Source organism: Pinus tabuliformis, chromosome 5_2 (genome assembly GCF_031772625.1).
Source record: "Pinus tabuliformis cultivar Carrire ecotype Pingquan chromosome 5_2, CPIR1, whole genome shotgun sequence".
Lineage (NCBI taxonomy): Eukaryota > Viridiplantae > Streptophyta > Pinopsida > Pinales > Pinaceae > Pinus > Pinus tabuliformis.
In genome coordinates, this window is record NC_142306.1 from 933,999,881 (window position 1) to 934,071,969 (window position 72,089).

Consider the following 72,089-nt stretch of genomic DNA (forward strand, 5'->3'; position numbering starts at 1 on the left):
TCATCACAACAATCAAATAGCTTCGCCTACGACTTGCTCCATGCCCATAAATTGTCACAAACCAGCAAGAACATCATGTGTTGGATCCCCTTGTGTTGGTGTCTATCAAGTAGCTAATCTGACCATAACACCTCCTCCACTAGAACGCATGCATCCTAGCATCATCACAACTATCATCACATCTGGTTGTCATCGCAATTGTCATCCCTTGCTCCCGTGGAATGTCTTACATAGGACAAATGGGTAGATCCTTTAAAGCTCATCTCAAAGAACATATGGTTGACACCTACCATAATCGCACGGCTAAATCCATCATCGCCGAGCACTACCATAAGACCGAGTATCTTATTAGTATTGATAAAACCAAAATCATGGCCTCTACGCCCTTCCTTGCCAACCGAGTCATTAGGGAAGCCCTCAAAAGGTAAAAGCATTGTAGCAACTTTAATCGTGATGATGGATATGATTTAAGCCACTCCTTGAAACCCTCGATTCATTTCCTGTCCTCTAAACCTCATTCCCTTGTTTCAAGTTCTAACCCCTCTTAAGTCCCACCTGCCATATGTCTTTTTTGTTCCCATTTTAATTAATTATGAAAAAAGAATATATATATATATATATATATATATATATATATATATATATATATATATATATATATATAATATAATTTAATAAATATTAATTTAATTTAATTCAGTTATTTTATTAATTTCCTTTCCTTAGTAGTCAACAAATAATTAGTCATAATAATTCTTTTCACTTATTATAAATTATTCATTAATCATTTTTCCCAATCTTAAAATCAATTCCTTTATTTCTTTTTAATTTGAATTTACCAATATTCTACTCACTATTATTATTCTATGATTATTATATTTTCAATAATTATTATAATCTAATATTCATATTAAAAAAAAAACACTTTATTAATTTCTTTTTGACCAATTTTCTTTTATATTTTAAAATTCTTTTAATTTCTAATTTTAAATATTTTTGCATTCTCCCTTAAATTGATTTATTTAACTAAATCAATTCAATTTAATTTTTATTTATCTAATTAATTGTTTTATTTTAATCAAATATCTTCTTATTTGTTACTATTTTCCTCCTATAACGACTATATTTCATCATCATCCTCTATTTATAGATGTCCAACACTCTTCTCATCATCAGTGAGCTTCAAGCCCTTGAAGATGGATGAAGGGTTCACCTAAAAGGTTATGTTGGGCATAACAAAGATTGTAACACAGCTCTCAAAATTCCTCATTATGAACAACGATCCTCTGAGTTAGTGGCCTATATGAATGATATTCAGTATTGTCAAACAAAGATTCTAGAGCAACTGGTCAATATGCCCACGAGCCAATGGCAGACTAATGACCGCTTGCATAAACTTAGGCAAGCCAATGGCGGACTAATGACCACTTGCATAAACTTGAGGCAAGAATGGAACACGCTGATTTCCATATGCACGAGTGACATGGCCCACTAGTAGCTCCACCTATGAATCCTCCTCAGCAACCACCTTGATATATCGTCCAGAGGACTATTTATTTTGTCTCTTTTCTGGCATGTATGGTTGTCTAGTCCTGGAAAATAAAAATTCACTACAAAAATATTATACACTATATTCAAATTCTCCTAACTAATAAATCCCATCAAAATGAAAGTGAGTGATATAGTCTACAAGACTTTTACTTATTTTGTCTCTCTTTTGACATGTATGGTTGTTTAGCCCTCGAAAAAAAAATTCACTACAAAAAAATTATACACTATATTTAGATTCTCCTAACTAATAAATCCGATCAAAATGAAAATAAAAGAGCTATTTTATTTATTATATTAATTTTGTATTTTCTCGATCATATAATAGGAAAAAAACTTTATTGAAATAGAATAATAATTATTTGGCTACCAAATAAAATTTAATAATATAACTATTTTCCACTAAAAATTATAAAAAATACATATAAACTAAATCCTTAAAAATCTCTCAAAACAATGAGAAATTTATTGAAATCGAAGCCTAGCAAAAACGGAGATGAAATCGAAGCCCAACAACACCACGGAGTTCAATAGAAAAGTAATGAGTGTCTCATTATAATATAAGAATCACCCAAAACAATAAAAAAAATTGAAGCTCTAAAGAAATTTCCAAATTGATTCCTTCCAAGGAGAGTAGTTTTTTTTCTTAATTATATCATAAATTTTAAACAAGAGTGTATATAATTTTTGAATTCAAATTTTGTCGTCTATATTTTGAATAATATAAAATATTTTATGTAGAAATCACATTATTAATATTTAGTCTACGCATTTAGAATCATTTTATATAGTTTATTGTTAAGACAAGGTTTAGAGATGACTAAAGGTTTAATTTTTGGTTTAATTTTTGGTTTAACAAAGAATGATCGAAAAGTATTTAAGTTATCAAAAATACTCGTGATCACACTTTGCTTGGACCACACTAACGTTTAACATGACTAAATTTTTACCTATAAAATTTTGAATCAATAACTTTCACATCAAAAAATAACATAATAATACACCCATTATCTTATATTCTAAACCATAAACTTAATTTAATTTGTTATTATTTATTAAAATATATGTTTTATATATTAAAATATATCACTTAAAACAAAATTTGTAAAAAATATATATTTATATTCCACATTTTTAATTTATTAGGTTAAAATGATCATTTTATTAGACTAAAACGTTATGGTAAACATGTGCTTACTATTTATGGTAAACATGTGCTTACTATTTTCTTAGTCCACATGGAAATAGGAAGAAAGACAACGTGCTAGGAAAGGCGTGGTATATTTAGGCTTCATATGGATAAAACTGGTTGGGGTAAGAATTTTTTAATCAAATTTTTAATGTTGGAAATGGATTTAGTATTGGATATTTAAAATTTGAAAGTTTGATAGCTATAATTTAAATTTACAAAAATTATTATTCATTTTATTTAAATTTTATCAAAATTTTTACAATTTTCTGATTTTTTGAAAAAGCTAGATAGTCTAATTAGCAAGAGACTGGAATTGCCCGGAAAGTTATGGAAATTCCCATTATATCTAGAGAAAAGCCTGCAAAAATTTAGTAAATCCAGGTTATAGTTGTTAAATTTCAAAATTTTAAGTGTTATAGTTGTTAAACTTCAAAATTTTAAGTGTCCTAAATGTTTTTGATGGTGCTGAATCCATTTTCATCATTAAAAACACAATTCAAACACTATCTTTACAAAAAAAATTGAAATTTTTTTACTCATATTTTAACCGTAAAAACAATTCCCACAGCTCTATAAATGACTCTCCTCCGCCTCCATTTACGACTCCGTAGGTTCCTCCGCCTCCGTAGAATGTTGGTGGAGACACTGAGTTAGCGCACAGATAAAGATGGTCATGAAAACAGTTCGGTCCACGGGGCGGCGCCGGCCTCCAAGGGGTATATTGAGTGCCCGTGCAATTTAGTCACCGAATATCAAAAAGTTTTTGAAATATGTAAGACGTTTAATAATGAGAGCCCCCACTATGAATATTAAATTTAACAGGTGACATCAATTTGAAATTCCAAATTTACATGTACCAATTAATAGATTACACACAGAATCATCAAGTTGTATTAAAATTACTAATCTCAGAATAGTTACGGACTCTTAGTTTTTACTATGGTTTTACCACCATTCACTTTACACGCCCAAATTTTGACACCCATAAATTCATACAACATTCTGCAAATTGACATCATCAAATCTTCGAGAAAGGAATATTTTCAAAGCTGTCCGAATTTCTAGAATATTTTGGGGAGCTGCATGCTCGCGACTCGCGAGCGAGCCTATAAGAAAGGCAGGACCATAGTCCCAAATCTATGTGATTTTAAGCCGAATAATCGATTTATCAGAGATGGATTCAAGCATTGTCTACGTCAATTCGAAATGCCTCGCAACCTGCAACAAATGGAATCGTCTAACGGGGTGGTGGAATCCTCAAACGGGGTGGAGGAATCGTCTGAACAGCCACAAGCGGTTGGAATCCAGTCAAAAAAGTTTCAAAAAATCATGTAGACTACGATGCAACAAATCAGTAGCCCGCCCATTGGCGAGCGGACAGGCGGGAGTACCTCCGATGGCGTCCTCATGCACACTGGGGCGCCACCTGGCGCGGAGGCTCGTTGAGGTTGGGGTCACTGACGTGTTCTCCGTCCCTGGGGATTTCAATCTCACGTTGCTGGACCACCTGCTGGCGGAGCCGGGCCTCAATCTCATCGGCTGCTGCAACGAGCTCAGCGCCGGTTACGCTGCCGATGGGTACGCGCGATCCAGAGGCGTGGGGGCTTGCGTTGTTACGTTCACAGTCGGGGGACTCAGCATCATCAATGCGATCGCGGGGGCTTACAGTGAAAATCTGCCTGTCATTTGTATAGTCGGGGGTCCTAATTCTAACGACTATGGGACCAACCGCATTCTGCATCATACCATTGGGCTGCCAGACTTCAGCCAGGAGTATCGCTGCTTCCAGACGGTCACATGCGCTCAGGTCTCTGAAATTCTGTAGTATGTCACGTTGTACACGTGAATATATAGCACGTTGATTACGTTCTTTGAGTAGGCCTAAGGGTTTTAGAATTTGCAAACTGTGCAGGTTATTGTGAATCACCTGGATGATGCCCAGGAGCTCATTGACTATGCGATTTCTACAGCGCTTATGGAGAGTAAGCCTGTGTATATCAGCATCAGCTGTAATCTTGCTGCCATTCAACACCCCACTTTCAGTGGGGAACCTGTTCCATATTGTTTATCGCCCAGGTAAAAAATTCACTGAATTTCAGTAATGTATCTCCTCTCCGCTTTTCGCATCCTAGATTTTATTTTCTGACATGTTTCGTCTCTCCGCCATAGGAGCGCCATACTTTCCCTAACTGACCTCTCGATTCTAGTGGTGGGTATTATAATTTTTTTTAATAAGGTTCGTGGGTTTTACATTTTTTTAATAAGGATCATATCTACTGAATGTTGCTTTTGATGAAGTCGCACTTATGGTTGGTTTTGCTGTGAGAGGTTGTTTATGTGGTTTGCGATTTCGGAATACTTTGAAAATCACAGATTTTATTTTAAAATTTTGACTGAAATTAAACCATTGAACTTATTCATTTAAATTAAATTTCAAAATATTTTAAAATTTATAATTAATTTTTATATTAATTTTTTTTTTCAAATATATGAAACTTTTAATATTCCATCTCATCAAAATGGGTTAAAAATAAAGCAATCTCATTAAGGTTTTACTTATTTAATCAAAATTTCAAAATATTCAACCATCAGTTCTAATATTGGAGTTTTTAATATTTCATCTCATTAAAATCACTAAAAATAAATTCATATATATTTAATTTATTTCTATTAAATTTTCAAAATATTTTAAAAGAAATTCCTAATATCTATTTATTAGGGCATCTAATTTAGATATGTGTTAGAAATAAAGCAATATAGATAATACTATGAAATATATTTGACATTATTCACATCAAAATGATTTATTATATTTTTTTGTAAATTTAAATCTATTAAGTCCAAAAAATCAAATTATATCGTAATATCATTTACTCCAAATTACATCTTTTACAGATCTAGATTTAAAAATCAGGGCGAGTCATGGATTTTACTTTTTTACCCTTCCTTCGACAAACATCAATCCACCTACCTAGGCCATCCAACACAACAAAGAATGATATGTTGCTTCTTCAGATTGTTGAGAGAGTACCATTGCATCTCATTCAAACTCCTAATGTCTTTTTCACTATCATAATGATATGACTCATGATAGCACTTTTGCCCATAGATAGATGGAAAATGTTTTCTCATTGTCCTTTGCTGGCATAACATCCTCTATTGGAGGTTGCTTCAATGCAGCAAGGGAATGCCTATTGTCTTGAGAGGTTGAGGGGTTGGGAGATTGTTGTTGACTCTGAAAGTTGTTCATATTTTGACCTACAGGAATTTTAGACTCTACTGCTACCTTCAGATCTCTCCAACCACGGTAGCTTCATTGCGGTACCTTATTACATAAAACCCCTTTTGAGGAGGGGCACACAATCTGGAGGTGCCCAAGCTTTTGGAAAATTCTACATCTAAATGGTTGGATATATTCCTTTCCTTCGCACATTAGGAAGGTAGTATTTTCGTAATCTAATGGTTGGATATATTCCTTTCCTTCCCACATTAGGAAGGTTTTGTTTGGTAAAACCTCACTAAGGTCCACTTCCATGCATATGCATACATAACTTACAAAACCCTTTGCCAATATGTCACTATCTACTTTGATATAGTTGCCAATAGAGTCACTAATGTCCTCTAGGATCTCTGGCATGATCCAATGAAGAGGAAAGTTTGGGAGCCTAACCCAAATTGGAATAGGTAAGGACTTCATGGTTAGAGGATTAAAATCCAAGAACCATGGTTGATTTGAAAGACCTTCCCAGCCCCAAAACCAGGGCCCCAGATCAAAGAACTTATTCCGATTCTCCAAATCTTTAAAATAAACCATGAAGTAACCCTTTAAGGAGAAAAGAAGATCTATGTTCTAGGTCCAATTCTAGTAAACCCATTCTTTGAGGGCAAATGATGAAGGCTAGAAGCCATTAAAACAACGTATAATGGCTCAAATTTCAAGATATGCTGATCTTTTCTTATGAATGCTCTCATTCACCTCTAATGTTGGGATATTTGAAGAATGTTCCACCACAAAAGCCAAACCAGAAAGTTCCTTTGCAATCTGAGGATTTGGGTCTAGCTTTAGGGCTTCTTTGAAAGACATGGGTCATGAAGAAGAAAAGCCTCTGCCACCCCTAGCACTTCCTCACGAACCTACAACAAGGGATATAAATGCATCCTGTTTAATACTAGAAGCTCTTAGGTCACTTTCCAACTTCAACATCCTCCCTTCCAAGAGGAGTTTGAACGCTCCCATAGGTATACATGTATATTGTTGGATGTAGACAACAACAAAAGCTGTCATATCCTCCAATTTTTCCTTAAAACACAAACAAAATCCGGTCAGGGATCTAACAAAGATGGAGAACATTTGAATATCCTCAACCTCCACACCCCTCAGCGGACTCTCTGGTTGGAAGCTTTTGTTAAATAGATTTCATACTTAACCAAGCCCCAAATTGACTTGTCTGTTTGAATATTTGACAAACACTTTATCCTTCCTGCAATCAAAAGTTTTACACAACAATCCAACCATCACTGATCTAAGAAGCAATGTGTCAATGACTAGTGGAAGCTATATTCCAGAAACTCCGCAGTTTATCCATAATCCGCAATAAGAATCCCTTCCGGGAAATTTGACAAACATATTGTAGGAAACCATCCCACCTATATATTTGATTAGTCCAAGTGCACTGAGAAGCACATACGATGCTTGAGAATATGGGCAGGTTGTAAAGAAGACGCTAAAACCTTGAACTTTGTCAAGCCTCAAGCTCCCATTAAGACCAAAACAAGACAACCTAACCAAACTTGTACCAAAAATTCCTCTAATTGCATCAGTGCCATCTCCTCTTCCTAGGCTAAAAATCTTTGCATAATCTGCCATACCCAGACCATAGGCATAGGACTATGGAAGGGAGAGAGACTTCTCCTCATCGACATCCAAATCTCTAGGATTGAATCGATGGAACCATTGCAGTCTGCAACATAAACCTTGTATACGATGTTCACCATGTTATATTTCGTCCAAGTATTTGATGATATAAGTGTTTTAGTTGATATAGCCCATGAGCTCATTGACTATGCAATTTCCACAGCGCTTATGGAGAGTAAGCCTGTGTATATCAGCATCAGTTGTAATCTTGCTACCATTCAACACCTCACTTTCAGTGGGGAACCTGTTCCATATTGTTTATCGCCTAGGTAACAAATTCACTGAATTTCATTAATGTATCTCCTCTCCGCTTTACGCATCCTAGAGTTTATTTTCTAACATGTTTCGTCTCTCCACTATAGGAGCGCCATACTTTCATTCACTGCCCCAACTGACCTCCGGTTTCTAGTGGTGGGTATTATAATTTTTTTTTATCAAGGTTCATGGGTTTTACATTAATAAGGTTCATATCTACTGAATGTTGCTTTTGATGAAGTCGCACTTAGTGTTCGTTTTGCTGTGAGAGGTTGTTTATGTGGTTTGCGATTTCGGAATATTTTTGAAAATGACAAATTTTAAAATATTCTAAAAATTTGACTGAAATTAAACCATTAAACTTATTCATTTTCATTAAAATTTCAAAATATTTTAAAATTTATAATTAATTTTTTTTGGAATATATAAAACTTTTTAATATTCCATCTCATTAAAATGTGTTAAAAATAAAGCAATTTTATTAAGGTTTTATTCATTTAATCAAAATTTCAGAATATTCAAATTGAAGTTTTTAATATTCCATCTCATTAAAACCACTGAAAATAAAGTCATATATATTTAATTTATTTCTATTAAATTTTCAAAATATTTTAAAATCTACAATTACTTTTTATATTGAAATTCCTAATATCCATTTATTAGGGCATCTAATTTAGATATGTTTTAGAAATAAAGCAATATAGATAATACTATGAAATATATATGATTTATTTGACATTATTCACATCAAAATTAATTAGTATCTTTTTTTTGTAAATTTAAATCTATTAATTCCAAAAAATCAAATTACATCCTAATATCATTTACTCCAAATTACATCATTTACAGATCTAGATTTAAAAATCAGGGCGAGTCACGGATTTTACTTTTTTACCCTTCCTCCAACAAACATCAATCCAATTACTTGGGTCATCCAACACAACAAAGAATGATATGTTGCTTCTTCATATTGTTGAGAGAGTACCATTGCATCTTATTCAGTTGAACTCGTAATGTCTTTTTCACTATCATAATGATATGACTCATGATTGCACTTTTGCCCATAGATAGATGGAAAATGTTTTCTCATTGTCCTTTGTTGGGATAACATCCTCTGTTGGAGGTTGCTTCAATGCAGCAAGGGAATGCCTATTGTCTTGAGAGGTTGAGGGGTTGGGAGATTGTTGTTGACTCTAAAAGTTGTTCATCTTTTGACCTGCAGGAATTTTAGACTCTACTACTACCTTCAGATCTCTCCAACCACGATAGCTTCATTGTGGTACCTTATTACATAAAACCCATTTTGAGGACAGGCACACAATCTGGAGGTGCCCAAGCTTTTGGAAAATTCTACATCTAAAGACAGTATTTTCGTAATCTAATGGTTGGATATATTCCTTTCCTTCCCACATTAGGAAGGTTTTGTTTGGTAAACCCTCACTAAGGTCCACTTCCACACATATGCATACATAACTTACAAAACCATTTGCCAATATGTCACTATCTACTTTGATATAGTTGCCAATAGAGTCACCAATGTCCTCTAGGATCTTTGGCATGATCCAATGAAGAGGAAAGTTTGGGACCCTAACCCAAATTGAAATAGGTAGGGACTTCATGGTTAGAGGATTAAAATCCAAGAACCATGGTTGATTTGAAAGACCTTCCCAACCCCAAAACCAGGGCCCCAAATCAAATAACTTCTTCCGATTCTCAAAATCTTTAAAATAAACCATGAAGTAACCCTTCAAGGAGAAAAGAAGATCTATGTTCTAGGTCCAATTATGGTAACCCATTCTTTGAGGGCAAATGATGAAGGCTAGAAGCCATTAAAACAACGTATAATGGCTCAACTTTCAAAATATGTTGATCTTTTCTTATGAATGCTCTCATTCACCTCTAATGTTGGGATATTTGAAGAATGTTCCACCACAAAAGCTAGACCAGAAAGTTCCTTTGCAATTTGAGGATTTGTTAGGTCCCTATAATACTAGTGATTCCCCGATTACTATTGTCCTTGTATCCTTTATTATTATTGTTGTGCCCCTATTGTCCCCATATTGTTATTATTGCCTCATAGAATCCCTCTATTGTTATTTTTGTGGCTTTATATTATTATTGTTAGGTCGGCTTGGTTATATTGTGACCCCTTAGACTCCTATATATAGAAAGGAGGTTTTGTCATTTGAATCATCGAAGAATAGTTCATTTGTGTAATTGAAAGGAGGTTTCCCCCTCCAAGAGGCTGAATTCTAAGGCGTTGATCTATCTTTTCTATCTTTTTGTGAGCTGGTTTCATAACATTTGGTATCAGAGCTTTGGATTCTAGGGTTTCACTGCTCCAAACAGGTTATCGTGGCATTTGCGCTATAAAAAAATTTCTGCAACGTTTCAAACGCTAAAAAAAAACCATTTGGGTTGTAATCATTCTGAACCTCGGGTCTGAATTTCAAAGCTTTTGGCGCTATATTTGCGAAGATATGATCTGAGGAATTTGGCCTTTTTGCAACCTCCTGAATTACATTCCAAACAGGTGACCTGGGGAAAATCATCATAGCTTTTGTTTTGAGCATCAGATTTAAATTTCGTAAGAAGTTACAGAAAGAGGATGGACTGTAGTTTCATGTGTATATTTTTTAGATACTAAGGTCAAAACAGTGACACGTGGCACTTCATACAATTTCTCTCTTCTGAAAAGGTATATAATCAGGTCATCTTGGGAGATTGTGCATAACTCTTTCTTGGAGAATCTAAATTCAATCAGACTGGTGGCATTGGAAAGAGGACGCAAAGGGCTACTGCAGGTTGCAATTTCAGAACTGGAAGATCCGAAATTACAGAGATACATCAGATGCAATATCGAGCTCCTACAAAGTGAAAAAAGGTGTGTAGATTTTTTTAAATTTTTGCATAAGCTTGGTTTGAAAAATTAGTTTGAAGGAATTCAAAGGGAATAGTGAAGAATTATTAGCATTAATTAATGCCCCGAAGAAAGAAAATGGAAACACCTAGTAAGCAACCTGAAAGCTCTAGCATGACTCGTGAAGAAGAGGAAGAAATGCAACATGATATATCAAAATTACAAGACCAAGTACAACAAATTTCACTCTCACTAAAGGTAAATGAAGCCAAGATGAATGGCATGGAAGCTAATATGAATGGTATGCAAGTTAAGATGAATGTCGTGGAAGCTAAGATGGATGGCATGGAAGCTAAGATGAATGGCATGGACGATAAGATGCAAGAATTGAAGATAAATTTGAATAAGTTGCTACAAGAAACGGTCACTAATGGTGAAAGGGTAGTAAAGGAAAATCATGATGAGAACAAAGGAAATGTTAATCATTATTTCATAGACTCTAATGTTGGATTGAAGAACCACCATATTCCAAAAATCGATATGAGGAAGTTTGATGGCAAGGATCCCGCAACATGGATACTACAGATGGAGCAATTTTTCGATCTCCATAATGTGAAAAACACACAAAAGGTACGTATTGCAACTTTATATTTGGAACCAAATCAGTTTGTATGATATCGATGGCTTTGGTCTCATAAACAAATTGTCACTTGAGCAATTTTTACGAAATAAATGACAACACATTATGAGGATACAAAAAGCAACACCTTTTTTAGCTAATTGATAAGTCTCAAACAAAAGGGTTCAATGATGGAGCACATCGAGGACTTCCAAAAATTGAACATAAGGGTAAAAGATATTCCAGAGGAGCATAGGATTGATGTGTTCATAGGGACTTTAAAGAATAATATCCAACATGAGGTTCACCTTTGGGAACCTGATTCATTGGAGAAGGCATTCAGGTTGGCAAGAAAAATGGAAAGAAAATTTATGGCAACCAGGAAGCCTACTACTCACAACTATAAAGATGGAAGTGTTGCTGCCCCTAGCCTTCCACAACCTATAAGGTTGACACCACAACAATTGGAAGAAAAAAGAGCAAAAGGGCTTTGTTATAGTTGTGATAGCAAATACACTAAAAGTCATAAGTGTGCTAAGAAGAAATTATTCTACATAGATTGTGAAGAGGAGGAAGAGAAGGAACAAGAAATGTCAAAAGAAGAGGATATACTCCAGGAACAAACCCTAGATAAAGAAGAAATGAATCTGAACATATCTTGTAATGCATTGGCTAGAATTACCACTCCTCAAACTATTAAGATAGAAGGAAATATCAAGAAGAAAAAGGTAATAGTGTTGATTGATTCAGGAAGTACCCACAATTTTATTCATTGTAAGATAGCAAAAGAATTGAATTGCTTCCTATATCCAGTGCCAGAGTGTCAAGTGACGATTGCAAGTGGAGGAACCATAAATTGCTCTGGAAAGTGCCATAATATCAAGATATCCATGGGAGAATATGTATTGAATAGCCCAATGCTTTCCATTCCAATGGGAGGTGCTGATGTTGTACTAGGAATCCAATGGCTAGAATCCTTGGGTACAATAGCTTTTAATTTTCAAGAACTTTTCATGAAATTTTCTACGGAAGGAAAGGAAGTTGAATTAAGGGGTATTGCAGGGAAACCGGGAAAGATAATCAACTCTAACAGTATGACAAAGCTTCTAAAAAAGGAACAACGAGGAGTAATTTCACAATTATGTTCACTAGATGTTTCCACATCGAAATCATCTATTTCTCGAGATCTCCAAAAAGTCTTGGACAATCATTCCAAGGTATTTGAGACTCCCAAAGGTCTCCCACCTATTCGTGATCATGATCATGCTATTCATTTGATTCCAGAAGTGTTCCTCCAAACATCTGTTGGAAATAATACTGAGAGGGGGGGTGAATCAGTATTATCTAGCAATTTAACAAATCTTCCTTATTTGATCTTTTGAATTATTCTTGCATATCAGTACCATAAAATAATGAGCATGAACAAAGAAAATAGACAGTCACACCAAAGAACACAAGATGTAAGGTGGAAACCCAATGTGGGAGAAAACCACCTGCTGCAATATGTCTCTATCTTCTTTCAAGAAATTCTTTTTACAATGATTTTGTACTGGTGCAGTCCTCTACCAGTACGCAGGCTGCAACCTGCAGAGAGCTACAACTCTCTCTTGTTTTCCAGTTTCTCCTGGAAGGGATCTACAACCCCCTACTTCTTTTCATGAAGAATCAAATGATCAACAAGTATACAACAATTACAGTCCACTGCAGTTATCAGATCAGTAATTACAGAAACAACCCAGAACACCTTATGAACAGAAATATACAGTCAACAGATCATCTTAAGACAGGGACGCATATTTTCTTTCTGTGGCCTGCGACTGGACGCAGTCTACCTTCTGCTGCTCTGCGTGCAGACGCACTGTTCCTTTAAGCTTCGCTGCGTACCGGCGCACCCAGCAACACTATCGCGCCGCGTCTTTCGCTTCAGAGACGCACCCAATAACACAGTCGCGCCGCGTCCTTTGCCTCAGAGACGCACCTGAGCCCGGTCTTCCCTGCGTCTCGGCGCACTTTCCCTTCACTGAACCTGCGTCCCTTCAGATATAAAAGATATGAGGACTTCAGAACTGACCCAACCACTCAGATCTACAGATCTGATCATGCGCCAAAGAGATCACAGTCCATTAGAAGATTCGCCCTTATAGATCTGGACTAGATCTCACCAAAAGATATTCAACCAAGATGATACTCAATACAAATGAACTCCTTTGCTTTATATAAGCAAGCTCCTCCCCAAAACATGGAACAATACCACGAGCCGACACCATAGAAACACAAAACCGTCGGCTAGATACCACACAAGAAACCCCCACGTTCTTTTCTCTGCCTTGAAATGTGTGCACTGGGTGGACGCACCTCCTGAACGGCTGGCCTGCGTCCCTGGACGCGGGTTCTGCATGGTATACCTGCGGGGACGCACTTGCTGAACAGATTTCCTGCGTCCTTCTTGATCTACCACCTGAATGGGTTGCCATCAAGGACAACACCTGAATCATAATGCCAACAATCTCCCCCTTTGGACTTGATGGCAACCACATAATCTTCAGCTTCATTCTCCCCCTTTGACATCAAGGGCAAAGGGTATACTCCCCCTATGCTCATGCTCCTCCAGATCTGTAACAAATAACCAGAAATCCATCATGAAGGAGATAGAGACATATTGCAGCTATTTCCAAGATCTCCTTCTCCATAATGCCAACAATGCATTATGTGCTCCCCCTGAGCCTATACCACCAATAGGAAGATGATCAACAATAATATGATGCATCAACAACCCCCAGCTTTTGCCTGAGGTATTCAAAAGTGTCCCTGGGCAACAGTTTGGTGAAAATATCAGCAACTTGTTCCTTAGAAGGAACATACTCCAACTTGACCTTCTGTTCAAGTACTTGTTCCCGGAGAAAATGGTACTTGATTGGTATGTGCTTGGTTTTTGAATGCATAACCGGATTCTTTGAGATGCTGATTGCACTTGTGTTGTCACATAAGATAGGGATTGGAGGTGTACAAGTGATTTGATAATCCTGCAAAGTCTGCATCATCCAGAGGAGTTGGGTGCAACAAGATGCAGCAGCAACATATTCCGCTTCAGCTGTAGACAAGGCAATTGAACTCAGTTTCTTGCTGAACCAAGATACTAGTCTGGGACCCATAAAGAACGCACCACCACTTGTGCTTTTCCTGTCATCCACGCTTCCGGCCCAATCTGCATCTGTATAAGCATGAAGAGTGAGATCTGTATCTCTAGGATACCATAAGCCATAATTTTGAGTCCCTTGAAGATATTTGAAAATTCTCTTCACTGCTTGAAGATGAGTCTCCTTTGGATTTGCCTGAAATCTTCCAACTATTCCAACTGCATGCATGATGTCTGGTCGGGTACCTGTCAAATATAGTAAACTTCCAATCATAGATCTGTAGGTTGGTTGATGTACTGCTGCAGATTCATCATTTGCACTGAGACTACATCCTGTGACCATGGGTGTACATACTAGTTTTGCATCTTCCATGCCATATTTCTTCAAAATCTGCTTGAGATACTTGGTTTGAGATAAAAGGATTCCTCCTTCCTTTTGTTGGATTTGCAAACCAAGGAAGTATGTCAGTTCTCCTAGCAAGGACATTTCAAATTCTTTCTGCATGACCGAGGCAAAGCTTTGACTCATAGCTTCTTCATTGCTGCCAAAAATAATGTCATCTACATACACAACAAGTATTAGTAATTTGTCATTTTCAACTTTTATATATAGATTGCTATCTGCTGAACCTTTTGAAAAACCTTGTTGATGAAGATATTTGTCCAACCGGTAGTACCAAGCCCTTGGAGCTTGTTTGAGACCATAGAGAGCCTTTTTTAATCGGCATACAAGATTTGGATCATTTCCAAGAATGAACCCATCTGGTTGTTCAATGTACACTTCTTCATCCAAGTCTCCATTCAGAAAGGCTGATTTCACTTCCATTTGAAATACTTTGAAGTTCTGAAAACTTGAGAGAGCAAGGAACATTCGGATGGCCTCAAGTCTTGCAACAGGAGCAAAAGTTTCTTCAAAGTCTATTCCTTCTTGCTGCGCATACCCTTTACAAACAAGTCTGGCTTTGTTTCTAATTACTTCTCCATTTTCATTCATTTTATTTTTGAAGACCCATTTTGTTCCGATAACATTCTTATCCTTTGGTCTAGGAACCAGCTCCCAAGTGTTGTTCTTTTCGATTTGCTCAAGTTCTTCATCCATTGCTTTCACCCAACATTCATCTTTGCATGCCTCTTTCACATTTTGTGGTTCAGTAGAGGAGATTAATGCCAAATAGCTTGAAGCTTCTGCAACTGTTCTTCTAGTTTGTATACCTGCTTCTTTATGTCCCATGATCTGAGATTCTGGATGGTTCTTTTGAACATATCTGGATGGAGTCTTTTCTTCTATTCTTGTTCGTTCTTCTGCTTCTTCGTGAGGTTCTTCTTGAGATTCTTCTTGCGGTTCTTCTTCTTCATCATTCTGTCTTTGAGGGTAGCTTTCATCTTCTTCGATGTCTTCACGATGTATTTGCCTAGGAATGTATCCCTTCTCATCAACCACTACATCAATGCTGTCAACAATTCTGCCAAGTCTTTTATTGTAGCATTTGTATGCTTTGCTATGTGGAGAGTAGCCAAGAAGAATTCCTTCATCTGCTCTAGGATCAAGTTTGCCAAGCTGCTCCTCAGTATTCTTGATATAGCATTTGCTCCCAAAGATTTTGAAGTGCTTTACCGAAGGAGTTTTACCACTCCAGAGCTCATGAGGAGTTTGAGTGCTGTTCACCCGGACATTTGTCTTGTTGAGAATAATAACCGCCGCATGTGCAGCTTCACCCCAGAAGGTTGCAGGAGTTCCTGATTCATCAAGCATAGCACGAGCCATTTGTTGGATTGTTCTGTTCATTCTTTCAACTACTCCATTTTGCTGAGGAGTTCTAGCTGTAGAAAATTCTCTCCTTATCCCATGTTCATCACAGAAATCGAAAAATTCATTTGAAGTAAATTCCCCACCTCTGTCGGATTTGAGGCACTTAATTTTGTGACCTGATTCATTTTCAACCAAAGCTTTGAAGGATTTGAATTTTTCGAATGCTTCATCTTTGTGCTTCATAAGTCCTAACCAAACAAACCTGGAGAAATCGTCAATAAATAATATCAAGTATTCCTCTCCTCTAGGTGTTCTTTTTCTGAATGGTCCACATACATCTGTATGTACTAGCTCAAGAGGCATGCTGGCTGATCCTTCTTTCTCTGGAAAGTTAGTTCTGGTTTGTTTTCCAAACTGACATGATCTGCATATGGTGTTGTCAGGAATTTTGATATCTGGAAGATCGCGAACTGCCTGATATTTGCAAGCTTTCCTTATTTGTGAGAAGCTTAGATGTCCCAACCTTCGATGCCATAACCAGTGTTCTTCATCCTTGCTTAGATAGCATTGTTGTTGTCCTTCATCAAATATGTATAGATTATTTGGAGTTCTTTTTCCTTTGAGAACTGTTTTACCTGTATCAAGATCACGAACAAGACATCCATTTGATCTGAATATAACCTCTGTTCTTTGATCACACATCTGGATGACACTTAGTAGATTATGTTTCAATCCATCAACAAACAAAACATTTCCAGCCTTAACATCTTCTTTTAAAGGAGCAATACATTTTCCTTTTATAGTTGCAGGAGTATCATTTCCAAAAGAGACTTTCTTTCCCTTTTCTAGACTAGAATAAGACTCAAGTTTTTCTTTATCACCTGTCATATGCTTCGAACATCCACTGTCAATGTACCATAGATTTTCTTGTCCTTCTGCATAAAATGCTATCCCACATCTTTCTGTTTGAGGTTCCTTTATTCTCCATGTTTTGGTGCCTGAGGCTTGTTCCTTTTTCCGCTCTTGTACCTTTCTTTCCGGAAACCTGCTTCTGCATTCAAAGTCTTCATGTCCAAAATTATTGCAAATAGAACATTCAACTTCATTTTCAAGAGCTGAAAAGTTGTTATAGGTCCTTTTTGTAATCCCTGTCATACTTCTTTGTTTTTGAGCTTCCCTAGTCATGATTGTTTTATACGCAACACATTGAGCTGCTTTGTGACCAAAGTTATGGCAAGAAAAGCATTGTCCATTGAAGAAGCTTCTGCGATTATTGAATCTACCAGCCAACTGATTGTAATTTCTATTTTCATCTATTCTTGAACCAAATTGAGAAGATTTTACCTGTGGCTGGTTGTGGCTTTTGTTCACCCTTAAGCTGGATTGCCCCTGATAGTTTCTGTTTGACATTTGTCCCTGCTTTACCTGATGATCTTCCTTGTGCTCTTGCTCATTTCTTCTTGCTGCATCAAGATAACTTTTTGAAGTGGATGCTTGAGAAGTTTCTCCATTATAGCCCAGACCTGTCTTATTTAGTGGAGACCGCTGCACACTGATAATCTCATCCAAAGTTTCAGATCCTTTGACAAACTTGAGATTAATAGTTTTTGTTTTCTCAATTTCTTTTCTAAGACCAACAATTTCACCTTCTAATTTTTCAAGATGTTTTTCCTTTTCATCAATTTGAAATTGTAGAGTATCAATAATCATGTTCTTTTCTTCTATACATCTCTTGAGTCTAGTAATTTCATCATAAAGGTTATCCACATCTACAGCATCCTCATAATCATCATCTTCAAATGCCATTAACAACCTATATTTATTACCTTGTTCATCTTCATCACTGTTTGATAAGCCATCACTATCTTCATGGGTGTAGTAGCTTTTCTTATTTGCACTTTGTTTCTTGTTCCATCTAACTGGTTCCTTTCCTTTATCCTTATAAGAGCATTTTGCAGCATAATGACCTACTCTTCCACAAGCAAAGCATTTGAAAGGTAGCTTACCTCTGAACCTTCCAGAACCCCTTTGAAGATTTCTGACAAAATTTGATTCTTCTTCCTCTTCTTCTAGAACATGGCTTGCTTCATAGTGATCTTCTTTGCCTGATGCTTTAAAAGCAGCCTCCCTTCTGTCTGATGGTCCTCCCTTTCTCATTTCATAAGCAGTTAGAATTCCATGTAGCTGAGACATAGTGAGAACACGGAGATTTTCTTTTTCTTCTATTGCAGATACTTTGGATTCAAACTTGGGGGATAATGATCTTAGAATCTTTTGAACTACTATAGACTCCTTTATTTCTTCACCCAAATTTTTCATGCAATTTACAATCTCATCTACCCGAAGAAAATAATTAGCCACACTTTCATCATTATACATCTTGAGAGTCTCATATTGAATCCTGAGAGTTTGAAGTTTAGCTTGTTTTACCTGTTCATCTCCTTCATAGCTTGTGATCATTTTGTCCCATATTTCTTTTGCTGATTTGAAGTGCATTACCTTCATGAATTCTATTTGGGATATACTTCCTAATAGAGTACTGACTGCTTTTGCATTTGTTTCATACTTCTTTTTCTCAGCTGGATCTGTAGGAGTAGCTGAAGGAAAAGCATAGCCTGTTTCTACAATGTCCCAAACTTCAGTACCAAGAGATTGAAGATATGCAGTAACTCTTACCTTCCAATAATTGAAGTTTGTCCCATCAAAAACCGGTGGCCTGATTGATGCTTCTCTCTCGTAGTTGCTCATGATGAACGATCTACCTTCAAGCGATTAAGCTTTTCTGAAGGACCTGCTCTGATACCAATTGTTGGAAATAATATTGAGAGGGGGGGTGAATCAGTATTATCTAGCAATTTAACAAATCTTCCTTATTTGATCTTTTGAATTATTCTTGCATATCAGTACCATAAAATAATGAGCATGAACAAAGAAAATAGACAGTCACACCAAAGAACACAAGATGTAAGGTGGAAACCCAATGTGGGAGAAAACCACCTGCTGCAATATGTCTCTATCTTCTTTCAAGAAATTCTTTTTACAATGATTTTGTACTGGTGCAGTCCTCTACCAGTACGCAGGCTGCAACCTGCAGAGAGCTACAACTCTCTCTTGTTTTCCAGTTTCTCCTGGAAGGGAGCTACAACCCCCTACTTCTTTTCATGAAGAATCAAATGATCAACAAGTATACAACAGTTACAGTCCATTGCAGTTATCAGATCAGTAATTACAGAAACAACCCAGAACACCTTATGAACAAAAATATACAGTCAACAGATCATCTTAAGACAGGGACGCATATTTTCTTTCTGTGGCCTGCGACTGGACGCAGTCTACCTTCTGCTGCTCTGCGTGCAGACGCACTGTTCCTTTAAGCTTCGCTGCGTACCGGCGCACCCAGCAACACTATCGCGCCGCGTCTTTCACTTCAGAGACGCACCCAATAACATAGTCGTGCCGCGTCCTTTGCCTCAGAGACGCACCTGAGCCCGGTCTTCCCTGCGTCTCGGCGCACTTGCCCTTCACTGAACCTGCGTCCCTTCAGATGTAAAAGATATGAGGACTTCAGAACTGACCCAACCACTCAGATCTACAGATCTGATCATGCGCCAAAGAGATCACAGTCCATTAGAAGATTCGCCCTTATAGATCTGGACTAGATCTCACCAAAAGATATTCAACCAAGATGATACTCAATACAAATGAACTCCTTTGCTTTATATAAGCAAGCTCCTCCCCAAAACATGGAACAATACCACGAGCCGACACCATAGAAACACAAAACCGTCGGCTAGATACCACACAAGAAACCCCCACGTGCTTTTCTCTGCCTTGAAATGTGTGCACTGGGTGGACGCACCTCCTGAACGGCTGGCCTGCGTCCCTGGACGCGGGTTCTGCATGGTATACCTGCGGGGACGCACTTGCTGAATAGATTTCCTGCGTCCTTCTTGATCTACCACCTGAATGGGTTGCCATCAAGGACAACACCTGAATCATAATGCCAACAACATCAGGTCGTACAGATATCCTTATGCCCAAAAGAGTGAAATTGAACGTATGGTTGCATAAATGCTAGAGGCTGGTATAATTCAACCTAGTCAAAGTTCTTTCTCTGCTCCTATAGTATTGGTGCACAAGAAGGATGGATCATGGCGCATGTGTCCGGATTATAGGGAGCTCAACAAGCTCACTATTAAAGATAAATTTCCCATTCCTGTCATTGATGAATTATTGGATGAATTGCATGGATCAATTTACTTCACCAAGTTGGATCTTCATTTAGGATATCATCAAATCAGAATGAAGACTGAAGACATTTTGAAAACAACATTTAGAACTCATGAGGGTCATTATGAATTTTTGGTCATGCGTTTTGGCCTTACCAATGCACCTTATACATTTCAAGGTTTGATGAATTCCATTTTCAAACCCTTCCTTAGAAAATTTGTGTTAGTATTTTTTGATGATATACTAATCTACAACAACTCTTGGAAGGATCATGTTGGGTCATATTGTATCTCATGAAGGTGTTAAGGTAGACCCTAGAAAAATTAAAGCCATTAAGGAATGGAAAATCCCCACATCCTTAAAGCATCTGCGAGGATTTCTTGGGTTGACAGGGTATTATCGCAAGTTTGTTAAGAATTATGGGAGAATAGCAGCACTTCTAACAACATTATTGAAGAAAGATGAATTTTCATGGACTCCAGAAGCAACAAAGGCCTTCGAACATCTTAAAGAGGCAATGTGCCAAGCACTAGTATTAACTACACCGGACTTCACAAAAACCTTTATTGTGGAATGTGATGCTTCAAGAATTGGAATTGGTGCTGTTTTAATGCAAGATGAAAGACCCATTGCTTTCGAAAGTCGTCCAATCAAGGGAAAGTATTTACACAAAGCTATTTATGAAAAGGAAATGTTCTACATGCACTCAAGAAATGGCGACCCTACCTAATGGGAAGACACTTCAAGGTAAAAATGGACCATGATAGCCTTAAATACTTTTTAGAACAAAGATTAACCTCTAAAGAGCAACAAAAATGAGTCACAAAGATGTTGGGTTATGACTTTGAAATCATCTACAAAAAAGGGAAGAAAAATGTTGTGGCAGATGCACTGTCAAGAAAGGATGAGGATGTGGAAGCATTGTTGTGCGCCATTTCTATTATCCAACCAGATTGGATAAACGAAGCAAGGGAGGAATGGAAGAATGACGAAGAAGTGTGGGCACTTATTCGAAAGTTAAAACAAGATTCCAGTACATCTGATACATTTAGCTAAAAAAATGATTCATTATGGTACAAAGATCACTTATACCTTTGTAAGAATTCCCAACTCAAACAAAAGATTCTTATGGAATTGCACACTTCTCCCTTAGGAGGGCACTCAGGATTTTTAAAAACTTACCATAGGGTTAAGAAGGAATTTTTTTGGGATGGCCTTAAATCGGATATTCAAAAGTTTGTGACGGAATGTTTGGTTTGCCAACAAAATAAAGTTGAAACAATTAAGACCCCAGGTCTATTACAACCTTTATCCATTCCAAGCCAACGTTGGGAGGAGGTTTCAATGAATTTTATCACAGGTTTACCCAAGCTGAAGGAAAGAGTGTCATCATGGTGGTAGTTGACAAACTTACCAAGTATGCACACTTTGTGCATTATCACATCCATTTAAAGCCAGTATAGTTTCTACTACATTTATGGAAACAATTCAAAAGCTACATGGAAACCCAAAGATTATCGTAAGTGACAGAGATCCCATTTTCACTGAAAATTTTTGGACAAAATTATTTTCTTGTCTTAGTACTCAGTTAGCTCATAGCTCATCTTATCATCCTCAATCTGATGGGCAAACTGAGATAGTAAACAAAAGTTTGGAAGGATATCTTCGTTGCTTTGTATCTGATAAACAGACACAATGGGTCAAATGGTTGCCTCTGGCTGAATGGTGGTATAACACTTCCTTCCATACTGCAACAAAAATGACCCCATTTATGGCACTTTATGGATATCATCCACCATCCATCACATCATATTTAAGAGAAAATTTTAAGGTTCAAGCAGTGGAACATCACATCGAGCATCAACAACAAGTTCTCCAACTCTTAAAGGATAACCTCGTCTTGGCGCAAAATAGAATGAAACAACAGGCAGATCAACATCGCAGCGAAAGAAGTTTTGATGTAGGTGATTAGGTATTCCTACGGCTACAACCATATAAACAAATTTCCCCCAAGCAAGCTAAGAAGGATAATAAATTATCACCAAAATATTATGGTCTGTACAAGGTGTTGCAAAAGATTGGTACTATAGCATACAAATTGGAGCTTCCTGCAGCTTCTCAAGTGAACCCAGTTTTCCATGTTTCATGTTTAAAGAAGGTTATAGGCGACAAGCTCCCAGTTCAAACAATATTGCCAGAACTTGATGAGGAAGGAAAAATTATATTGGAACCAGAAGCATTCACAGAGACAAGAACTCGACAGCTACGAAATCGATCAATTTTTGGAGTATCTCATCAAGTGGAAGAACTTATTTACTGAAGATTCCACATGGGAGGATGATAATTTTATACAAAAGCATCTAGAACTACGCAAGCTTTGAGGACAACACTTTTTTGAAGGAGAGGGGCATGTTAGGTCCCTATAATACTAGTGATTCCCCCATTACTATTGTCGTTGTATCCCTTATTATTATTGTTGTGCCCCTATTATCCCCATATTGTTATTATTGTGCCCCATAGAATCCCTCTATTGTTATTTTTGTGGCTTTATATTATTATTGTTAGGTCGGCTTGGTTATATTGTGACCCCTTAGACTCCTATATATAGAAAGGAGCTTTTGTCATTTGAATCATTGAAGAATAGTTCATTTCTGTAATGTAAAGGAGGTTTCCCCCTCGAAGAGGCTGAATTCTAAGGCGTTGATATATCTTTTCTATCTTTTTGTGAGCTGGTTTCATAACAGGATTTGGGTCTAGCTTTAGGGCTTCTTTGAAAGACATGGGTCATGAAGAAGAAGAGCCTCTACTGCCCCTAGCACCTCCTTGCGAACCTACAACAAGGGATATAAATGCATCATGTTTAATACTAGAGGCTCTTAGGTCACTTTCCAACTTCAACATCCTCCCTTCCAAGAGGAGTTTGAACGCTCCCACAGGTATACATGTATATTGTTGGATGTAGATGACAACAAAATCTATCATATCCTCCGATTTTACCTTAAAACACAAACAAACTCCGATCAGGGATCCAAAAAAGATGGAGAACATTTGAAGATCCTCAACCTCCACACCCCTCAACGGACTCTCTAGTTGGAAGCTTTTGTCAAATAGATTGCATACTTGACCAAACCCCAAATTGACTTGTATGTTTGAATATTTGACAAACACTTTATCCTTCCTACAATCAAAAGTTTTACACAACAATCCAAGCATCATTGATCTAAGAAGAAATGTGTCAATGACTAACGGAATCTATATTCCAAAAACTCTGCAGTTTATCCATATTCCGCAATAAGAATCCCTTCCGGGAAATTTGAAAAAGATATTGTAGGAAACCATCTCGCCTATATGTTTGATTAGTCCAAGTGCACTTAGAATCACATACCATGCTCGAGAATATGGGCATGTTGTAAAGAAGATGCTAAAACCTTGAACTTTGTCAAGCCTCAAACTCCCATTAAGACCAAAAGAGGAAAACCTAACCAAACTTGTACCAAAAATTCCTCTAATTGCATTAGTGCCATCTCCTCTTCCTAGGATAAAAATATTTGCATAATCTGCCATACCAAGACCATACGCATAGGACTATGGAAGGGAGAGAGACTTCCTCCTCATCAACATCCAAATCTCTAGGATTGAATCGATGGAACCATTAAAGTTTGCAACATAAACCTTGTATACGATGTTCGCCATGTTATATTTCGTCCAAGTATTTGATGATATAAGTGTTTTGGTTGATATTATAGTTGTTTCATTATTAATATCACTCATTGTTTTGATGGTGTTTCACATTAGTTTTCAACTTCTTCTTCTCTTTTTTTTTAAGGAAATAAAAATGGAACATTAGTTTTTACCTTTGTATACCTTTTTTTTCACAAAGCTATCATGCCTTTTAGGGTGGCTATTTAATTTTGAATATGTTTAGTTTTTGTTTTGGAGTATTGTTTGACTCGTAGTTGTGCCTTATGATGTATGGACAATCATGCTAAAAACCATTTTTCCATGTTGCATCAATTTCACATTAATATTATTGTTTTTATTTATTTAATTTTGAGTCTTATGATGTATGGAAAATCATGTTAAAAACATATTTCCATGTTGCATCAATTTCACATTAATATTATTGTTTTTATTTTAGTTAGTGTAGTCACTTTTCAATATTTGTGATAATTGTGAAATATATATGGTCTGCATGGTCAAAATCAATAATTTTGACAATTTAGAGATTGGCTTTAGAAATAATTCAGACAATTTAGAAAATATAGAAATTTCTTTTAGGGTCTCGGTTCATGATGTGTAGTATTTTATTTGTTCTCCATATTAATATCACTTAGTTGATTTTGAGTTTGATGTTATGGCTTCCTTTAGTACTAATATTATTGACAATTGTCTTGTTATTGGCATTAATATTTGCCAAACCTTTTAAAGAATTTACGTATTAGTTTTTTCTTCATTATTAATATATAATTTTGCATTCATATTCACTATATCTATCATTTTTTGCAAAATCTAAATGTCATGGTCACTACAAACATTTGCATGAAATATATTATGATTTATGAATTAGTTTTTAGTTGATTGCCAATATACTAATATGTGATTTGTAAACTTTCATCGATATTCCATTGGAACAATTTGACGCAACATATATTATAACATTTCAAAATATTAAACTATGCAAACTAATCTTCCTTATGTTCTAAATTAGTTAATTACTAGCATTGCTTGAATTTATGAAATCACTGAAATATGAAAATGAGAAAATGAAAGAACAAGCAGGTGTAGACACCATCCATAGAAATGAATACATGATTTATCATAGGAAACAAGATTTATCATATGAAACCCAATACGAGAGAAACCCTAGCTAGAATGTGAGGTTTATGCTCTTTCTATTTGCTTCAATTATGAAAATTCACATAAAAAGGAACGAGAACTCACTATGGAGTTACGTTTTGACATTGTGGCCTAAATAATTGCTAGATATTCATCCTTCTCCTTTGTTATGCTCTTAAAATACCACTCCTAGATGTGTTTCTCTACTTTGGAACAAGTACAACGCTAAAGAATGGAACCCTTTCTCTTCCAAGCAGTGCAATACTTAACATACATTGAAAATTATCTAGTTTTAGGGTTTTGACTTCCTCAACCCTTAATTGGTGATAAGTTTGGATCTTCCAAATCTTCTTGAACGTCCATACATGGTTAGCCCCATATATTTGAGTAATGGGAGCTAATGTGGCATCCATTCATATCATGGCAATTAACAAGGTAGGTCAACTTGCAAGAGACATAACTTTTAAATATGAGCTATGATTGAGGTAATTCTTGCACCATTGGAAAGGTCTTGATATGTAGAATAGAATCATGGGGCTCTAGTAGTTTTCAAACCAAAAAGTTTCCATTTGATGCCTCAAAATGGCTCCAAAAAGTTTCATACTACTGTTAAAATGGCCCTTCAATCTGATTCCTCCAATTTTTTTCACCCAAAAATTAAATATATATGAAAAATTGTATGATGATCAAATTCAAATCATACCACCCCATTTATGGAGGCTTTTGGTCCCCAATATATTTAGAAAATGAGGTAAAACAATTTTTGCTCTAACTTCTGCTTGGAGTTCCATTTTTCTTTGCTTGGAAGTTGTCGTTTCAATCAAATTTATCAAATGTCATACCACCCCCATCTTGTATTTCTAAACTTTCTCTAGTTAGTAACAGTGGGTGCTTGCAAAACATGTATTATTACTTTCCTTTATGCTTCACTAGGAATTTATACTCGTTAAACACATCTACTCACTTCAAGTTTTATAGAGCAAGAATAATGAGAATGAGTGATGACTGTGATAGGTGAGAAATTCAAGGAAGGGGTTTTCTTGTGCCCCAAGAAGGGTCTCAGGTAATGGTGATACCGGATTGCTTTTTGCTATTGAATCATAACCAACATCCCCATCTCTTTGAGAACAATGTCCCCCATATTAGCTTCAGATAATTTCGAATCCATTTATAGATCAAATGCTTATTGATATAATTCTAGAGCAAAAGAAGCATAGTGGTGCACCTTGTTACAACGTATCTTCAAAACTTTGTCACATGTGGAATGTTATATTATAAGAGTGTTGAACATAGATCAAATTTTTATCACATGTCTTTGGATGCTTTAGATTGTAACCCCTCAAAAGTTGCACTAAAATCTTGTTGACTACTTTTGTCTACCGCTTTGTCTATGGATAGTGTTGGGCGCGGGATCCCCCAAGGGTAGTTTTGGGGCTAAAAGCCCATATTTTGGCTAAATTTTTTAATCCAAGTGTAAAGACTCCGCATTTTGTGGTCGCGGAGTGCGTAGGTGTTAAAGAGTCATAGGGTTGTCTGCCCTTATTTTGGAAATGTCATGTCGGTTGTAAGAGATCTACCCATGGTCTGCGGACCATGGGATTGTATAGAAAGAGATAAGATCTAAGTAGTTAGTGGCATCGACATGTAAGAGAGTCATAGCTTTAGAGAAAGAAGTCTAAGTCTTGGGTTGTAACGTAGATAGAGGCTTTGTCGCTGAGTGAGCAGAGGCCTAGAAGTCCGCAGCTGAGTGCGCAGACCCCTGCAGTTGAGTGCACAGGGCGGGTCACGTCTGTAATTGTCTGAAATTATCAATAAAGAGAAGTATTCTACAATTTCTGCGTCTCTATTTCCTGATTATGCATCTAGTTATGTTGGGTATGAATTTCACTTATAATGCTTATATGATGCGCGAATGTATGTAAATGTGTTGGTTAAGTGAATGCAAGTAAAAACATCTATTTACGCGAAGCTAACTAAGATCAGTTAATCAAATAAGTAGAACACTTAGTCTAGTTTGGGAGATATCGCAGTTCACTGCCCTAGTAGCGCAAAAGTCCTTGAGCCGCAGGTTAGGGCTACACGAAAAACAATTGTACCGTTTTGTGAAAGAACTGAAGGGGGGGACAGAGGACTAAGAAACATGCGCGAAGGCAGGTATATCTGGAATAAACCGACATCGCATTCATCTCAAGGGTGCAGAAACTCGGTTCCAGTATCCCCCCATACTTTTTCGGGTGAGACTTCAGTCCGCGCTCTGTGGGCTGATGCCAAAAGGGCCAGTAGTGTAGGGATTTGTTGGCTAAATAATGCTAAACTTGGGTCAGGCCCCCTCAAGCCAACAAATGGTTCCGTTATCGGGACCGAAATCTGCATAAGAGATGTGTGATGTCGTATCACTGGAATCCAACTAAGAAGGAGATTAGATACTGGTTGGATAGAAAGATACACGAATTCGCGACACAAGTGAACAGAAACCCATGACTGTCAAAAGAACAGTGGTTGGACCGATACCTGTATACGAAGATCCACAAAATATTTTTCGCCTCCTTTCCAGTTGAGTTGTACGAGTGGATCGCGAAGCTAGCAGATAACCAAGGAAGGTGGAAACTTGACGGTCATATTGTGTGGACCCCAGAGCTAGTGTAAAGGTTAGAGCATCAGAGAATAAGATCGTCCAAACTTTCGATCATTAGCTCGATCGCGTCATAGGAGGATTTGTGACTGAATTATCAGTCGACACCTTAGTTAGCTATAATGAAGCAGAGCGACGGTTTTCCAAAGGACCACGAGGTAAGTACTTAAAATCTTTGAATACTTGGATTAAAATGTTGTTGTACAAAAAATAGGTTACGCAACTACCTTGATGTTCGAGACTACGTGAAGCAGAAAAACTTACAGGAACGAAGGAAATAAGAGTCCAGAGTATAGCCCCTTGATTTCACCTCCGCGAAGAGACGAAGCAGGTATAGTGAAGGTTTCTCCGCGAAGCGCTATTCAGTTAATAAGACAAGGATTCCTGCGAATACCACCTCCGCCCACACACCCTTCGACTTCACCACCATCCCCTCCAACTTCACCCGTACCACCTCCACCTCCACCGCGTTTTAGTGTGGCAAATACAGTGAAGTTGCCTTTGTTCAAAGGCTTGGGAAATGAGGACCCGGACCAATTCTGGTTTGTTGTGAGGGTTGTATGGGAAGCTCAAGGTGTTATAGACAATTATATAAAGAAAGTGACACTAGTTAGCGCTCTGCAGGATCACGCGCTAACCTGGTATATTAAGTACTCTAATGATAACCCGAATGCTAGAGTAGTAGACATCCAAGCAGCATGAAATAGGGAATTTAACAGACCTAAATCTCAGGCGCAGTCAATTGTGGGATTCAAAGGGATTGCGATGCAACCAGGAGAGATGCCTTGGGAACTAGATCAGAGGCTGAAATGTACAATCCGTGAAGCCAATATGAATTTGACAAATGGACAGCACCGCGAGTGGTTTCTGGCTTCGCTACTATCACACTTAAGGAGCGTGATGTCGCAATAGAATATAACAACTTAGGAAGAGGCCTTGGAGATTGCCATGAGACTACACGAGACTCCGATGTAGGATCCTAATCTAGGAGTCCAATAGATCCATGCGCAGCTGAAGAATTTGTGCCTTGAGATGCAAAGTCTAAAGCAGGAGAGGACAGTTCGACCAGAGGTACGCGAGGAGGTATGGTGCTTGAAATGCAAGAGTCAAAGTCATGAAAAAGACCATTGCCCAATCTTTGAAAATTACCTTGCAGGAAGAGGACTGATGCCTTTAAGGCCGGAAGCTCAAGTAGGACCAAGCACGGTGCCTACTTTATGGTGCACTATCTATTGGGTAGCCAGAAAACATGCCATGGAAACTTTCACTTGCTACAGAAGTATGTGCAAGCACCGCAACAGTTGTTCTGCAACTTTTGTAGGTTAGTAGGGCATGATGAGCGTACTTGTAGGAGATATTAATTGATGATGGATAGAAATCCTGCCTACCGGGTTTAGGTTGAAATGCGACCCCTTGACCAGAATGCAGGGATGGCGCGGACTGGATTTCAGGGGCGCGAACAAGGTCAAGGTGGAGGAGGAGCTAGTAAAGGTCGAGGATAGTTGATTTGCTACAATTGCGGAGGACCATGACACTATGTCCGCAATTTCACTAATCCAACGCATCCATCGTGCAATTATTGCACACTGTTTGATCATGAAACAGAAGATTGTCCTACACTGATAGCTAGGATACATGAAAAAGTGGCACTACCGCCTCTCCGGACTCAGAACCTACAAATGATGAGGTCTGAGTTGCGCGAGGAAGATCCGAACGTAAATATAGTGCTCCGGAGTGGAATCAAGACAGGAGATGACAAGGGGAAACAACCAGAAGATAGTACATGGGTTCGCAAAGCCTCGGAAAAAGACATTGAGTTCAATTTGGAGCGCGCTCATGAAGCCTTCATGGAAGCGAAGAAGAGCTTTGATGAGGCCTCCACTTCAGGAATCAAGGATAAGCCTGAGCCGAAGATGGACCCCTCTATGCTCACAACTTTCCTGGAAACGTGTATGAAGTTACTGCGCGACAATAGGGCTGTAAAAGGGCTACAAGAACTCATCAATAGATGCGATGGAACTGTGCCAGGTGAGTCGCGCGTGGTACGAAAGATTGGCAAGCATAAAACAAGGACGGGACAGGAGATGCGACTGATTGCACAAATAGGAGAGTATGAAATGGATCAGGCCATTTTGGACTGGGGTCAGATGCGAATGTCCTACCAAAGCAGACTTGGGAGCGAATGGGGCAAACTACACTCTAATGGTCTCTGATTCAGCTAAGGATGGCGAATCAGCAAAAAATCATACTCATGGGGCGGCTGCAGGGGGTGACTGTGGATATTGAGGGAGCGAGCACGCTGGTAGATTTTGAAGTAATAGAGATAATAGATGACAACAATCCCTACCTTGCGCTTCTAGGAATTGACTGGGCTACTGATATGAATAGGGTAATCAATCTGAAGAAGCGAAAGATGATCTTTGAGAAGAAGTCGCTACGCGTAATAATACCCCTGGATCCTGTTGAAGGATCACGCTATATGGAACCAGTCCGCGATTATGAAAGTGATGATGATCTGGACTACATCTATAAGATAACAGTGCAAGACCAAGATTGGGTGAATCCCACCGTGGATGGATGGATTACGTGGGATCACGAGAGTTCCTGCACTTCAGACTTTGACGAAGAAATAGAACACTAGTAGAATTGGTTACACGAGGTAACTACGTTGAATTGCAACATGATGACCCGGTCGCTGCGTTGTGTGTCATCAAAGGTAAGAAATCTACCTATTTATGATGGTCTAAATGAGGTAGATATCTTTTTGGATGCATTTGAAAGGGAGGTGCTAGAAAAGCAACGCTTCTAGGCCTTGGACTAGGCACTGCGCGCTACGCCCACAAGATGGTGGGGTACGCACAAGGGAAGCTTTGATGATTGGTGCGAATGTAGGAGGATGATGAGAGCATGATTTGGGAAGCCTAAGATGCGACTGACAGACAAGTATGATGGGTAGGATGATCCATGTGCGTAGTTGGCCAAAGTGGAGAAGAACTATTCCACCACTGAGTGCGAGGGGCTAGCTATGGTGTATGCGCTCTAGAAGTACCGACACTACTTGCTAGGAGGCCACTTTAAGATGTACACAGATCACTCCGCACTGAAGTACTTGGTCAATAAGCCTATGTTGGGGGGCTGAATCTGCAAGTGGCTCTTATTGTTCCAAGAGTATGATTTTGAAGTTGTTGTGAAGCCTAGACGATTGAACGCGGGACCAAACCATCTTTCACACATCGAAACATGGGAGGAACCTACTAACTTAGAAGAAGGATTGCCTGACACGCAGCCATTTCCAGTGCGTGTCGCAGATGGTTATTTCGAGGATATAATACACTTCCTAACAATAGGAACTGCATTGGAAGGATACCCTATCTAACAAAAGAAGGAATTAGTGGTGCACGCGGTAGATTTCTCTGTCATTGCTGGGCGTCTATACAAGATGGGGACTGATGAGATATTGCGACAGTATGTACCTAAGCTTGAACGAAGTAGCATCCTCATAGATGCTCATGGGAACGTCGCAGGAGGACATTATGCAAGGAGAGAAACCACGCAGAAGATTCTACGCGCCAGGTTGTGGTGGCGAACCCTTCATCACGATTCAAAAGCATATTGCAAGGCATGTGATGTATGTCAAAGAACAGGCAGGCCATCGCGGAGGGATGAAATGCCTTTGAATCCAAAAATGACGTTGCAACCTTTTGATAAGTGGGCAATAGATTTTGTAGGACCCATTCAGGCACAAGGGAAGACAGGGGCGAGGTACATTATCACTGCGATAGAGTATTTGACTCATTGGGAAGAAGCGCAGCCGGTGAAGGATTGCATGGGCGCGACGGCTGTGAAGTTCCTATTTGAGCATGTACTGATGCGATTTGGATGTCCAAGGATCTTGATGAGTGATCGTGGTACGCACTTCCTGAATAAGACGATCAACGCACTAAAGGAGGAATTTCAAGTATATCATCAGAAGAGCACACCTTATCACCCACAGGCTAATGGGACAGTGGAGGCATTCAACAAAGTTCTTGAAAATGCGCGGACCAAGGTTTGCAATGCTCAACGAAGTGATTGGGACCTACGCATACCTGCAGTATTGTGGGCTTTTCGAACAACATGCAAAAAGATGACGAGATAAACTCCTTTTAGGCTTTTCTATGGTGTGGAAGCCATAATACCCATGGAGTACATTGTGACTAGTCTGCGCATAGTGGCACTCATGGGTATGATAGATCTTAGAGCCCTGGAAGAGAGGCTCGCGCAGTTGGATGAGATTGAAGAAGAGAGATTTTTGGTTGGATTTCATCAACATGTCCGCAGCATGAAAAAGCGTGGCATAACTAACATATTAAGTTGTGCACCTTTAAGGTGAATGACTTGGTGCTATTTCATAACAGTAAGTTTCATAAATTTCCAAGGAAATTCAAAATGCATTTGCTGGGGCCCTATGTTATTAAGGAGATTACTGATGGTGGCGCGGTCTAGTTGGTTAAGTTGAATGGAGATCCCTTCCCAAGAAAGGTGAATGGCAGCCGATTGAAGCCATACACAGGTGGCTCGGCCATTTGACTATGTGACAGAAAAACAATGTTAGTGCTCTAGGTAGCAGAAAGGAGGTGCGGGACTATAAACTACATTTCCCGCGTTGGGAAGCTGCGTGATTTCAAAATTGCGCGAAGCAGGAAAGTGTCATAGGGTCCACGACAGCGCGAAGGTAGCCACGCTACTCGTGGAAATATCGCATAGGTCTGCCGAAAAGTGACCGTTAAAGTCATTGTTCATGATTTGATGGTCGGATTGTGGCCAAATGGAGTGGGTGGCAGTTATTTAAGGCGAAATTTATGGATTATATTCTTGAAAATCTGTCTCCAATCTAGCATTAATGGGCCGAATGTGGGGGGAACAGTTGGATTTGAATTCAAAAGGCCCTATAAATCACAGGTGGTTGTCCAGCGAAAAACACTTGGCATTTTGAAAATTTATTTGTTGCGCTATCAAGTGTGTATAAACCGTGCGAATTTTGAGGCTTTGAAATCAAGTTCAGCATTCGAGAGATCACCGAAGGAGACGCAGGACCTCCTGAATAGACTGATGTCGACACCTGCAGAAGCCGTGCAGGAAATTGAGGTAGTAGAAGCTGCCCCAGTGAGTGCCAGAGTGGTATTCAAAGTCCCTAAATCATCCAGAACACTGAGACCAAAGAAGGATAAGCAGACTATGATATCGGTGCACGTCTCACCAAGAAACCCACAGAGTACTAAGCTCACTTTGCACAAAAAGGGGAAGGCCATTAATCTGGAGGTAGATGAAGAAGAATCTGAAGAAATCCTAGTGGATGAGGAGGATTTGAAAATGGAAGTTGAAACCCAGGGTGCAAACCCTATTACCAGGTTACCAGAATATGTTCCTCTGCGCAAGGGCAAAGCCAAGGTGCCAAAGGACATAAATGAGAGCAAGAGCTCCCTGCAAACTCCGTTGCTCCCATATTACATTGTTTTTTAGCGGCCACACATAGGGCGGGTTCCTGTACTAAAGTTCGAAGATTGGGACCTCGCAAATCACAAGAAATTCCCGCATTTATCAACTGAGCAGCTAATGCGTTGACGGATTGACACGACTGTTGGAACGATCGAATTAGAGCCGCAGACATGGCTCAAGGGTGTAGAGAAAGTCGAGTTGCTCAACCTGCTCTGGGTACAGCATTACCACTATGCCCCAGTGACCTTATTCATCATCAGGCAGCTGCTCTACTGATGGGTGTTTATGGCTGAAGGAGCCCATTCCCATCACAGACCACTTGATCCACTGAATCACACAGCTACCTTACTCATGAGAGAATCCAGCCAATATATCAGAAGGAAAAGGTGGTGAGTTGGCCCTCGCAGAAACTATGAAGAAGAAATTCAAGTTGGAGAAGAAGAAGCGGGGATATGCCATCTCCAACATTAACAACCCTACAGTCAAGGTAGCAGTGCAAATATTAGCAGGGAAGGTGATGCGGAAGTGCCGCGTGGATGAGGTGCCCACGCTTGTGATTGCATTAGCAACCCAATGCACTGAAGGAGTCCAGTTCAACTAGGAAAATGATCTATGCGGTGAGTTCCTTGCGAACTGTCGCAAGGCACAAGAGCAGGGCAAGACGTTCCACTACGCGTGGCTCTTGTTGTCAATTGTGCTGGTGGCATGGGAGCTGCCAGAAGACAACCAATTCCCTTCGATCGTGTTGGACCTTCCAGAGGCAGCGAAGTATGCTTCGCTGTGGGTGACCAAGGACGCGCAACGTATAAAAGAAAGCAAGATCTTTTGGATCTTGATGGAGATGAGTATTCAGATGGGGATCAATCGTAAGCCGCAGTTGTCGCCCATAGTATACGCTAGTTTGCAGAGTTCAATGTAGATTTCCACCATGTCTTTATTAGGGCGCAGAAGGACCCTACGAAGACATGGCATAACTTACCATATTTAACGATTGATGACGTTATCTTTGCAGTCCTCGAGTCTTGGTTGCCGGAGTGGCGCGTTGCAACAGGCTTCGCGGTGGAAATGGACAAGTCTTCGCGCAGCGTAAGAAGGAAGAAACAAAACTTCGAATGGCACAGCTGGCTAAGAAGTGCAAGAAAGAGGAAGCAGAGGCTAAGACCCAAGCAGCATGTGACGCCGCGAAATTGGCCGAACAACAGAAGATAGGAGGAGAAGAGTGTGAAGGACAGAATTCACCTTCGCGCAAGACTGAAGCAGAAACAGAGGAGCCAACAAAACAAGGTGGCACGGACCCGCAGACGATGTCCACCCAACTCAAGCATCAACGACCGCAAGAGAAGGCAGTGCCACGAAAATAAAACCAAGGCGTTAAAGACATCCTTCGACCCAATCACCCTCATTGAGGGGGATTTGCACGATATTGGAGAAACGGTGAGGGATGTCACTACAGAGGCCCTCCAACAGTTCGAAGAACAACAACAATTGGTATTAGGGGCTCTCTAGACAGAGCTGCAGGAGTTGCAGGCTCACACTCCATAGGCTGGCACAGTGTCCACCAGCCTCACGATCGACACTTCAGCTGCCGAGGAGATGTTGCGCACAAGGGTGACCAACGTGATACTACTACCAGATGGGGCACTTACTACAGAAAATGAGGCCGACAGGCCCACAGTCAGCAGCCTGAAAGGGGTGGGATTGAATATGGTCGCACTCCCTCGAGAGATGCTCCACCTCTTGCAGGATGGAGTCACCGCGAAACTTAGGGCCCGGGAGAGTTGCGCTCTGCAGGTGATGAGCGAGCAACACATCAATATCAAGCAGTTGGGCCTGTAGCACAACGAGGTAGTGGAATAAAATAAACAGATCATGCATGTTGTGGAGGAATCCTGCCGAATGGTCCCGGAGTTGGACATTCAGGCAGAAGAACCGATTGATGAGCGCGTCCGCAAGTTGGCCATAGGGGTGCGTGATGCTCAAACATAGATGGTTAGGATTCAGCTGGAGCTGAACCTGCAAATCATAGAATTGTAGTTGAGGGCTCAGCCTTCAACTCCGCCGGAATTCAGGGAACAACGTGCCATCACTGTTACAACAACAATAGCGACGGTCGATAGTGCAGTAGCAGACTGCACGTGACTCTTTGAACAGTCATTCGAGGTCCTGACCACCCTGCAGTAGGACCCGAATGTAGAGCGCCTGGAGACAAAGGCGTGGGAGCTACAAAAAAGGTATGGCGAGGTCAAAAGGACCGCGCAAACGGTCGCCCTCACACAGAGGCTCGCACAGAAGCAGGAGGCCAAGGTGCTTAAAGAACAGGTGGATGTCACTCGACACAAAGAAGTGGTCCTAAAAGCCCGCGTACAACCATGGATAGACGAGGCATATACAATCACAGCTTCCATTGAAGGAAAGCTCGTGAAACTGTAGGCAACTCAACAGAAGATTCAGGGTAGCAGTTCAGCGTCAGTCACCGAGCAGAGAGTGGAAGAAGTCCAGTAGGCGTCCGCTCAGTGCGTTGCCGAGGTTGCAGTCATCCAAACAGAGCTGGGAGGTCTTCATGCTAAGATATCCGCGCTTGCAGAGTGACTCGAGGGCGAGTCACGATGTTTGTGTTGGGGGCCTGTTGGGCGCGGGATCCCTAAGGGTAGTTTTGGGGCTAAAAGCCCATATTTTGGTCAAATTTTGTAATCCAAGTGTAAAGACTCTGCATTTTGTGGTCGCGGAGCGCGTAGGTGTTAAAGAGTCATAGGGTTGTCCACCCTTATTTTGGAAATGTAATGTCGGCTGTAAGAGATCTACCCATGGTCTGCGGACCATGGGATTGTATAAAAAGAGATAAGCTCTAAGTAGTTAGTGGCATCGACATGTAAGAGAGTCATAGCTTTAGAGAAAGAGGTCTAAGTCTTGGGTTGTAGCGTAGGCAGAGGCTCTGTAGGTAAGTGTGCAGAGGCCTAGAAGTCTGCAGCTGAGTGCGCCGACCCCTGTAGCTGAGTGCGCAGGGGGATGAGTCTGTAATCATCTGGAATTATCAATAAAGAGAAGTACTCTACAATTTCTGCGTCTCTATTTCTTGTTTATGCATCTAGTTATGTTGGGTATGAATTTCACTTATAATGCTTATATGATGCGCGAATGTCTATAAATGTGTTGGTTAAATGAATGCAAGTAAGAACATCTATTTACGCGAAGCTAACTAAGATCGGTTAATAAGATAAGTAGAACACTTAGCCTAGTTTGGGAGATATCGCAGTTTGCTGCCCTAGTAGTGCAAAAGTCCCTGAACCGCAGGTTAGGGTTGCGCGAAAACCAATTGTACCCTTTCGCAAAGGTACTAAAGGGTGGGACAGAGGGCTAAGCAACCTGCATGAAGACAAGTATAGCCGGAATAAACTGACATCACATCCATCTCAAGGGTGTGGAAACTTGGTTCCAACATCGCCCCATACTGCTTCGGGTGAGACTTCAGTCCGCGCTCCGTGGGCTGATGCCAAAAGGGACAGTAGTGTAGGGATTTGTTTGGCTAACTAACACTGAACCTGAGTCAGTCCCCCTCAAGCCAACAGATAGACTGTTGTAGATTTCTTCAACTTAGTGTCCATCTTCTCCCAAACTGTAGTCTAAAAGGCATTAAGAAATCTAGTATCCCTGTCTAAGATGATGTTCCTCTATACCCCAAAAGTGCATCCATGCCCATTCAAAAAGCATGTTTGATACTTCTTGTCAAGGAAAAATAATGCACATCTTATTGGCCCTATCAAATAAATATTTATGTTCATTCCAATTTGTTGGTAACCACACACGAAATCCATGGAAATGCTTTCCCAAGATTGGGTGGGTACAAGTAAAGGATGGTATAGACCTTGCCTTCTATTACTAGGCTTGCTAGTACAACAAAGTATGGACATTCTACTATATCATGATACATTTTTTTTGCATTATGAGTTTGTACACATACCTTTGTAAGTTAGCAACTGTCTTCCCAATGCCAAAATGCTCTACAACCTTTGAGGTGTGATCTTCTTTGATAAGTTGCATTCTTTCATCTTTATGAACACCAAGCTTGTCTAGCTTGTAGAGTAACTCATTCTGAAAATGATAATCATCCTTCTTGGCACCTTCTTCTATATGAATCTATCCCTGTAGTTGTTGAAATACCTCTTTGAACTCATCTTCTACAAATGCTTCCTAGTATGCATCATGGGTAAAAGGCTCCATGTGCATAAGAATTCCAAAAGTTGTAATTTGGATGTGGGTGGCCTTGAAAGCATGTCTACCAACTTATTAGTGTTTCCCTTCTTATACTTGATGAATAGATGAAATTACCACAAAAACCCCAATTATTTGTAAACTTGGTTTGTTGAAGTTTACTATGGCCTAGAAATACTATGGTGGCTAATGATTTGAGTGGATAATGGTTTTCTTTCCCGTCAAATAGTGCCTCCACTTATTAATAGATTGAGGTAGGGCATAGAGCTCCTTATCATAAGTAGGGTAGTTTAAGACTCTCACATGAAACATTTTATAATGATAGCATATCAGCTTACTTCCTTGCATCAATACTCCTCCGAATTGCATTTGTCTCCACTTTGAAAGGCTTTTGCAAATTTGGCGATGTGAGAAGTGATGCTAATCTTTCATTTCAGCTCGTTAAAAGCATTTTGTTGATTCTTTTTCCACTAGAAACTCTTATTTCTTGTTGTTATGGTGTGGAGTGGTGTAGCTACTACTAAAAATGATGCTATGAACTTCTGTAGGTACTGTGCTACCCCAACAAAGCTCCTAACTTCAATGAAATTAATAGGAACAAGCCATTCTATGATGGCCTCCATCTTTACATAATCTATCTTGATTTCCCCTCCACTAATTAAATACCCCAAATACACCAATGGCCACAGAGCAAACTTATAATTATAGTTGTTAACCAACAACTGGTGCAAAAAAAAATACCATTTTATCCAACAAAATAACTCTAAAAAATTTCAAACCCCAGTTTTTGTTGCTAAACTGACATCTACACTAACCTACCATTAAAATGGCTATACAAGTAGATTCCTTTATTTTTATACCAAATAATATCTAAATAAATGAAAAATTGTATTATGATTTAATTGAGATCAGTGTGCATTTATATTCACTGTATTTCGGTTACCATTTCCTATAAAATTTAAACGTCACAAAGTGGATGAAATATATCATACTGATGTTGGGATTATCTTAATTTGTTCTCATTTATTGAAATCTGGGTTTCGTCTCATTCTTTACTCGCAAAACAATAAAGTGGAGATTTTGCAGTGGTGTTCTACTGCCTTAGCCAGTACTCGAATTGCATCATTCTATTTACAAGCATTTCATTTATTTGGCAAAGATGGTATTAAACTGTTAGGAATCTGTTGTCTGGACTTTCTGAGCTGCATTGAATGGTTTTGGATATATTGAGGTTCTTAGTTCAAAAGAGGTTTTGGATTGGGCCACGTTTGATAAGTTCATAATTTGTGGCAGATTCACCTACCTGTGCTAATTGTCCATGTCTGATATTACTTGGAGTTGATTTTCAATATTTTTTCGCAAGTTCATATGGGGTTTCCAAATTTAATTATGGCTTTAGGTGTGAAATAATGAAGTTCTGGTATGAGCCGTTGATCTTTAATTAACCTTTCTTTCTTGGACATGGTTTCCTTTGTACTATATCAATTATGTAGGCTAAGCAATCAGAAAAGTTTGGAAGCTGCGGTGGACATTACAGTAGAATTCTTAAATGCAGCAGTGAAGCCAGTGTTGGTATGTGGGCCAAAGATGAGGGCTGCTAAGGCAAAAAGTGCATTCATGGAATTAGCAGATGCATCGGGTTATCCCGTGGCTGTATTGCCTTCTGCTAAGGGAGAGGTCCCAGAGACCCATCCTCATTTCATAGGGACTTACTGGGGTGCAATAAGTACTTCGTTTTGTGCTGAAATAATTGAGTCCGCAGACGCATATTTATTTGCAGGGCCTATTTTCGATGACCTTGGTTCAGTGGGATATTCATTACTTTTGAAAAAAGAGAAAGCTATAGATGTGGAGCCTAACAGGGTGACGGTCGGAAATGGGCCTAGTTTTGGGTGTGTGTTGATGAAAGATTTCTTAGAAGCCCTGGCAAAGAAGATGAAACACAACCCTACATCTTTCGAAAATTATCGGCGTATTTTTGTACCTGAAGGTGTTCCCTTGACAAGTGCACCAAATGAGCCCTTAAGGGTCAATGTGCTATTCAAACACATTCAGGCAAGGCATTAAAGAATCTAACCAGATTCTGAAGTTGAATCAATCAGACAATTGTCTTTTAGTTGGCGTTGTTCTTATAAAGCACATTTGCAGCAAGATTATTGTGGATATTCACTGGTATAAAATGGTTGGTTGCAGGGCATGCTAACTAATGAAACTACTGTAATCGCTGAAACTGGTGACTCTTGGTTCAATTGTCAGAAGCTCAAATTGCCAGAAAAGTGTGGGTAAGTAGTCTGCTTGTTGCCAAGAGGTGCAAACTTATTGGTTATTGAGTATTACATTTGCTCAGTGCTTTTTATAATATTATGGCACATCATTTCTGGCTGCAAGGTTTTGTCTATGAAACAAAAGTACCCTTTATCCTTTTGAGCAAATATGAATAACATAAGGAAATGTTAAGGTTCACTCTGTTTGGAATGGTAAGGGCAGGAATGTAAGTTTTCTCATGTCTATTAGTCTCTTAGCTTGTGCTTAGAAAATTTCGGAAGGACTAAATGTATAAGTATGCCTGATTTTTTATTTTCAAGTTTCTTGCTAATAAATGTTACTGTTAATCATAACAAAAGATCACTAACACCAAAAATCCAACTAATGCGAGACCTACTGTCATGGTGCTCTTTTTGCAGGTATAATTTTCTGTATATTTGCAAGCTGCTTGTTTCCTGTACTAAATGTGTGTTTGGCAGGTATGAGTCCCAAATGCAGTATGGATCAATCGGCTGGTCTGTGGCAGCAACACTGGGATATGCTCAAGCAATTCCAGAAAAGCGTGTAATTTCATGCATTGGTGATGGAAGCTTCCAGGTGCAGATGCAAGGATTTTTCTTTCAGATTCTGTAATATTGTTTTATTTAATAACAATTACTTAGTACTGATGTCTATAAGATTTGAAATATTGAATTCTATTGGAATTATATGTTTCCTCCAAAAATTAGTCTGAGTTTTTATCCCAAAATATATTCTTCCTTATTTGAACAGGTCACAGGCCAGGAAGTGTCTACCATGATTCGATATGGGCAGAACAGTATCATTTTTCTGATTAATAATGGAGGATACACTGTAGAGGCTCAAATTCATGATGGACCATACAATGTTATAAAGAATTGGAACTACACCGGTTTAATAGATGCCATTCATAACGGTGAAGGGAAATGCTGGACTGTCAAGGTATTTTTGATCTATATTCATATTCATAGCTTAGCCGACCCTTTTACAGGGGCTTCTTGTTTCTTTTGTGATATGAAATTATTTGTGAATAAGGTATTGTGTTAAGTATGGTTGCTTGTCCTTTTTGCCATAGGCTAAAGGCCACTTTTTAACTAGTTCTTTTTTCTTAAAACATAACATTCGGGAGTTTTTTTTTGTTTATTTTGGGGGATAATTCAGCAGTTCGTAAAATTGAATATTATCTTTTTTGAGGGGATATTTTTGGCTTCTTGTGATAAAGTTAAGTGGTTTCAAATCTTGGAGTAAGCTCCCCCACTTCTCTGCTCTTGCTAAGTGGTTACAGGCTGTTTGATATATTCACGGTCTTATAGTTGCTCCTTGTGATAATGTTCAAGGAGTAGGCTCCCCCACCTCCCTGGAGTCTTCATTCTTGCTAAGTCATAAATTCCTGGTATATCTGGCTTACACACTGTTGGATATACTTTTCGTGTTTTAATTGCAACAGCTAAATGGATATACCCTTGGTGTTATAATTGCAACAACTAAATAGATATACTCTTGGTAATATATACTTTTTGTGTAATAATCATAACAACTAAACTTAATCTTTACGCCTCTCCCAAATTACTCCAACCAGCACAAGAAAAACAGTAAAAGAAAAACTTATCTTCAGTAGACTAGGACTAGACTCAAAGAGACGTCCCTTTTAATTGTTCAGAACTTATCCTTCTTGAGAAATCTGTCATGCTCTTGACGTTACAAACAGATCTGTCAGCGGCAGGGCGACAGTAGTTCTTGCTTGAACCTTTTTAGTTGTTACTTTCACTAGCTGTTTCTGTGCTTCTCAGCCCATTGAGGGACTAGTAAAACAAGAAAATAACTTGCGCTGAATTAGTCCATGGTGCTGAAATTTTCTCAAACAAATTAGAATGATCTTAATCTGCTGGTTTCTTTTGTTGATTCTTGTCAGGGTGTTTTCTGTTCTCGTCATTCCGACATGGTTTTATATCATGCCAATGCTTCGGAAAATGTGGAATTCTTTTCCAGGATGACCCTATTAGTCTGTTTTAGTTGAAACATCTCAAACAGGATCTCTCAATGCTGGTTTCTTTTGTCGATTCTTTCGATGGGAGTTTTATGTTCTTGTCAGCTCTCCCTGGTTTAGTATCATGCCAACACCCTAGAAAATGCAGATGTCCCAATTATTCTTTGCTGAAATTTCTCCAGCAGGATCTTACGCTCCAGGATTTTTTTTCTTCTTATTATGGAAATATTTTGTTCTTCTCAACTCTGCATGGTTTTGTATCATGCTATCAATACTTCAGAAAATGTGGACCTTTTTCCAGGGTGCCAGTGGCCATTTACCTGTACAAAGTATTTGTTTTATTATTTAAAAGCACCGCTTCTTTCTGTGCAGGTTAAAACGGAAGAAGAGGTTGTAGAGGCTATTAAAGATGCCCTGGGACCCAAAAAGGATTGCTTATGCTTCATTGAAGTTATTGTACACAAGGATGACACGAGCAAAGAGTTGCTTGGGTTGGGGTCCAGAATCGCAGCAGCAAACAGCAGGCAACTGAAAACACCAAATCCTCAGTAGGGAGGCTTTGAAAAGACTAGCAATTGGAAGCAATTTCTGCAACTCATTATTGGGATGTCAATGTTTTTCGGATTATATGTTCTGATCACCCTATATATCTGAGTTTGATTTTCCTTAGATCTGAGGTCGAGGTGTGGCCCTTCACTAGGCATACAGCGGCTACTCCTTGTGCTTGGGTAGCATGTTAGTGTCGAGCTTTGCTAGAGAAGTCTCAGGTTTTTTTAGCATCCTGAATAAAAGAACAATAACAAGTATTCTTGGTTATGGTTTTTAGATGATAAAAATAATAAGAATAAGTTAAAATTATAATTTAGTTTTTTTTTATATGATTTTTTATTTTTTAAGATTTTTAATGTTTATTACTGGCCATTTAGTTTATAGTGTTGCATTAATTAGTAGTAAATGAATTGTTTATGGAGTGAATAATCTCATGGGCATAGATAGAGTTTACAAGATATTTTGGCACCAAAATTTTTGTGAATATGTATGTTGATATTGTGTGAAGTCTTTTAGGTTAATGTGATAGACACACTTTTTTCACTTTAATACAAACGTTATTAATAATTTTGGTGTAATGTTTTGTTTGTTATTTTTGGCTTATGTGCATTAGATCTAATTGAGCCTAAAGGTTCATTCTATAGCCCTATGAGAGGATGTGTGAGTTTGTTCTTGCTCAATATGGAGTTTACACATGTCCCTTTTAAAATAAAAATAAAATACGTTCTAAATAGAAAAATAATATCGGTTATAATGACCATGTTATGATGGTTGAAGAAAATAAAGGGAGGTGTGCACATGCACGAGAGCGAAAACCCTAGCCCTCATGGTGAACCCTAACTGAACCGCAAGCGGTGCTTCTCCCATGGCGGCCCGAGACTGGCCGCCTGACAGCTAACAGGCTGTTTTTTCACTGTTGTCCTCTAGGGATCGAACCGACACCATCATCCCTCCTTCCGCGGTTTCTGCAAGTTCTGTTATGGTGTGCCATCCGTTCCTCTCTACAGAAACACCCTCTGTTTGCTGGCGGTTCCGAGACCATGGAAGGGGCAGACAAAACAAAGGACCCTCCGCATCATGAGGTCAACCGAAGCTCTTTTCGTGCCGTGTCAATTCCGGGACAATCTGTTGTTTCTAGACGCCCTTTGTCATCCTCCTTCCTTGTGCTCGGTAGATCATCTTCCTCGGTCCCCCATTCCCCTCCTGCTCACCTTGACAATGCCCAGGGGCTGGACTGCCCACCCCTCTCCCCGGATACACTGAACCTACTGGGTTCCTGCCTACAAGCATCGCCTACTTTGATGCACCCCCTCCACAGCTCCCTCACGTCTCTGCCCCGCCTGGATTTGCAACTGCCCCTGGTCCAACACTTGAGCCTTTCCCTCCTAACCCTCATCTCTCTGTTGACCCATTGAACCCTTCTAAGACAAACCCTAACCCTAGCACCCCCATCCGTTCCAGTTGTTTTAGCTCCCCTATCCCTACCCCCAAATCCACCCCCTCCACCCCGCAGACTGTTAACCAAGGCATCCGAGGTCTGCTAAAAGACTACCCGATGGCCAGACGCTCCGACAAGCAGAAAAAGGGACGCTTTCTCAGGGCGGGAGACAAGGATATCAAGCTAGCTCTGGGCGAGGATCTCACAATGGGTGAAGTAGATAACACTGCAAAGAGGGTTTTGGTTGGGCGTGTTCGAGGTCGGTTTTACTTTGTAGAAAAGCTTCGCCTTTGGACGAAGGAAATATGGGGCTCCCTCCTCAAAGAATTACCCTTCGTTTTCGCCCGGAGGAATACACAGACTGGATTCTCTCGAGGTTCTGGCACATTGAAATGGTGCCAGTCCTGCTGAAGCATTGGGACCCTTTGTTCGATCCAGAGCGTGAACAGTTGGGGGCAGGCCCTATTTGGGTTCGACTTCCGGGACTCCCTCTGCAATACTAGACCCCCACCATCTTTAAGTGTATTGGAGACACATTGGGGACCTACCTAGACCACGACCAGACCTTCGAATCGACTGGGATTATGACCATGGCCCGCATACTGGTTCATTTGGACACTCGGGTCGGGCTGGAGGAGAAGATAACCTTACTCTGGTGTCATTTTGCCCACAGACAAAACCTAGACTATGAAGGTGTGCCCTTCCGGTGCAGACGATGCCACAAAGTTGGCCACCTTTACAAAGATTGCCCCCTCCTCATGAATTCGCCTACAGCAGCTAAGGGACCAATGCACAGGCAATCCGAAGAGCCAATGGTGGATGTGCTACCCCCAGATCCAGAAGGTACAAAGGAAGAAGCTGAGAATAACTCCAGTGCATCCCAGAAGCGGCCTCTGTCTCCTCCGAAGATCAGATCTTTCGCCGCACCTTCTTTGGGTATTGTCTCTACTCCCAGTTCCTCTGTCTTGCATTTCAATCAATTATCTGTCTCTGTGGTTTCGTCTGCTCCCCCCATTTATGATTATACAACCCCTATTTCCTGCACTATTGCTCCCCCTCAGCCTATTTTCACTACCACTCCCCCGTCGACTACTGGACTGGACGTACTCCCTTTGCCATATGAATTCATCTCCCTGGGCCCTCATGCCTATAATCTCTGCCCCCGTAGGCAAGCCACTCCAGATGCGATGGGACTGGGCATAACTCTTGGAACCATTGACCATAAGCCCTCTCAAGGCGCCCCTCCAAATTAGCCAAAGCAATTAAAATAGCAGGGGATGACGTTGCCCAGGGACGTAAAAATACCATCAACTGGGAGCTTAGAGCAACAGACACCCCGACCAAGGTTTCCAAATGAAATGGCTCTCCTTTAACTGTCGAGGTCTGGCTAGCCCACAAAAAAAACTAGCCCTCAAAAGACTTATGAGTTGTGAACCTTGTGACATCATTTTCCTTCAAGAGACCTTGGGACCCTTTGAACAAATTGTAAATATTCTTCTGGACATCATGCCCGGTTGGTACTTTCAAGCTATGGATGCAGTTGGCTGGTCTGGGGGTCTCGCCCTCGAAATCAATCCTCGGACCATCAAGGTGATTGCCTCTTGGGTGGACTAGGTTTCCTGGGCATGGACCTTATAGCAGTGGCCATGAGCAAACAGATCCATATAATAAATATTTATGCCCCCTACCAAAATAGGATACACTTCTGGAATCATCTCTTGGATAACTCGATGATCACTTCCTCAACCATTTTGGGGGGTGACCTTAATTTCACCATTGGTTATGAAGAGTCTTGGGGTCATCACTCACAATTGGACTCCCTCTCGGACCAGCTGAGCTCACTGCTAGAACAACATGGACTCATAGATGTTCCCATGAATAAGAAGAAGCCTACTTGGCACAACAGAAGGACAGGGGAAGCTGCCCTAGGGAGAAGATTGGACCGGTTCCTTATCCATGAAGACCTACTGCCAATTTTTTCCATCTTCAGACAATGGGTGGGCTCTGGAGGAATATCAGACCACTTGCCTATTTATTTGGAGCTAGCAGGATCCTCTGTCAAGCCTAGAGCCCCCTATAAGTTCAACTCGACCTGGCTCAAAGACCCTGACTACCTAAAGATGGTCACTGACTACTGGAGGTCTCATCCCCTCACTTCTGGTGGGTGGAAGGCTGTGGGTTTTTGCAATAATCTGCACCATCTCAAAAGACTCTCGATTGATTGGGCCAAATAGAAGAAAGCCAGGGAGGACCTGGCTTTATCTGACCTTGAATCCCGGATTGCAAATCTCACAGATGAGCAAGGCAATGGTTACATCTCTATTGACACCAAAGCCTGTTTGGTTGAGCTGGAAGCCCAACGATCTAAGATACTATTGGCCTAGGAGGAAACTTGGCGACTTAGAAGCAGGGCCATTTGGATTCAAGCGGGGGATGGCAACACTAAATTCTTCCACAAATTCGCTAATGGAAGGAGGGCCAACAACATGATCTGGCAGCTTCCCACTGACCATGGCTCGCCAGCTAACACTCATGCTTCGTTGTCCCAACTTGGTGTCTCACATTTTAAACATTTGTTCAAAGCTCCACCAGGTGTTACACTGCCAGATATCATTCAGACTGTGGGGTTATTTCCTAGGTTTGTGGAGCCAGACCTTTTAGTGGATCTCATAAAGCCTGTCTCTCTAGGGGAACTGGAGAGCACCTTGAAATGGTTTAAAAGAGATAGAAGCCCTGGACCGGACGGTTGGCCTGTGGAGTTCTACCTGACTTTCTTTGATATCCTTGGTCCTGACCTTCTTGCGGTTGTGGAAGAAAGCCGGACTAGTGGTAGACTACATGACCCTATCAACTCTACCTTCATTGCCCTCATTCCCAAATTGGACTCACCCCTTTCTTTCAATGACTTTCGCCCTATATCCCTTTGTAACTGCCTTTACAAAATCATTGCCAAGATTATAGCCAACCGAATCAAGCCCATCCTCTCGAAGCATATCTCCTCAGAACAGTTTGCTTTCCTACAAAATCGGCAGATTCATGAGGCTATTGGCTTGGCTCAAGAGGCCATCCACTCCATCAAGTTGAAAAACCTTAAAGGAATGATGCTTAAAATCGACCTCTCTAAGGCTTTTGATAGGGTCAGTTGGCTATATCTCAGAATGTTACTCACCCACCTGGGTTTTCCACCTGTTTTCATTAGATGGATTATGTGTTGTATCACATCGGTTTCTTTTGCTATATTGATCAATGGGTCGGCATCCCATTCCTTCCGAGCCGAGAGGGGCCTCAGACAAGGTTTCCCCCTTTCCCCCCTACTCTTTCTCTTGGTTATGGAGGGCCTAAGCAGAAAGATTCATGCAGAGAAGGCAGTTGGGAATCTAAAAGGTCTTAAGATTACTGATCAATGCTCACTCACTCATCTTCTCTTCGTGGATGATATCCTCATCTTCTTGGATGGCAGCATTCATGACTTAATTACCCTCTCTGGATCCCTGAGACTCTTTAGCTTGGCCACAGGGATGGAAATTAATCAGGCTAAATCCACCATATCCCTATCCAGATGTACCATACAGGAAACCAATCTGGCTATCCAAAGCTTCCCATTTCAAATACAGGCCCTCCAAGATGGCATGAAGTACCTGGGCTTCAAGATCAAACCAGATGGATACAAAATAGCTGACTAGACCTAGTTAATCGCTAGGATTGAAAGAAGAATAAATTTATGGAGTCACAGATTACTGTCCAGAGCAGGAAGATTGGTCCTTATCAAATCTGTTCTTGAGGCCACACCTGTTTATTGGATGTCCCTAGCATGGATCCCTCAAGGAATAATTCAAAGGATACAGAGAATTTGCTGCAATTTCTTATGGAAAGGAAACAAAGAGGGGAAACCATATGCTTGGGTCAAATGGAGTAGTATAGCCATCCCCAAAAAATGGGGAGGGTGGGGGCTAAAAAATTTAGCTACTTTTGCCCAGGCCCTCGCTGCAAAATTGGGGTGGCTACTCCTCAAACAAAGGAGTCTATGGACTGAAGTGATTACTTACAAATACATCTGGCCTATCCCACTATTAGACTGGATCAGATTACCCTCCTGGAATAGAAAGAACATCTCAGTGATCTGGAGGGTTGTGTTAAATACTCTCCATACTATCAGAAAGGGTCTAACTTGGCGGATTGGCAACGGAGAGGAAGCCCGGATTGGTTTAGACCCATGGATCGGCTGTGGGAACACTCACCTCCTCCCACAACCTCTGATAGAATTTTTGAATCAAAAAGACATTTTCTCAATTGCTCATATTGGTGATCCTCAAAACACTAATGTTTTTCAACAAGCCTGGCTATCTGGGATCACCTTAGATATCCCGGATAGATGGCTTTGGGGTGGGATAGATACATAAGAGCCCTAACAGAATCACATGTTAGACTGAGGGAAGAGCCAGATGAACTGCTATGGGGACTAGCATAGAATGGAAAATACTCCCCTAAGGAGGGGTACTTAGTAATTCACTCCAGATACAAACCTGAAGTATGCCAAATCTGGTGGAGGAATATCTGGAAACTTTGGGGACCTCCTTGATCTCGCCTACTAATGTGGAACATAATTGAGGATAAAGTCCCGACTGGTACCAATCTTAGGAAATGGGCTTTCCCAGGACCTACTTGGTGTGTCCTCTGTAAACAAGAGGAGGAATCAACCAACCACCTCTTCCTTGCCTGCCTGGAAACACAGATAGTCTGGGCACAAGTCCTTCAACTCCTTAAGATAGCATATTTATGGGTAGGAGAGGATGTGAAATCGGCCTGGAATAATTGGTGGAACAATACAACTAGCCAGAAAGTGAGGAACCTACCTCTCATTGTCTCTTGGTACATCTGGATCAGTAGGAACAACAATATATTTCAAGGCAAGCAAATGAATAGGGCACTGATTATCCCAAAAATATGTTCAAGCTTCCTTGAGATCCCGGAGGATATGCAAAATACCAGGACAAGACACATCATCCCTGAAGTAATTGATAAAGACACACCCTGGGCTTTTTTCGATGGAGCTGCACAAGACTTGGGGTGTGGAGGGGGGATCATCTTACATTTATTTGCAGCTCATTATTTCCATATCAGTCTGGGTTTGGGAAATGGTACAAACAACTTCGCGGAGCTCATGACACTCCATCACCTGCTATATTTTGCAAAATCCAAAAATTGTGGCCACTTACAGATCTTTGGTGACTCTAAGATAGTCATAAACTGGTTCAACTGCATAACTACATGCCATGCTATCTCACTCAAAACAATCCTGGATGATGCATTATTTTTAAAAGCTCAATTTGATTTTGTTTCTTGCTCGCATATATACAGGGAACACAATGCAGCCATAGACAAGCTATCGAAAGAGGCAACGAATCAACCTCGAGGTGAATGGTTGATCAGAGAACACATACAAGCACATGTCTATCAGTATTACCACAGGCCATATATAGATCAAATTTTGCAAAGGGAAGATGAGCCCTAGTTACTGCAATTTTGTTAATATGACCAACACTATTTTGTCAAATAATTATACAGATACATGGTTTGTAAATATTATTTATGAACTACTAGCAACACACCTGAAAAGGTGCACTTTTTTTTTGTAAATTTTCAACAGGTTTTTACTACTTTCCTATGCTGACCATGGTCAACTCACTGCATATGCCATGGGCATTTACAATATGTAATTTTCTGATATAATTGAAATTACAATTTTTCTTTTCCGGGAAAAAAAATATCGGTTATAATAAAAAAAAATGAATATGCTATGCATGTAAAGTAATTAGAAGCAAAAAAAATGTGTGAGTAAGATGTTTAAACGTTATATTTTTCAAAAATATTTCAACATGGGATTTAAATAAACTATTTGAAAATCTATGTTAACTAATTTATCTCATATCAATTTTATATATATTTATATAGAGAAATAATTGTTAAAAGAAAATATTTTAATTTTGCATATAATAAAATATTCAATGTGTGTTATCAATAAAATATAAATGGGAATTAATATTGGCATATACTTAAAAATATATTAATAATGAAAAACCCTTTTAATTTGCACATTATGTAAAATATTTAATGTCAACTATGTATATATTATATATTGTTTAAAAAAATTAGGTATATATCATGAAAAAATAAGTTTTATGATTAAAATGTTTAAAGTGGTCTCAATATTTTATAGTTTAATTCTCTATATACTTTATATATAGAGAACTAAACTTTGAGTGGGCCTAATGGTTAAGAGCATGTGTTTCCTCTTAAGAGGTCACAAGTTCAAAAACCAAAGGGGGGTAGAGTATGTATGCCTTCATAGACTTAGCAGTCAAATTGTTGCACGGAGCCCTTGTCCCACAAACAAGGGGGTCACATATACCAATTTGGTGTGACCTTAAAAATAGATATTATTATTATTATAACATTTAAAAATACAATATAAATAATGAAAAAATATACATTGTATTTTGCACTCTAAAAATTTTTGCATATGATTTAACTCATGTTAGATTAAATAGATCTATAATTATTGATATCTACAATACTACTATTTTAAAATAACAAATTCTATATTAAAATTTTATTATACATTTACATTCTCGGTATTATTTATTTGTTTCTAACGATCCCATATACATAACAATGATAATGAAAAGATTTGGCCTGTATGTTTCTATGTATTAACATTAACATTGTTGAGGACTTTGGCCATCTCATATGCATAACAATGGTAATGCAAAGCTTTGGCATGTATGTTTCTATGTATTAACATTAACATTGTTAAGGACTTTGGTGTCATGGTTTGTAAAGTGTTTTTGAATTGTACTTTTGATTTCTACACTTTTTTTTTTGTGTAGATGTTGAGATTTAGTTTTATATTAATGTTTATTTATTTATTCTTATCCATTATATTTTAATAACTTATAAAGGTTATTATTTTATCTCTTTTGGTGAATTATTTCATTTATTTTATTGAAACATTAGAAGAAATGGTGAAATTTAAGATATATCTATTCTAACAAATGTTTTAGTGGAAACTTCTTGTTTTGTTGGTTAATTCAGTTTTTTGATAAAACTTTGAAGATGGTTTAACGATTTACTTTGATATTTTTGTAGCAATGTTGTGTGAAATATCATATGCATGGATGAAGTTTTTAATTTTTTTATTATCAAGATTTCAAAATTTAAAGATTTTGGGAGAATGGTTGATTACTAGTTATTTGAGCACACCTTTAGTGGTTTGAGCACAACTTTTGTTAATGTCTTTAATAGGATGTGGAATTGGGCTGATTAAGGGTATCTTAAGATGGTACAACCAAGTTTTGGTAGTGCACTGTTGTAGAATATTTGGAAAAATTGGTGAAAGCTTTTTTTAAATTTTAAACGTGATGGATGATTTTTCAACTATGATTATAACATTTGGAAACGATGCAAAATTGATGATGGATAATGATAGTATTTGGAGTTTCACAACCAAGAAATGATGAAACGATGCTAGTGGGAATAACATTTGGAGCCTTAAAACTACTTAAGGCAAGATAATGTAATGGAGGATATATGGTTAGAAGAAAAGGGCTCTTAAGAAGCAATAATGCTTTTGTTTAAAAAATTATAAAGAAGAAAAATATTAAAATTGGGTTAAGAGCTTTGTTCTAGGAATTGGATGGATTGGAGATAATGTAATGAGTCATTTTATGTATAAAGTTATATGGGATTCATAGATATCACATGTTGACAACATAATGGAAAATCACAAGTATTATGGGAAATAAGTTTGAAAATATATATTTGTTGGAGAAGGTTATTTGTAAAAAGGGTATCAAATGACTTTTCAATGTGGGTGATATAGTTTTGTATATTTCAGCATTGTAGAATATTTGGGAAAATTGGCTAAGGGGGTTTCCAACTATTTATTTGAGAAACTTGAAGTACTTTGATTTTGTAAAATATTTGGAAAGTTGTTTAGAGGTTTCTTTAACTTTAAGAAAATTGAAAATAGATTAATGGGTTTTAAGAGGATCTTACAATTGGTAATGAAACAAACAAGAAATTATTTATGAACATGCTAATAAAGTATGCGGGAAAAGTAATTATATATGGATGAAGTTGATTGCTTTAAAGACTTCTAGATTTCCAAAAATAAGATGATTTGAGTAGGAATATATAGTTAGAAGAAAATGGATACTAGGAAGCAATAAAACTAGTTTCGGTGTTGAGACTATGCACCTTAGGTAGTTTGGAGGAGGAATCACTTAGATTTTGTCATTATACTTCAAAGGAGTAAATATGGTAGAGTTGGAGTAAGTCTTCAAAGTGTTATTAGTTGATTTTAAGCTCTAATTTTATGTATTTTATAAATCTTGTTTAAGGTAGAGTCGCCAAGCCAAACCTGGGGCTGAGTTGTTGAGGAAAGGGGGTCGAGATACGATTGTTAAAGCGATGGTTTTCTGAGCTACCAAGGGTTGAGTTTCCAACTAAGTCTAAAGGTCAATTTTATTATTAAAGAAGGCCAAATACACTTGTTGAAGTTGGTTGTGAACATTTACACATACTTGGCCACAAATATCTTGTTTGAAGGGGTCATGTTACAACCATTTTTGAGAGGTTGAATCATGTTGTTTAAAGGGGCATATATCAATTTACTAGAGGGTTGAGTTACCTTGCCAAGAAGGTCCAAGTCACAACCACGTTGCAAAGTTCGAGTCACTATCAAATGAGGAATGAGTTTGTCCATCAAGGGGATCAAATCTTGTTAGTTTCTTGAGGTTGATTTCCTTTATATTATGTTGGGTTGAGTCCACTATTCATGTAATTTCTGGTGCATGAGTTTTGTTCTAGATGTGGGGATCATGGTGCATATTTGTTGGGTTTTGTGGCTTCCTTGAATACTGAGCCAATATCCTAGTCTGAGCTTATTTATTGATCCAATACTCTTTATTATGGGTTGTCATTCATCACTAGAAACAAACTGATTGATCCATGTGGATCCCTAATGGGCCAAAAATCAAAGTCTTCAAATCTCAGTGAAATCAACTTTAGGTCGAAGAGCTCGTCGCTAATATTCCAATGATGTAAACGATGCCTCAATCTGACTTTGTATGAAAAAGTTATGCCCAATCAAAATTTTGGTCAAACTTAACCTAAAGGATAAATCTAGCAAGTAGCTAGACAGGAGCAGGGCCCTAGTTGGCAAGCTGAGAAAATTTAGCAGCTTTGGGGCTAAGTTTAGTGGATATCTAGATAAAATTGGTGAACCGCTACATTTGGCAAAACGTCTAAACATGGCGACACCCCACTAAATTTGGCAACATTGACTAGGCGTTAGTTGGCCCAATAGATAGGGGCCATGTGTCCCAATCATCTGGTGCCATGTGGCAGCCATTTGATGCCAAAAATGGATTGGTCACTAGACAAGTTTTAAATAGTGGTTTCCAAAAAAATGGTAGAGTTCAAATGTATTATGATCGACAGTTAATGTTTATGGAAACGATTATGGTGGTACCCAACCAGATAGGAATATGATTATTGGATGACATTTACAAATGTATAATGGGCGAAAAAATCCAATAGGTTGTTACAATGGTTAAAATAAAATAATATGGTTGGCGGAATACCAAGTTGGTGGTCACGCCAACCAACTGCCAACTAATATATAAACATAACCGACGATTGAGTTTGGCATAATGACTACCGACAATCAAATTTGGTTAAGGATAGTCGAAGGTTCACTTAAAATAAGTCGTGGGTCACAAATGGTGGAGGTCACGATTATATTATATATCGACAACAATTTAAAAAAAGCATTTTAATAGGTCGACAATTATGCCAGCGATTTTTTTTAACTTTGTTATATATAATATATGTGTGTGTGTGTGCCCTGATGTGTTTTGAACCCATGAACCCCACTGGGGTCAACGTTTTTAATATAGCGCAAGTGTTGTTGGGCCAAATACCTAGTATTTGTTATGTCTGCCACCAAAATCATATTTAAACCAACATTCTGCCATTCGATAGGCAACAGAGGTTGAACGAATGCAAAGCCAATGGGTTGTCAAAACCAAGTAGAGTGGAACTTCACGCGATAGGAACTAGGATATGAGTGGAACCTTGTGTGGGCAAGCGGATCGAGGTGGAATATTCCATAGAATATTCTTTTTTATGTTGTAGAGGAACCTAAAAAATTCCCTAAGGGGCTAGAATTGACAGTGTCAAAACGGGGTCGAGTTTATAATCATTTTAATTATAATTTTTCAAGAGTCTCAATGGTGTATTATGTTTTTGCATTTGAGCAGTGAATTTCAGGGGTGATGGCATAAACTCGCATTCTTCATTAATTGTTGGGCATGAAGTTGGACACAACAATGAACCTTTCAAAAGTTGGTCATGTTTACAGTCTAAAGTCTCAAAATGATGAGATGAATTTGTTGGTGCTATGGTTATTGTGTTTGGAACACTTGAATTTCAATGTGATGTCACCTCCTATCATGTCTACTCACTTAAACCGGCTTGCTTAGGGGAGACATGAGCTGAGGGGCTACTATAATATGATCAACCTCCTATATCACCTTAAAAAAGTGGAATCAACAAACCAAACACCTTAATGAATTTCCTATTAGATGCTACAAGACCCCCAAGGGTTGAACCACCCTTCTAGGTGTCGATACCTTGAGTTAAACCTCTTTTTTTAGTGCCCTAATCTCCCAGACACTAACAAAAAATTGCCTAATTTATACTAAAACCCTCCAATCACATAGATGATTCCTATAAGGGGAATGACTGTAGTCTTTTACACCCAGTTTTGTGTCTACGACTACGAGATTTAAGCCAAATTTTCAGGATAGGATCTAGATCTCTACCCGGAACTTAATGAAACTTTCTAGAACCATGAATGACACAAGGATAAACCCTTCCATACAAATATTAAATAATAATTGAGCCTAACAAGGCCTAGCAATGACAAGAATTTCATCAAACAGATTAAGAAAATGAGATCTACAGGTCATGAATGCATATCTAGACATAGAGATCTGGAACATATCTAAGAAACATGAATAAGGTCTATTTCCCTCTCACAATAGCTTCCATAACATCCATTAGGTAATGCATTCATTAACCAAACGTTCATTCATTAAAATATGATAAGAGCCATACTTAAAGCTTATCATATAACCATGCTTATAACGAGCATATAACCAGGTAGATAACAATGATAGATCAACCATTAAAGCCACATAATAACAAGTATAATTACCCATCAATGAAAGAGAAACTTAGGTATTATTAATCATATGCAAAATTAAACCAAGTTGGGGACTTACATGTACCACCTGACCATAGATTGAACTGAACCTAATCTTTCTTTTAGACAATCACCCTCATGCCATGTTCCAAGCATGAATGTGGGATCTCATGGGATAAAACAATCCATAAAAAACCAAGGGAATCCATAGGTTAAACCATCTCCACCCTCACACTACCATGATCTCACCTAAACCAATCTCGAGATCATAAAACCAAGCCGAACTTGGATGTCTCATAATTCCTTCTCCTTCGCTTGAGGAATTTTCCTATCTATACCCACCTGTTGAGGGCTTCCCAAAGAAAAACATCTCCACCCCTAACTCCTAGGACTTTCTTGAGGCCACCTCACTCGGATCGAAAACCTTTTGGCAATCCATAGCTCAACTGAAAAGAATCCCATCACACCATAACTATCCGGAAATGGCAAGGCAAGGCTAAAACCACTATTGAAACCCGACAAAGTCCATGCCAATGACAACAAATCAACCAAATACACACATGCATATACCATGCATGCCAAAAACAACTAGGTAATCACACTTGCAATCTGTTACCTACAAGTATTCTCATTGAAGCTTCCTAATCCAACTTTTCCTTGCTTGATCTTTTCTTTCCTTTCCTTGCCTTGTCCTTTCTTTTCTTTATGTGTCATTCCTTTTCCTGCTTGCTTTCCTTCTCTTCTTTGAGACTAACCTCAAAAATGAACTAAAAGAAGGCTACCAATTGATCCTCAAAGCCTTTTTATCATTGAGGCCTATATTTTCTTCATTTTCCATTATTTTCCTTCATTTTCCTCCTCACATGAAACATGTGACCTTTCACCTTCCTTTTATCCTAATTTCCCTTATTTTCATAAATAAAATGTCAAAATTCCTTTTTTCCTTTTCAAATCCTTTTCCACTGCCTTTGTCAATTTCTCCTGAGACATAACAAACAACAAGTGATGCCCACTAGGATGATTTTCCCAAAATCCATCTTGGAATACGTGTCCCATGACCTTAGTCTTATTTTTTCCTTTATTAAATTTATTACATGAAATTTTAGCCTGGGGTTGTTACAGACCCCTCCCCCTCAGGGGAACACTGTCCTCGATGTTCTATGACACCTTAACCAGCAAGACCACTAAAAACCAAAACATACTACCCATGGAGCTTTATAACATAACTCGTTGCAATATTTACAATGACATCCCACTGAAAACATGACAATCATACCGTTTACTAGAGCTTTATAACACAAATCATTACTGTATTTATGATAACAACCACTTATATTTATGCACATTTTCTTCAACGAACAAATAACCATACTGTTCATGGAACTTCATAAACCAAACTCAATACAATATTTACAATTATATACACATATGCACATTTTATCAACCAGAAAATAAAAGGATATGATGCCCATAGTAGCAACAAGGGAATCCAGAGGCTCACACCTCCACCATCAAATGTAATACCAAGATTCACCTACTTCTGAGGAAGTCAAAAATCCACCACCAAAGTCAAACTTGCATCCAATGTCCAGTGTTATGATCCATGTGCTACCTGTTCTCTCGGTGAACAATTACCGACTCATTGTTCCAGGGCACACTCCCAATGTGCATCTGATTCTATCTGGCAATTCTAATGACCCAAACAAATCCATTCCCCAACCTTCCCTTCTCTGCTACACAATCCCTCGAGAAATCCGTTCACCCCCTTCCGTGCAGTCACTCACCTTCCAAATTCCCCGACATCACCTATCCTGAGAGATCCATCCCTTGGCAAGGTTTCTTGGCATCAGAATGTCCAAAAACCAAGGTATATCCCTAAATGAAAACCATCATACTGGTCATAGCATGCTCATGGCAATCAATGGAGACTATTGGTACCAATTTCCCATAATGGCCCTGCTCGTGAATTCTTTACCAACATACTGCTACGTGTTCTAATTCCTTTTCCCATTGCTGCTAATCCTTGCAGTCAGTTTCAACCACCCAAACCAGGAATTTTCCATGTTTACATGTACCAAGAACATAATTTCCAATAGAGTAAAAAATAATTGAAATAAATTCAAATCATATATCATTGAGGTCCCATCAATAAGGTACACCTACAATTCTATTTACTTCTTGTCACAACAAGTCAAACTAGCTCTCTGATCAAATCATCATGTATAAACATAACACATCCAGTAAGCTCAAAATGAAACCATCATAATCAAAACCATATATCACATGTAACCATCATAAATCAGAGTCATAGATCACATGCATTATTAAAAACTGAAATAAAATATTGATACTTATCTTTCAATGATTCTTTGCTTCTACCTTTGTTCTTTATCCTTTCCATACACACACTGAATCAGTTGCCAAATCCGTAAAGCACCCAATGCCTTATCTTTAAGCAACAAGGGAATATGGAGATTAAATCACCTCCTCCCTCAATATCAACAACAAGGTTATCCCGAGACTAAACCACGTCAACTCTCAATATCAACAACAAAGGCATCCAAAGACTAAACTGCCTCAACCCTCAACTACAACAAGGGTATCCCAAGAGTAAACTGCCTCAACCCTCAATATCAACAACAAAGACATCTAGAGACTAAACCACCTCAACTCTCAATAGCAACAAGGGTATCCCGAGACTAAACCACCTCAACCCTCAATAGCAACAACAAGAGCCAGACAATAACATACTTGCCTGTCCCATCACACTATACAACACATACACATATAGAATGTACCACAATACATGCACCTACACCCGGTGTACAACTCCACACATACATATACAACCATTGTACAATGAAACATATACACCTACACCTGATGTACAACACAACACATACACTTACCCTTGGTGTACAACACCACGCATACACCTACACCTGGTGTACAACACACTACATACACCAACACTCGATATACAAAACAATACATATATGTACACACCATACAAGAACACAAATACACATGTAACGATACAACGACTACACAATACTTGTAACACCATACCAAATATACACAACACAACATGTACAACCTGTACAAAATACTACATGTTCACAACACCACCTTCACAATGTGTACACAACACTCAATGTACATAGCACCACCTAGACAATATGTACACAACACAACATGCACGACATGTACACAACACCACCTGCACACAACACCCCATGTACAACATGTACAGAATGTCATATGCACATAGCACCACATGTACAATCATGCACACAATACCACATGTACATAGTATCGCATATACAATACACACACAACACCATATGTACAAAACACCACACATAAAGCATGCACACAACACTATCTACACACAACATTGCATAAACAACTTGTACAACATATACAAAATAGTGTTATTGTACATCCAAAAACTGCATTGTCTCTACCAAGCAACCTTACTTCTAGTGCCTTATCCATGCTTGTCCCAACATGTCGTAGGTCACACTGCTTTCAATCCATTGATGTATCCTTCAATGTTGCTTGTCTGTAACATAAAAATAAGGACAGTACAAGCACATAATACCAAATCATATCCACATGATATTGACCTCGTAAATTTTGCAGGGATACTCTTCCCACTTAATTCGCCATAACTAGAGACCTCTTCATGCCATTCACCCGCATAAGCAATCATTCCTCTACAAGAATGATCCTACAACCCTGTTAGATAATGACATACATGCATACATGTATACATATATAGACATCAACTCAATCATAATCACAACATACTTACCATATATCACAAGGTCAAGGTTAAAAGAACTCCCTTTATCTGTGCACAACATGCACAACATTGAGAACAACAATTCCTAATATAGACAAGGCATTTGATGCCTCAAATCCATTTACTTTTCCTTTCCTGTTACCTTTCTCATGATTTTCCTACCACCGTCAATTTACCCCAATGGACCCAACTAGTCCAACTAGTTGTCACATTATTGCCTTCAGTTTCCCTTATGCATGCACTGGGCTTCATCCAAGTCACACATTACCTGTTAGGTTTCATTTAATTCTCCCTGAGCTCCATTAACTTTCCTCTTCCCCAAACAATTCTCAAGACTCTCAAAACATAAAAGGCAAGACAAAGAAGAAAACAAGAGAAAACCATGAAAAACCAACAACAATACGACACCATAAGCAAAGTGTCAATGCCTTACACTAGACATAAACAAAACTACAAAATACAAATCACAAGGCACTGAAAGCAAAAAACTAACAACAAAAACCATGAATCAATACCCATGGGTTCCCCATGCTTCCAAGGGAAATCTCAACCTGAGCCTTCTTCAAGATTCATGGTGGTCTCTTTTACCATGCAATCGTTGCATCATACTTCCATAAACACACAATTGTCAGTGCATAAATAAACATAACAATATACCAGTTACCTTACCTCGATGTATTCAACATGTTGACCTATACCTGAACATGTACACCTAACATCTCTCAAGGGATTCCAGTTCCTTGACGAATCCAACTGTAACTAGAAGGTAGTTGTTATAACTGTAAAATACATGTTCATGAATATAGCATATATCCACATAATGACAAACAACATTAGGGTTAAGAAGACTTCTTGTACTCATGCAAACACTCATTCATTTGGATTTTGCGGTTTCCAAATATAGCCAAAGGAATTCTTGCACAATTCCTTTCTTTTACCTTTTCACTTGCTGCAATCGAGTCTTACTATGTACTATCATATCACCCAACTATTAGTTACATAAGAAAATCAACTATTATCTTGTCACATTAATACCAAGCATGTTACCTTGCAACTTCTCACACATGTCAGTCACACGTTCCAAAGATCAATACATCATGTATATTAATTGAAATCAACCTTTACCAAGACTAACAACCATTTCATAATCAAATCATAGTCATTAGTCATAATACTACAACTAGCACCCACTTACACTCAAATACATATCAACTATCTCAACACATAATGTGTTAGTACAACCATCTTAAAGCAAGATCATTCCTTCATGCAATCTTATAGACACATGCTCATATCATGCAATTAATCAAACATTAAAACAACATATAGACGACATAATAGACACCAAACACTCAAACAACAAATAAACAACATAATCAAACATTCAAACACCAAATAGATGACACAACTAAACTCATACCTCAATGCATCTAAGGGGAGGCTATCACATCTACATAATTCAATCCAAATAAGCATGATAAATGATAATATCAAGAACTAAATATCATACAAGCACCATCATGACAATAATCCTCATGCATATGACCATAATAACAATAACATGATTGCCATGCACATGACTGAAATGCATATAACAACAAGTTGCTACCTTTCATGACTCTTCGACACATGTGCATATGACCACATTGATCAACTAACATCTATCATGCATACAACCACAACAACAATAGAACGAAATACATGTATATAATCTTAATGTATATAAAAACCATTAACCAACATACATGCATGCACAACATACAAACTTGAATGATGATCTGCTCTTATCGCGAGATCTAGTGCTGCAACCTTGCTCTGATGATCTGCATCTCCTGCTCTATCTTGGAAAAATTGTCAGCCTCACAACATACCAATAACATCATAATGACATATAGTACATCCAAAAACCTTAACCATAACAATGCATGCATAACAACATGTATCTAGCCCATCCATTCCAAGTGTTGAACCATGCTTTGATACCACTCTATAATGTTGCCTCCTCTCATACCTGCCCATTTTAACCAGCTGGCCCAGGGTAGACATGAGCTAAGAGGATACTATAATATGATTCAATCTCCTATATCACCTTAAGGAAGTGGAATCAACAAACCAAACACCTTAGTGACTTCCATATTAGATTCTACAACATCCCCAAGGGCTAAACCACCCTTTCAGGTGCCAAGACCCTGAGTTAAACCTCTTTTTTCAGTGCCCTTGATCTGATAATGAGATCTAAGACAATTAATAAGGTATTACAAACTCATGTGCATGGATTTTTCTATTTTATTTTATGCAATGGAGCGATAAGATTGCGAAATACACAGACAATGAAGCAGTAAACAAAACATAATGGACAACACATAACACAACAAATTTAATGAGGAGTTCACCCAATACTCCTGGGCTACATCTCCTGGTCCAGCCTTCAGTGGTGGCCTCTCTATTATGTCTTCAAGTAGAGTTTTTACAACAGTGAGCTCAATTTGAGCCTCACACACAATATATGCAACAACAAGAGCTTTGCTTGAACCTCTCAAGCTTTCTCTAAGTACACAAACTCCCTCAACACTCTCTGTCTCTATCCTAGCTCTGTCTTGGCACTGCCTTCAATACTGCCTCCCTGCGTTTGCTCTCTGTCTGTGGCTTTAAAGCCAATCTGGGTTGTGTTTCTCCTTCTTCGCTTTCTGTCTCCCGGGACTCTGTCCGCTTCGAATCCCCCTTCCAGCATTACACAATCATTACATAACTCCTAAAGGGGAGGTGGCCACCTATTCGGCAATGTGAGAGTGCCTCGGTCCCTTGAAATCCTTCAGAATTCCAAACGCAGTCGTTTTCTGTTTTACACAGGAAAAGTGCATCCCTGACTATGAAATTCCCCAAAGCGCAGTTCATTTCGGACTTCAAAAGTCCTTAAATCCACCCTATTCTCCTATCAGGTCCACCTGTAAGTCGCCATCGCATGTCGCAATGGTCCTACTCCAAATTTCCCTTTGTATTTTTGAAACACGTTAATATCATGAAAATAACGTAAGAAATAGCTTATGGCGGATCTGAAAAAAAAAACATATATATATATATATATATATATATATATATATATATATATATATTAGCCTTAAGGAACCCTTTCGGGTCCAGCTTATTGCATCGGCCTTCATCCTTCGCATTTCATTTAATAAATGAAAATCGTGAAAATACATTAAAAATGGCTTTGCTTCGGATCTCAAATCTTATAAAATAATATCGATAAAGCCGTCAAGTGCGGTTCATCGGATCACATATATATGTGTGTGTGTGTGCCCTTCTGCATGGCTCTGATGTGACTTTACGATATGATTAGTCGCATTCGCAAGTCGCAAGGGCCTCGGGTCATGGTGAGTGTTGCTATTGCAATCCGTCGATGTGATACGGTGGTGCAACGTGGGCCATCGATCTGCGCACTTGATCGACGGCCCTCGTTGACCCCACCGATCGCTATCGCAACACACCTGTGATCTTCGCCAATATCCGCTGGTTGCTGCTGCCGATTGTGATTTGTTGATCAGATCTAGACCATTGATCGGCCAGATCCGACAACCCCTGTGCATTCATTGTTTCCACCGCCGATAGCTCTATTTTTTATGTTTTCTATGTATTTTTGCCTCCCGATAATGTTTTTTAGGATTTTTAACAGGTTTTATCCTGTGGTTTTCTTTGGTATTTGGTATGATTTTTTGAGTTTTCAAGACTTAGAGAGTGTTCTTGGATCCATTTGGATCATGCCTTCTCACTGAAAAAGGCTTTTGGACCACCAAAAGTTGGTTTTCAAGCATCGTTTAAGTGGGCATACAACTACCTCACTTGCCCAATCTCTATCCATTTGGCACTTCCATGTGTTTGGTCAATTTAGTGTGTTCTAAATTGCTATTTAAAATGTCAATCCGGGGTTCGTAAACTGACGAAGTGAAGTGTACTATATGTACTAGATAACCATTTCCTTAGTCTTTTGTCATTTTTGAGTTTTTTAGTTTGTTTTTGGATTTATCTTTCCCTAATGTGTGATGGCGAAAATGAAAGTTAAGTATGGATGGTGATGGTGATTTCTACAGTGATTTTCTAAAACTTAAAAGTGCTAAAAAAGAAAGCTTTTTTTTTTTCTAGGTTTAGACTAAACTAAGTACCCACGGGGAATTGAACCAGTGACTGATGAGCCCCAAAAATGTACAATTATTTGGGCTCATTCAACCTCCTAATCTGGCTTAGTCTACCATTCTCATTTGTTTATTGCATGTTTTTGATTATTTTTATGTTAATAGAGTGAATTTGGTTAGTCATTATGCCAACAAGTCTAATGGGTGCTTTGTGTAGCCTTTTTGGTCAACTTGGGGACAAAATTGAAGGTCTTAATGAGCACTTGGCAGCCAAATTCGTGGGAGAACAAGCTAGAGGATTTGTAGGAAGGTGTCCCCCTCATTTATTGGCCCTTACCTCGAATTCTCCACCATCAGCTCAGAGTTCAAGGGCCACCGAATCAATCAGCTCGAGGGAAGCCAAGCAAGTCAAGTTGGACTGCTGATTAACTACAAGTCTTGGGCAGCCAAGTCCCTAACTTTTAGGAGGACTGTTGGGTCCTCAAATTGTATAAATAAGAAGGCTTGGGGCCTCATTTTGGTTAGCTGGTGGTTAGTCATTTTGTTTTAGCCATTAGTTAGCTAGTTTGTAGTTCGATTTCTATGCAATAGATTAGCTTTGCTTTCAGCTCATGTTCAAGTTCTCCTTGGGGACAGTTTTGATGTACTTTTCATTTCTTGATTAATAAAGATGGATCCAGCTTTGCACCAGCTCTAAATCTTTCATGGGAGGCTGTAGCTCTTGGGGTTGGGCCCATCTCAAGTGCCCAGTACCTCCCTTGTTTCTCTTTATGTGTGTTTGCTGCGTTCTTGAGAAAAAATCTGCTCTTTAGATTTAATTCATGCTGTGTTACTTAGGTTGCTTTTGATGGATAAAGTAGTTTCTTATGTTTAAGATAGATTGGTAGGAGTTATTCATGTGTTTATATCTCTTTGATAATGTTTTGTTCACAGGTTGTACGTGATTCTTTTCATGAATAAGGTTGCTGTCCACCGATTTCATTAACTTGTTAGATAGATCACATGATATTTCGATTGCATGCAAGATGTAGTTGGTTCGATCAAGTAACCACTATGCAGGGCATCTTCATCACCTCCTCGTTCATTTGAGCCTCGTTCAGATCAGCTCCTCCATCACCAAGTCTGTTCCCTCATCTCCCATCTTCTCTTTTGCCAAGTAACCTTACCTTCTTCCCCATTGTTGTCTCAACCACCTTCAAGCCAAGTCAGCTTTCCACATCACCTCACCACTCCATCCATCAGTTCCTGGGTCACTCCAGACCCCCATCCTACCTCCATAACCATCCATGCATCTTCCATCAACCATCCATCCTCAAACATCCCATTTCAGAACATCCTGTAGAAGAATTGCAGACCTTCCTGTAGAAACCCCTGCGTTTCCTGTAGAATCCCCTGCAGACATCCTGTAGGAGGCCACTCACTCGGTTGCTGAGCCTCTGAACGTGAGGAACCTCTGTGGACTGATGCTAAGGATCTCTGGGGACCTCTCCTAGCCTCCCCAACCTTTCCCAAGCTTTCCTTCCTTCCGCATCACATCTGCACAACCAAACCCTAATAAGCACAAAATCACAATCACTCCATCCACTTAAAGAAAAAAATACAAAAACATGTCTTTTAAGATGCAAGTAGATTAGATTCATGCATTTTCACTTATTAGAAGTAATGGCATCATTGGTAGAAGTTTCCTTCACATTCTTTGCATCATAGAGGTTAGACTAGTTCAATTAGGGTTTCCTAGGGTTTCCACGTTTTGATTTGCTTTCAGTTCATTTTTTCCAAGTAGATTAGTCTTCTTTGAGATAGCTTTCGTCCATCATTTAACAAGCTTCTTCTGAGAGCCTATAGAAGTTGGCTTGAGCCCTAGCGGACTTGTGCCAGCTGACCAAGTGACAGCTGCGACAAGAGCTAGTACTTGTGCATACAGCACCGTCACTTCCAAGTTTGTACGAACTACGGGGTTGATAAAATTAAGAGACATGAAGCCCTAGGAGTTGTAGCACTATCGCAAGGAGTGCCTTAACAGCGCACCCATTCACCGTCAATCCAAAGCCCCGTGGGCTGCTAAAAAAGAAAGCTTTAAAACAACTGTAATGAAATCAATTCTTAAGAGTAAATCAATGTATTAAACAGTGAACTAATGACAATGGCCCAGTATCCTTGCTGCTGAATGAAAAAGAAAGTAAAAACTAAACTTAAAGCAACTCAAACTAAAAGCAAAGCAACTAATTCACACTACTTCAACTCTTCAGATCCTTTACCCTTCAGCTCAATCTACCTTGTGGGAAGCAATCATGAACAAGTCAAGCAATATGATATCTAGATGGCAAGAAATTAAATTGCAGAAAGGAAACTAATCACACTACTTCAACTCTTCTGATCCTTTACCCTTCAGCTCAATCTACCTTGTGGGAAGCAATCATGAACAAGTCAAGCAATATGATATCTTAGATGGCAAGAAATTAAATTGCAGAAAAGGAAACTAATCACACTACTTCAACTCTTCTGATCCTTTACCCTTCAGCTCAATCTACCTTGTGGGAAGCAATCATGAATAAGTCAAGCAATATGATATCTTAGATGGCAAGAAATTAAATTGCAGAAAAGGAAACTAATCACACTACTTCAACTCTTCAGATCCTTTACCCTTCATCTCAATCTACCTTGTGGGAAGCAATCATGAATGAGTTTAAGCAATATGATAACTAAATCACACTACAATAAGTAATATTCTGATTTCTTACTAATAGAGTCACTTGACTATAGAAAGAAACCATAAACTGATGAGTAGTATGATGTCCAAGTAACAGAAAAATAAATAAGCAAATCAAAACTTGAAGAAAAGAACATTGTTGGAATTAAACTTCAGAAAATGAAAGTTAGCAGGAAGGACAAGATGATCTCATATGTCAATAGTTATCAAAAAGATGAAAATTTGCCCGGGCTGCCTAAGAAAACCTGCAGAAAAACATTGATCAGCTGACAGCTATAAAAACGGAAGTGAGAATGTAAACAATAGTGAATTTAAAAACATCTAAACAACGTGTTATATACAAGCTAATGATTATGAAGACAAAAACATAATGAAAACAACTATACAGGGCTTTAGTGCGCAAGGGCCCTCTGCCACCTCAGCCAGTCAATGAACAGTCACAATAACGAGCTCAGCAAAGTAGTCTTCTCATGTATTAAAGTAACAACAACATATATAAAACAAAGTACAGTGGGGTGCTAATAGAAACAGTTCCAAAAATTACATCACAAAAGCTTTTACACAACGTTCATCAACGCGTTATTTATAATGAAAAAGTACTGAAACCAACTAACTGAATCCTATGCTATTAACTGTGTTGCCAAGGACGCGTAGATCTCCTCAGCCGAGATCTAGCGTAACTGTCATCATGTCTATTAAAGCTTCGGAGTGGTAGCAGGTTACGAGGATGATCTCCAGGTATGCCGGTGTCTTCGTGGGCTGAGGATTGTGCCACGTAAACGTTCACATGCTCAAAACAGAGACGTGCCACCGCTAAAATCCTTGGTTGGCTTTGCCTTTGACCCTTGTTGACCGTGACCTTCTATGGATGATTTGGCTGATTTGAAGGGACACGTTCCATGTACCTGTCACCTGTAGCTTGCCCATGTGGCTCATTTCTTCATAGGACACCTGTAGCAGAGATTTTAACAAAATAGCTGCGGAATCCTGTGTTGGCTGCGGAAACCTGTGCTGGCTATGGAAACTGACAAGTTTCCGTAGCCGTCTGAACAAAAATATAAACCAAACAACAGTCATAAGCATAGTCAGAAAACCATGTAAAAAGCTCTTTTTAGACTATAATGCAATGATTTTAACAGCTTGGTGGATGAAGTAAGTGGAAAAAGAAGGTTGAGAGGGTGTATAGGAAGGTGCAGGTTTGAGGCTCAACACCATGTTTTGAACCTTTGAGCCCGATAATAAGGTACTCCACGTCCCCTCTGCGCGTAGTCCCCACCTTCCTGTCCAGAAATATATCTTCCTGCAACTCATTAAGGTATTCAGGCAACAAATCATCAATGGAAGGCAATTGACTTTGCTCTTTGGGATCTTCAATTAATGAAGGTTCAAACAGTCTTAAGTTTTCTGCATTTACCACTGAATAGATGTGCATGTATGCTGGAAAATCAAGGCGGAAAGCATTCTCACCAATTTTCTCAAGTACCTTAAAAGGCCCATACCTTATTGGCTTCAACTTCTTTCCTTGACCTTGCATTTTGTCCTTGCTGATATACATCTAGACTTGATCACCAACTTGGAAGTTGTGCTCCACCCGATGTTTATCATGCCTTGCCTTGTATTTGGCTTGGCTCTTTTTCAGTTGTTCCTACACTGCCTAGTGTATTTCTTGGATCTGTTCAATGAATCTGGTTGCTTTGTCCACATCGCTATGTCCAGCGACTGCTATGTCCTTTTCAAAGACAAAATCCAAGGGAGACCTTGGTATCAAACCAAAACAGGTTTCAAAAGGAGATCTCTGTGTAGAAGAATGTTTAGCATGGTTGTAAGCATGCTGCACATAACATAAATGTTCATCCCAAAGCTTGGGATGCTTGCTGTAGTAACCCCTAAGCAACTGGATCACTGTCCTATTGACCACCTCTGTTTGTCCATCTGTTTGTGGATGAAAGGTTGTGCTTTTCTTCAGTCTAGTGTCCATTAATTCCCACAGACTTGACCAAAACTTCCCAACAAATCGGGAGTCTCGATTAGATACTATGGAAGTGGGTAACCCAAAATTCACCCAGACATGTTGGAAGAACAATTTCGCTGTTTGTTCAGCTTTAATATGTTTATTACAAGGTATTAAAATACACATTTTGTTGAACTTGTCCACAATAACATATAAATAGTCATGTCCCTTTCTAGATTTTGGCAATCCCCCAACAAAGTCCATGGAAACACTTTTCCAAGGATGGGAAGGGACTAGGAGTGGAGTGTAAAAGCCTAATTTTCTATTGCTAGGCTTGCTTTTAGCACACATGGTACACCCTCTTACATATCTAGAAACTATTTCATGCATTATTGGCCAATAGCAGTATCTTTGCAACTGTTTTACTTACACCAAAATGACCTGATATCAGAGAAGTATGTGCCTCCCTAATTATGTTAACTCTTTCTATTTGTGGAATGCATAGCTTTCCCAAATGATACAAGAGTTGGTCCTTAACATAGTAATCCAATTCTTCTACCTTTTTTCCATTACTTAAAGCTGCATATACATCTTTAAAGTCTATATCTTGAGCATATTGTTCAATGTAGCTTTCATGCATTACTGAGTTATGCTTAAGTATAGTAGATGCATTTATGATTGGTCTGGACAACATATCTGCAACTTTATTGTGTATTCCCTTTTTATATCTAATGACTAAATGAAACTATTGTAGGAAACCCATCCACCTATAGTGTCTTGATTGCTGCAATTTAGTTTGTGAGTGCAAGTACTGAAGTGGCTGATGATCAGTATGTATAATTGTTTCTTTGCCCATTAAGTAATGTTTCCACTTTTTCACACTCTGGACTAATGCATACAATTCTTTATCATATGTAGGATAATTAACTACTGCAAAATTAAAAGTCTCAGAATGGTAGCATATGGGTTTACCATGTTGCATCAACACTGGTCCCATGGCATAGTCATTGGCATCGATTTCGATCTCAAATGGTTGTTGAAGATTTGGCAATGCTAGTATTGGTGTTGTACTAATTTTTTCTTTCAAGGTGTTGAAGGCTTTCTACTATTTGCCTCCCCACTGAAACACCTTGTTCAATCCTGTCAAAGCATGTAAGGGAGCTGCAATTAAGGAAAAGTTAGAAATAAAATTTCTCCAATATTGTGCTGCTCCTAAGAAGCTTCTAACTTCTATAATAGACTTGGGTTTAGGCCAGTTTACAATGACTACAACCTTAGAGGGATCTATCTTCAATTCACCACCCCCTACAATATGACCCAAATAATTCAAGGATGTTTTTCCAAATTCACATTTTGATAATTTAACATAGAGTTTTTTTTTTTCAAAACATCCGGAGTGTGCTTCACATGCTTTAAATGTTCTTCCCATGTTTTACTGAATACAAGAATGTCATCTAGATATACAATTACAAAATCATCAATAAAAGACCTGAGTACATCATTCATAACTCTCATGAAAGTGGCAAGAGCATTAGTCAAGCCAAAAGGCATAACCAGCCATTCATACAACCCTTGCTTTGTTTTGAAAGCAGTCTTCCATGCATCTTTCTCTGCTACTTGACCCGATGGTAACCACTATGCAAGTCCAACTTGGAAAAGTAAAAAGCTTCCTTCAACTGATCCAATAAATCATCAATGCGAGGAAGGGGATAACGATTCTTGATTGTTATTTTATTCAGTGCTCGGTAATCAATGCACATCCTACACGAACAATCTTTCTTCCTCACCAATACGATTGGAGATCCGCATGGTGATGTGCTTGGTCTTATGAACCCTTTCTCGAGTAGCTCCTGTACCTACTTCTTGATCTCTGCATTCTCTAAAGCAGATAACCTGTACATTTCGATGTTAGGCAATGGAGCATCTTGCTGCAAATTAATATCATGTGCAATTTCCCTCTTGGGTGGCAGACCTTTAGGTTCTTGAAATAAGATATCATTTTCTGAAACAACTTTTTCTAAATTAGCTTGCTGTTTAGCATCACAACCTTCAAATACATTGGTTTTATCAGGTTTCTTTTCCTTTACAACCATTAGTAAAAATTGCTTGCATGAATTTACAATTCTTTTCATATGCCCTAAGTTTATGAGAGTATAATTATTCTTGAGTTTATGAGCTCTTACAATATATTCGATTCCATCTTTAACAAGTTGATACTTATTTTCAACTCTATAGAAAATGGCTTTTCTATCATACAAGTAAGGACTTCCTAAAACAATTCCACATATATCCAAGGGAACGATATCTAACTCAACCTCATCTACAAATGCTGACCCAAAAGAAAACCTAAGTTTACATTGTCTAGTCACTTGTAACTTTGCTTTATCACATACCCAACCTAATGGATATGGCTTCTTGTGAGGTGTTGTTAGTAATCCTAGCTTCTTTACAATTGCTTCAAAAATTAAGTTTACTTGTGAGCCACTATCAAATAAGGTATCAATATTTTGATGCTTGGAAATAACTCTAATATGAAAAAGCTCATGTCTTTTCCTCTCATTTTCTTCACTATCAACAATTTGTGCAGAATTACTAGTAGATGCTTCAGAATTTTTACCTTTTATACATGTGGCTACAATTATTGTTTCATCACCCGAGTCTGACCCAAAATCTTTCTGTATAGCAGTAGCAGTCTTCTTCTTCTTGCCATCAAACTTCTTGGGTTTCAACTCCGGATGCAAAGACCAACAATGTTCATCATCATGTCCATCCTTCTTGCAGTGAGTGCATGAAGGTTCGGCCTTCTGTACAGAATTTTCCTTCCTCTCTTTCCATTTCTACTTCCTCTTTTCCTTGTTCTTGCTTGCAATGGGTTTTGATGATCCCCAAATCTCTGGGTTCACATTCTTGCCTCTAGCCTCTAGATGGGTAGCCTAGACAGATACCTCATCTATGCTAGTAGGGTTAAACATGAGAATGGTGTGCCTCAAATAGCTATGTAGACCACCTATATACTTCAGCAAAGTTTTAGGTGAGTCTAAAGAAATGCCTATAATCAAAGCTCTTTTTCTAAATTCTTGGGTGTAGCTTTGTACACTTTGCCCTTTTAATTGGCGTAGAGTTTGCCAACTCATAATAGCTTGCTGCATATAAGCTAGTGGATAGAATTGTTTTTTAATTGCAGAAACAAATTCACTCCACACAGAAAGAATTTTACCATGCTTCTTCAAGTCAGCTTGTGTTCTGCCTTCCCACCATACCAAGGCAGTTCCTGCAAGGCGTAGGCTAGCCAGATGAATTTTATTCATGTCTGAATCAATGCTCTACACCCTGCAATAAACATCAATCTGCCTAATCCAGTTATCTAGCTTCTTTGCATTTAATTCTCCATCATATATTGGCAAATAAAATTTAACATATAATTTAATCAAAGATGTTTTCTTCGTTTTATTTTCAGGGCTATCAAGAGGTGTGGATAGAGGAGCCTCTTTTCCTTTCCCTTTGCCTTCAGAATGGCCATCTAGAAGAGATTCTTCTGTTCCTTTGTGTTGTTTAGAGGTTGAAGAATCTTCACGTCTACCTTTCTTAAATTCTCTATACATTTCTTCTACCATGGCTCTCATGGTCATGAAACTGTCCATGAACTAAGAGTCTGATTCCAAGGGATTTTCTTCTGCCATTTTCCTCCTAGGATAGACTCTACCAATTTCTGGGTTAGTTTCAACCAATTCTCCTTCATCCCAATTTGAGCTTTGACCCAGTTATCATTCACCAATCCAGCACAAGCTTGTCTAACCTTAGTAAACCTAAAGCTCTGATACCACTTGATCTGATAATGAGATCTATGGATTTGTCTATGTTATTTTATGCAATGGATCGATAAGATTGTGAAATACACAAACAATGAAGCAGTAAACAAACATAATATACAACACATAACACAACAAACTTAATGAGGATTTCACCCAATACTCCTGGGCTACATCTCCTGGTCCAGCCTTCAGTGGTGGCCTCTCTATTATGTCTTGAAGCAGAGTTTTTACAACAGTGAGCTCAATTTGAGCTTCACACACAACAGATGCAACAACAAGAGCTTTGCTTGAACCTCTCAAGCTTTCTCTGAGTACATGGACTCCCTCAACGCTCTCTGTATCTATCCTAGCTCTATCTCGGCACTGCCTTCAATGCTGCCTCCTTGAGTTTGTTCTCTGTCTGTGGATTTAAAGCCAATCTGGGCTGCATTTCTCCTTCTCAACTTTTAGTCTCCCAGACCTCTGTCCGCTTCGAATCCCCCTTCTAGC

The 72,089-nt window shown here is 38.9% G+C and overlaps 1 protein-coding gene across 1 annotated transcript; it reads left to right on the plus strand.

The window, feature by feature from the left end:
* Positions 1–4,095: 4,095 nt before the first annotated feature.
* On the plus strand, positions 4,096–42,709 carry LOC149162326 (pyruvate decarboxylase 2-like). Its single transcript, XM_089435666.1, has 7 exons — positions 4,096–4,547; positions 4,653–4,816; positions 39,154–39,715; positions 39,854–39,942; positions 40,405–40,522; positions 40,697–40,885; positions 42,303–42,709. The coding sequence occupies exons 1-7, from the start codon at positions 4,137–4,139 to the stop codon at positions 42,480–42,482; spliced, it is 1,713 nt and encodes a 570-aa protein (XP_089291792.1). The 5' UTR covers positions 4,096–4,136; the 3' UTR covers positions 42,483–42,709.
* Positions 42,710–72,089: the final 29,380 nt, after the last annotated feature.

Bases quoted from the DNA above. Each gene is read 5' to 3' on its own strand.
- LOC149162326 (XM_089435666.1), top strand. From the start codon at position 4,137: ATGGCGTCCTCATGCACACTGGGGCGCCACCTGGCGCGGAGGCTCGTT. The intron at 4,548-4,652 runs GTCTCTGAAATT...CAAACTGTGCAG, and splicing joins AGACGGTCACATGCGCTCAG to GTTATTGTGAATCACCTGGA. The intron at 40,523-40,696 runs GTGCAGATGCAA...TTATTTGAACAG, and splicing joins TTGGTGATGGAAGCTTCCAG to GTCACAGGCCAGGAAGTGTC.